Source organism: Eumetopias jubatus, unplaced genomic scaffold (assembly GCF_037043125.1).
Source record: "Eumetopias jubatus isolate StellerSeaLion01/CBP00866 unplaced genomic scaffold, mEumJub1_p1.0 scaffold_4, whole genome shotgun sequence".
NCBI lineage: Eukaryota > Metazoa > Chordata > Mammalia > Carnivora > Otariidae > Eumetopias > Eumetopias jubatus.
This window is the reverse complement of record NW_028274810.1, coordinates 92,673,866-92,745,954: the sequence shown is the minus strand read 5'-3', so window position 1 is coordinate 92,745,954 and position 72,089 is coordinate 92,673,866. Positions and strand designations below refer to the sequence as shown.

Genomic DNA, 72,089 nt, shown 5'->3' with positions numbered 1-72,089 from the left:
GTAATCAGCAGTCTCGAAGCCCACAGAGAACCAGTTTCGAGATCTCCTTTCAGACTTCTTTCTGTGCATACTTATGCGAAAAAAATGTTTGCCTGTTCCAATGGGACACTGTTATTTATATTTTGATAATCTGTATTTTTACCTACGAGTTTATCATACGTCTCTTTCCATATTAATACACGTACTTCAAATCATCCATGAAGGTGGTGGGGTATTCTGTCACATGAATGCACCATATTGTCGTGAGTCAGTTCCCATGAGGACCATGTCTAGGCTTTTCCATTTTCCAACATCATCATCAGTCCTGGGATGCACATCCCCGGACATGAGTTTTTCATATCTGGCCCTTTCAAAGTTTCGATATGTACATTATCTCTCTAGCTGTCATTTCGGCTGGGGAGCATCTGGTGGTTCAGGTCCCAAGCCTGGATCTATGCTGAGTTGTTGATGACCCTGCTTTAAGCCACAAAGTTTGGAACTGTCAGCCAATGAGCAGTAGATGAAGCCATTTTTGACCAACTCAGAATCATCACTGTGCATCTCTCCCCGAGGTTTCAGAAATCAGGAAATGAACCCCTAAGGCCACATTTTCTTTGAATGCACAGTGATGCTAGGGTCTAGACCCATTTCCTGATGCTGCCTCTAAACTTACTTTCCTGCCCCTCCCACCTCTTATCTTTTTGGCTAGTTCTAGTCCAGACTTCAACTTGGAATTCTTCCTTGATCTCTTCTGTCTACCTCCTGAGATCTAGTCCTGAGACCCCATCCCCTTAACTGCTCCCTCAGCTCCATGGAGCTAAGCCATGGGCAAAGGAAACCCCATCTTTGCACCTGGCCCAGGCCCTGAGGGGAGCACACTTGTCCCTGCATGGTGGAGATGGAGCATCTCCTGGGTTCTGAGAGGTCCTTGTCTTTGTCTTCTGCAACCTCTTTCCTGCGTCCTCCAGTTGTGTGGACTAAGACTGTGAGTCCAGGAAAAGAGGGTTTGGAGGAAGAGGTGTTCTTACTACATCACCGGAGTAATTACATTACAGTAGAGCTCTGGAAGCCTGGTCCCAGTCAGACGCCTTGGTCTTAGACCATTAGATGGCCAACTCTATTAAACGCCCGGCTGAGAGAGATTTTACTTGGAGTTTAGCTCACCTATTCTTCCAGATCTAATTTCTCAAACCGTGTCCATGCATCTCTAGCTTTCTGGGAGCATCTTAAAAGGTACTCCTGAAAAAATGGGGGTGGGTGGTGGGGAGAGTTCCAGAGATAAACGTGGGAAAGAATGCATCCTTCACCTGAACTTGGAGATTCACATGGATGCTGGAGTGTTAAAAGTTCTTGGAAATCCCATTGTTAGAAAACCTGCTTGATTTTGTTTAATCCTGATTTTATCTTGAACTTCTCTGCCTGTGGAACCCATTTCCTACAGAATACGTTTGAATGCCACGTAAAACTTTGGGGTGCTGAGAAACAGTTTGGGAAATGCTGTTGGATCAAGTTAAATCATCAGAAAGTTGCATTTGCCTCTGTGTTTTCTAAAGGCTCTCACTGAATTGTATTTGGGACGATTTTGTTGTTTATTTTTTCAAAGGGCACTCTAACAAATAGGCTTATAAAACCCATTACTGCATGTACATTCAGGGATGTGGCCAGGGACATTTGTGCATGACACTACTCAGTGTCACCTGTATACACACACACGTGAAAATTTTCCTTTTGGGCTAAGTGTTGGAAAAAGCTTTGTTTCCTTGAGGGCAGATGTGTCTGTCCACAATACTTAGATATTCCAAATTACATATTGTAGCTTCCCATTTTTGCTTTGGCCACCAGGAAGCTCAATCGTAGCCATTGTAAAATATCCCATTTAGCACGTGGTGCTGCAGTCCATCCCCATCCCCTTGGTGTACAGTTCCTATTCTTGTTTATGGCTTACTTAGTCCTGAGGCCTGATGCTCCATCTTTGGATTTATATTTCATTTGTATATATTTTTTGTAAATAATCCCAAAATATTTGTGCAAAGAGGAGATGTAGAAAAAAAGAAGAAAAGACATGGAGATAGAATAATAGAAGAAAACTTGGTAAATACAGTGGGGGAGAGGGTGGGTGTGTAACGTGGCATTCCTTGATTGAAATGAAGCCCCAGGGCTCTCGCCTCCTTCAACTCACGCTGTCCTGGATCCAGGAGCCTGGAGACAACGTGTGCCTATCTGGGAACACCTCTCCACTTGTCCTCTGCTCACCACATTCCAGGGAGCACAGACGTGGGATCTGGATCACTGGGCCATGTGAAAATTAATTCTTCCAAGCATGGCCTGTGAGCCATTAATTTTAATGTTAACATTAAGTTTCTGCAGAGTGATCAGCCCAAGGACAGGAGGTGGCCAAGCCAGCCTCTCTTTTCTCCACAATTGTCCAGTCGTGGCCTTTGCAGAGTCTTCCTGGCAGGAAGAAACTCGACTACAAATATTAGAGGCTCCTGGGTACCTGGGCATTGAGTTGTGGTGGGATGGCTATTTTTGAGCAGACAGACCTGTGTTTGTTTATTTTTTTCATTTAATTCAATTAGCCAACATATAGTACATCATTAGTTTTTGATATAATGTTCAATGATTCATCAGTTGCATATCAATCGGAGCTGAGGATCTTTGAGTTGCCAAGTTAACCTCTCTGGTTCTTAGCTTCCTTGTCTATCTAACGGAGATGAAAGTAGGGTCTGTGCCAGGAATCTTTTGGTCATAAGGTCAGAAAACTCAACTCAAGCTAGCGTAGCCCACAAGGAAAGGGCGTTTCTCGGCTCATGTGACTGGGAAGCCGAGAGGCGGTCTGGCTTTAGGTGAGCCTTAGCCTTTGGCTCTCACAGGAGCTACCGTTTGTTGGATGCTTTCATGGATTAGTCACTTACTGCCCACCACACACCGGGGAAATAGTTTATTTCTACTCCGTGGGTGAGGAAACTAGGGCACAGAGAAGTTAGGTGGCAGTACATGGCTAGCAGGTGACAGCCAGGGAGGAAGGGAGTCTGCACCGTCTCCTTGTCAGTAGCCACCTGGACTCTAGACTCCCAGGTCCCTCCTCTTCTTGGGTTGCTAATCTCCAAAAGGCTCTATCATGCCCTATTCTGTCCCCTTCTCCCACCCATCCCTGACTCCTAAAAACCTTCCACTGTGCCCTCTGGCATTGGGTTACCAGCAAAAAAATCTCCACATCTTGACTTCTTCCTTGGACATTCCCTTTGCCCACACGTGCTACCAGGAACCCAGCTCCCCCGTGGGATTCCACTGCCCCTGCTGCCCTCTCAGGTGGCAGCTGTGGCTCTCCTCACCACCCTTGTACTGAGGGGTCTGCAGGTGGGCAGATGTCCTCTTTGCTCCTTATTGCCATGTGTAGACCCTTCTCCCTCCCCTCATCTTAAAACCTCTCAGCTTTGGACTTCCTGTCATCAGATTCTACTTTCTACTGTCTTCCGCTGACTTCTGGCTTATTCCCCTCATTGCCCAGTGATCTGGGCTCCTGGCTCACTGTTGCTTTGCCCCCTGACTCCGGTCTGAATTTGTGATTGTTGCAACATATTTGTGGATGATCCGTCTAAGTACCCAGCCTCTCAGTTCCTTGACCATCCCTCTTCCTGTGATCTTGACTCCCACCCAATCCAGCCTCTCACTCCCCCGACCATGTTTTGCTTTTACTGATAAGCCACAATATCAATTTTGTGCATCCGACTTTCTACCTACCACTTCCTGTCTTTCTAGTTCACTTTCTTTAATACCCAAACTCCGACAAACCTTGGACATTGGAACCTCCAGTGCTCTTATCAGAGTTTTATGGCCCTTTGTCTTTTAATGTCCTCACCCCTCTTCTCCCCCAATTCCATGGTCAGTTGTAACAACCACTTGACTTCCTGATAAAAATCCAACTCTCCACGTGTTCTGTGCCTGTCCCAGGGAAGCTGAACAAGGCTGGAGAAAAACACACAACCATGCTGACCATGATCTTCCAATGGGGCTTTAATGTTTCCAGGCTAGGACCCACCATGTCTTTAGTCCATTTATCCCTCCCCTCTCCAGAGTAGCTAGTTGGCATCTTCTGCTGTCTCCTTAAAACCCCACTTCTTCCCCATCCTTACTCTCACCTGTTGACCTTACTGCCCATTTACTGAGATATTGAAATAATCAGAAGAGAACTTCCCTAATGTGTCCCTCCCCATCTGCCCACACACCAGGATCTGTTCCCACATTCTCTGCCTCCCTTCCTGTTCCCATAGGTAAACTTCTGTGCTTCTGGCTAAAGCCAGTCCCTCCACTTGTGAACTCCACCCCCTTCCCTTGGGTCTGGCTAAGGACATTGCACAGACAATTCTCTCCTCTCTTTTGTACAACATCACTTCTCTTGCTTCCTTCAGGATCATTCCCCAAAGCATAAAAACATCTATTATTTTTCTTATAGATTCTTCTCAGGTGCTCATGCAACACTTTTCAAAATAGACCATATATTAGGCCATCAAACAAGTCTCAATAAATTTAAAAGGATTGAAGGCATATAAGGCATGTTCTCTGACTACCATGGAATAAAATTAGAAGTCAATAATTGAAGGAAATTTGGGAAATTCACAAATATGTGCTAATTAAACAGCATACTCCTAAATAACTAATTGGTTTAAAAAGAAATCACAGGAGAAATTAGAAAACGCCTTGATATGAATGAAAACAAAACCAAAACTTTTCTACCCAAAGTTAGAGTAGACAGCTAAAGCCGTGCTTAGAGGGAAATTTATAACTGTAAACATCTATATTAATAAAGAAAAAAGATTCCAATGAATTACCTGAACTTCCACTTCAAGAAACAACAGAGGAAGAAGAAGAAAAAGAAGGAAGAAGACAAGGGTTGGGGGGTGGGGAAGGAGGAGAAGGGGAAGGGGAAACTAAATCCGAAGAAAACAGAAGGAAGAAAATAATGATTAAATGAAACAGAAGATAGAAAAATAATAGAAAACAATTAATAAAACAAAAAAGATATTTCTTTGGAAAGATCAATGAATTGACAAACCTCGAATTAGACTAACCAAGAAAAGAAAAGACTTAAATCGCAAAAGTAATAAATAAAAAGGGGACATTACCACCGACTGTACAGAAAGAAAAAGGATTATAGGGGAATACTATGAACAATTATATGTTAATAAATCAGATAACCTAGATGAAATGGACAAATTCCTAGAAAGACACACATTTCTAAAACAGATTCAAGAAGGAATAGAAAACCTGAATAGACTTATAACAAGAATGAAGACTGAATTAATAATAAAAAAATTCTCAAAAAGTACAGGACTGGATGGTTTCAGTGATGAGTTCTATCAAATGTTTATTTATTTATTTTTTAAAAAGATTTTATTTATTTGATAGAGATACACAGCGAGAGAAGGAACACAAGCAGGGGGAGTGGGAGAAGGAGAAGCAGGCTTCCCACGGAGCAGGGAGCCCGATGTGGGGCTCCATCCCAGGACCCTGGGATCATGACCTGAGCCGAAGGCAGACGCTTAATGACTGAGCCACCCAGGCGCCCCTGTGATTAATATTTTAATCGTTGAGTAAACAGACTGCCTTCCATAATTTTTTTTTAAAGATTTTATCTATTTATTCATGAGAGACAGAGAGAGAGAGAAGCAGAGGGAGAAGCAGGCTCCCCGCTGAGCAGGGAGCGCGATGTGGGGCTCCATCCCAGGACCCCAGGATCATGACCTGAGCTGAAGGCAGACACTTAACGACTGAGCCACCCAGGCGCCCCTCTATGAAATGTTTAAAGAAGAACTGAAACTAACTCTTCCAAAAAAATAGAAGAAAGGGAACAGTTCTGAACTCATTCTCTGAAGACATATATCCCCCAATACCAAAACTAGACAAAAACATCACAAAGAAAAAAAATAAACTAGAGACCAACATTCCTTATGGACATACATGCAAAAATCCTTGACAAAATCTAGCAAACCAAATCCAGTAGAATCTAAAAAGAATTATATACCATGAATAGTTGGGATTCATCCCAGAAATGCAAGATTGGTTCAATGTAAAAAAATCAATGAATGTAATACACAATTTTAATAGAATAAGTGAGAAAAACCATATGATCATCCCAAGAGTTGCAGAAAAAACATTTGGTAAAATTCAACACACTTTCATTATGAAAACACTCAGGAAGCTAGGAATGAAAAGGAACTTCCTCAATTTGATAAAGGGCAACCATAAAAAAACGCTATGAAAACCCAGCAGGCTTTTTTTTTTTTTTTTAACAGAAATTGACAAACAGATTTTAAAATTCATACAGAAATGCAATGGACCCAGAATAGCCGAAACAGTTTTAAAAAGAAGAACAAAGTTAGAGGGCTTAGTTCCCTATTTCAAAACTTACCACAAAGCTATAGTAATCAGGACTATGTGGTACTAGCAGAAAGGTAGATATAGAGTTCAGTGGAATTGAGAGTCTAGAAGTAAAATCACACTTATGGCCAATTGATTTTCTTTTCTTTTTTAAAAAAATATTTTATTTATTTATTTGAGAGAGAGAGAGGGCAGAGAGAGAGAGAGAGAGAGCTCGAGCAGGGGGGAGGGACAGAGGGAGAGGGAGAGGGAGAAGCAGGCTTCCCAGTGAGCAGGGAGCCTGATGCAGGGCTTGATGCGGGGCTCAATGCAGGGCTATATGTGGGACTCTATACGGAGCTTGATGTGGGCTTGATCCCTGCATCCCAGGATCCTGGGATCCCAGGAGCTGAAGGCAGACGCTTACTGACTGAGCCACTCAGGCGCCCATATGGTCAATTGATTTTCAATGAGGATGCTAAAACAACTCAACAGAGAGAAATAGTCTTTTCAACAAATGATGCTCGTTCAACTGGATATCCATGTACAAAAGAATGAGGTTGGACATTCTATATGAAAATTAACTCAAAATTGATCAAACCTAAATGTAAAAGATAAAACTATTAGCATTCGAAGAACACATAGATGAGAATTCTCATGACCTAGGATTAAGAAATGGTCCCTTAAGTATGACAGGTAAAACACAAACAACCAAAGGGAAAAAATAGATAACCTGATCAAAATTGGCAAAGACACCCTCACAAATATGAAAAGAAAATCCATAAAACGAAAGAAAATACTTAAAAATTCTATGTCTGATATGGTTTAGTATCCAGAACACATAATGAACTCTTATGACTCAACAGTAAAAAGACAACCCAATTAAAAAACGGGTGAAGGAATAGACATTTCTCCAAAGAAGACACATAAATAGTGATCCATAAACATATGAAAAGATGCTCAGCATCATTACTCATTAGCAAAATGCAAAGCAAAACCACAATGAAATACCACTTCACACTCACTAGAATGACTGTAATAGAACAGGCAAACAGTAACTGATGCTGGGAAAATTGAAACCCTCATAACTGCTAGTGGGAAAGTAAATCATGCAGATACTTTGAAAAGCGTTTTGGCAGTTTCTCAAAAAGTAAAACAGAATTACCACAGGATTCAGCAATTGCACTCCTGGGTGTATATACTCAAGAGAATCAAAAACATATTCACATAAAAGCTTGTGAATGAATGTTCATGGCAGTATTATTCATGAGAGCCAAAAAAAGTGAAAATAACCCAAGTCCATTAACTGATAGAGACAAAAATGTGGTTTATCCATACAATGGCATATTATTCGGCTATAAAAATGAATAAAGTCATGACACATGCAGCAACATGGATGAACCTTGAAAACACCAAGCTAAATTAAAGAAGTCAGATAGAAAAGGTCACAGATTGTTTGATTCCAGAATGTCCTCAACAGGCAAATATGTAGAGTCAGAAACTAGACTAGTGGTGACAGGGATAGGAGCAGGAGAATTTGGGGAGTGACTCCTAAAGGGTTTGGAGTTTTGGGGTGATGAAAATATTCTGGAATTAGATAATGATGATATTTGCGCAACCTTGTGAATACCCTAAACGACTATAAATTGTGCACTTTAAAAAAAAAGATTTTATTTATTTATTTGTCAGAGAGAGAGAGAGAGAACAAGCAGGGGGAGTGGCAGGCAGAGGGAGAAGCAGGCTCCCCGCGGAGCAGGGAGCCCGATGTGGGACTCGATCCCAGGAGCCCGGGATCATGACCTGAGCCGAAGGCAGACGTTTCACCGAATGAGCCACCCAGGGGGCCCTAAATTGCACTTTAAACCAGCAGATGTTACAGGATGTGAGTTATATCTCAATAACTCGCAGGACCTAAGTTTTCACTGTTGGAGAAGGAAGGTACAAATATCGAAAGGGAGAAAACTAGAATAAACTCTGAGGTTTTGAATCAGGGGTCAGTGTGAACTTTTGGCTTTCAGTAAAAAAAAAAACACGATAGGTTCAGAAATAAATATAGATGTGTGTGTGTATGCACATGCATGTGTATCCTTATCTCTCTGCTGAAGGGGTCTGGGAGCAGTGACACCCCATAGTGATCCTCAGAGACAACTAGCTAACTCAGATCTTGGTTTCTAAATAACATTCTCCACTAAGGACGCAGCTAAGGAGTCCAGGGAAGCAGAACACCTTGGAGAGATGGTTGATTCCAAGGCTGGGGTGGAGACGGTACAGAGTGAGCCCGGAACATCACGTGGTTGCCAAAAAAAAAAAAAGAGGAAGTGATCAAAGAACAATGTCTCACTGTCCAAATCAGGGAAAATTTGGCAATAAAATAATTAATGATAATAATGGATTAAAATTCATGAAATGAAATAAGAAACCATGAGTCCATGTAGATATAAATCAATAAACGAATGAATTGAAAATGTCACGAAGAAAAGGATAGTTACAGAGTTTCAAAGTACCTCCCCACACAATACTTATTAATTACAAAAGGAAAGAGAATAATGTATGGTGCTGGCAGACACTACCTTAATCAAGAGGTAAAAGTGAACATCAATAATGGGATAGATCTAAACAACGTTCCACCTGAGAGGACGCAGTGAGAACTCAGCACTGCTCCACTAGTGTTCCTGTGGATGATGCAAAACTTCAATAGAATCATGAGAAAGTATCAGTCAAACCCACATCAAGGGACGACCTATAAAATAATTGGCCCAAAATCTTAAAAAAATGTCAAGATCATGCAAGTCAGGGAAAAGCCAAGGAACTGTTCCAGATTAAACAAGTTGCAGCATGTGATTCTGAACTGGATCTTTTTGCTATAAAAGACATCGTTGGGGGCGCCTGGGTGGCTCAGTTGGTTGAGCGACTGCCTTCGGCTCAGGTCATGATCCTGGAGTCCCAGGATCGAGTCCCACATTGGGCTCCCTGCCAGCGGGGAGTCTGCTTCTCCCTCTGACCCTCCCCCCTCTCGTGCTCTCTCTCTCTCTCTCTCAAATAAATAAATAAAATCTTTAAAAAAAAAAAGACATTGTTGGGACAATCGGTGAAACTTGCATGTGGTCTTTGCATCAGATGGTGTTTATTTCCTGATTTTTATAGTTTTAATGTGGGTGTATGATAGAATGTCTGTATTTGTGGGAAATACATACTGTTGTATTTGGGGGACGTTATTCATTTTTATAGCTGAATAATATGCCATTTTATGGATATGCATCAGGTTTGCAATTTTTTCTCAAATGGTCCAGGAAAAAAAGTTCTTTGTGTTAGTGGTATGCTGGAGTCCACTATGTTTGTATCTTCCCAACTATGCATTCAGTAACATCATGTTGGTAGCTTGAAATTGGCTGTGGTGGGAGTACTTACACCACGGAAATTAGCAAAGGTTACAACTCAGGACTTTTTTGCACTGGAGAGCCAATCGTTGAACATTTACCAGGACCCTATTCTTTTTTTTTAAATTTTTTATTGGTATGTTAATCACCATACATTACATCATTAATTTTTGATATAGTGTTCCATGATTCATTGTTTGTGCATAACACCCAGTGCTCCACGCAGAACGTGCCCTCTTTAATACCCATCACCAGGCTAACCCATCCCCCCACCCCCCTCCCCTCTACAACCCTCAGTTTGTTTTTCAGAGTCCATCGTCTCTCATGGTTCGTCTCCCCCTCTGACTTACTCCCCTTCATTCTTCCCCTCCTGCTACTTCTTCTTCTTTTTTTTTTCCTTAACATATATTGCATATTTGTTTCAGAGGTACAGATCTGTGATTCAACAGTCTTGCACAATTCACCGCGCTCACCATAGCACATACCCTCCCCAATGTCTATCACCCAGCCACCCCATCCCTCCCACCCCCCACCACTCCAGCAACCCTCAGTTTGTTTCCTGAGATTAAGAATTCCTCATATCAGTGAGGTCGTATGATACATGTCTTTCTCTGATTGACTTATTTCACTCAGCATAACACCCTCCAGTTCCATCCACCTACCAGGACCCTATTCTTTGTAGCATCTTTCCAACATTTTGGTACATTTTTTGTTATTTCAAAAATTTACTAAGTTAAAAAAAGAGGAAAAGATTTATTGACAAGTTACTGTTTCAAATCCCCCTTTGAACACGGCTTGCAATAAATACAGTATTATACTGTTTCAGGTGTACAAATAATGATTCAGCAATTCTGTACATTTCTCAGTGCTCATCATGATAAGTGTAGTCTTAATCTCCTTTAGCTATGTCCCCTGTCCCCTCACTCACCTCCCCTCTGGCAACAACCAGTTTGTTCTCTATAGTTAAGAGTTTGTTTTTGGTTTGTCTCTTTCTTTTTTCTTTGTCCATTTGTTTTGTTTCTTAACTTCCACATATGAGTAAAATTATGTGGTATTTGTCTTTCTCTGGCTAACTTATTTCACTTGGTGTTCATATCCTCTAGGTCCATCCATGTTGTTGCAAATGGCAAGATTTCATTCTTTTTTATGGTTGAGTAATATTCCATTATATCATATATATATCATATATATCATATATATGATATATATATATTCCCCTACACAAAGAAGATGTGGTATACCACATCTTCTTTTTTTTTTTTTTAAGTCTTGAGGTCTTTTATTTTCTTTACATTTATCATGCCATGAATTCATAGGGAATGGGTTCCAGCAGTTCAGACTCCTTTCCATTAGTTCTCACAAAGTGGGCTTCTCTGGGTGGGGCAGGCTGGCGCTTCAGTTGAACCCAAGTACCTGTCTCTTTGGCTTCCTTCTTTTTCTGATCATTTTCCTTCACATACTTCAGGAAGCTGTCTCGGCTCTTTGAGTGTTTAATATGCTCAATGAGTACATTAATTCTCTTGGCAAGAATCTTGCCCTTAACTTGTTTGTTTACAACAATGCCACCAGCATGCTGAGTAACATTGTAGACTCTTCCAGTTTTGCCATGGTAACATTTGTGGGGCATTCCTTTTTTAACAGTGCCCATTCCCTTGATGTCCACAATATCACCTTTCTTATAGATTCGCATGTATGTGGCCAAAGGAACAACTCCATGTTTTCTAAAAGGTCTAGAGAACATATAGTGGGTACCTCTCCTCTTTCTCTTTGTGTTGGTCATTTTGGCAACTTACTGGAAGATGGCGGTTCCGGCCGAAAGGTACCACATCTTCTTTATCCATTCATCTATCGACGGATACTTGGGTTGCTTCCATGTCTTGGTTATTGTAAATAATGTTGCAATAAACACAAGGATGTATATATCTTTTCAAATTAGTGTTTTTGTTCTCTTCAGGTAAATACTCAGTAGTGGAATTACTGGGTCATATGGTAATTCTATTTTTAATTTTTTGAGGAACCTCCATACTGTTTCCATAGTGGCTGCAAAAAAAAGAGGAGTATTTGTATAGTGTTTTATAGTTAACAGAATTATACCTCTATACCTTCATTTAAGATTCTTGACAACACTGTGAAGTAGAAATTACTATACCCATTATAGAGACAAGTAAGTTGAGACTGAGATAAGTTAAATTAGAACCTTAAATTTTAGAATAATGGCTCTTTTATCATCTTTGTGCCCTCACTGCCTGGCATATTCCTTGGCATGTACTAGTTGCTCAATAAATGATAACTGTGTATCTCCAAGTGGAAAAGGCAAGTCTCCAATCCAGAATTTACAGCTATATATATTCATCCTAAAATTGAATGCACCCCAGGTTGAGTCAAACTTCTCCCTGACCACCTCTACAAGCCCTCCAGGACCCCAATCCCAGTCCTCTCCATCAGTTCGGTCTTCTCTTCCACACCTGTTCTATGCATCTGTATTTTCCTCTGGGCCACACTGGGTGGCAGGTTCATGGTCAACTCTGACAATCCTGGAGCATTAGTGGGTTTTCCCTGTGAACGAACTCCACCCGCCTTCTTTCTCTCTTCTCTCTGTTGACCTTAATTTTCCTTTTCTCTTTCATAAAAAAAGCATGAAGTCATCTCGCTAACAATTGAGCCACGCTCCTCTGCACAGAGACCTCCAGAAGAGTAATTTCATTTCAGAGTAAAGTCCTGGTTTTATAGCTTTGGCCCCACATCATGGGAAAAATCACCAGGGTTGTCTGGTTGTTTCTTGACAGTGAACGTGTGCTCTAAAACAGACAGCTGTGACTGGAAAAGAGGAGGAAGGAGAGACAGAATATTTTCCTCATGTAAGGAAGGGTGTGAGGTTGAGGGCATGGGGGTGGCGAAGGGGGGGGTCTGGAATTTTTTTTTTTCCTTTCTTTGGTCGCCTTCTGGGGAACTGTCTTTACCCTACAGAGTCATCATTACCTATTCATCCTCAAGAAATGTGTCTGCCTCCCCATACAACTGAGCCAGCAGCTAGGGAGATCTTCGTCCAGTTGGTGTCAGGACCGAGGTCTGAGCATGTGGTTGCCATTCTAAGTTTGCTCACAAACAAATGGATCTCTCACCACAAATAAAAGGGAACTCATTTCAAACAGCTCACTTAAAATCAAATTCTAAGGAGTGTGAAGAACATACTACTTGTGTCTATACGATCATTTGCTGAGATATTATTAATTTGTATTTTTGTTCTCATAATGATAGTTTCCTGTTTTTCATCCTAAGAAGGTAGCCAGAAGCAGAAGTTTCCAGGCCCCCTTAAATCAGAGCCCCCAGGACTTGAGCCTCTGCATGACCAAAGTGGGATTGTCTGAGAGAGAATGGGGCTCCAAGGGTTGGCAGAAGCTCCTAGTAGGGAGGGGACAGAGGAGGAATTGGGGAGAACTCCCCCAGAGAATAGGAAGGGTAGGATAGAAAAATTTAATGGGTTCCAGAAAAGAAGAGCTGGCAGGACCTCTGATAGGCATGCCTGTGGGCTGAGCAGAGGGAGTTCTGACCCCAGGCATAGAGAACACCCTGCCCCCCTCCCCCCATCCCAGCCAGGGCAAAGATGTCCCATACAGAAGCTTGGCTCCAAGGCAACAGAAATGCCAACTTCAAGGTATGCTGGGACAGTGGGCCAGCAAGTCCAGTGTGGGCTGATGGTCAGAGGGTCTCTTCTGGAATGGGCCAGACTGTACGAGCTCCTGAGGACTTTTGCACAATTCTCGGGAGAGGAGGGCTTTGCAGAATATGACTGAGATGGAATTTTCTGGCAGCCAGGCGGGTGGGGGCTCATTAGCTGATTTAGAAAATGAGCACTTCTTATGCCGGATCATTAGGGAGTTTAATGTACACTCATTACATCCGTTATAGAAACACTGACTTTGATCCACATAATGATCTCTATACTTCTTTTATTTTCAAATTTTATCTATATGGGTGTATTCCACTGAATAGTCTATGAGATTCAATAAAGCTCTGTCACAAACAAAATCCCATGTTATCCTCACATTATACTTTGATGGTGAATAAGGGAGGTATTGTCTAATTTGTTGAACAGAGAGAAACCTGATCTATAGGTGCGTCTTTTGTGGTTCTTTCCTGTGTCCTGGGAGGGCTAGGTTGGGCCCCATGCTGTTTCACCCAACCTTGAGATTGGCCGGCAGCACTTCAGGCCCCTTGGCTTTTACTGGCCTTGAAATCTGCCAACATTTTGCTTCTCTAATACTCATTACCTTGCGCTATGCATACAAGACTACCCCATGCCCCGTTTCATTCCCCCATCAACACTCCATGCCTGTCCATTCTCCCCATCAATTCCAATCTTCCCAGCGTGGGACACTTCTGTTTCTTTGTTTCAACAACTGGCTCAGATCTAACAGACATCTAATGAGCACCTCCTACGTGTTAGGCCTTGTGCGAGGAGGCGTTCTCATACCGTAACTCATTTACTCTTTAAGTGGGAGGTGGAGCATGCCTGGTGTTTAGACATGGAATCTAAGGCTCAGAAACATTAAGGAATGTGTCCAAGGTCACCGAGCTAGGAAGCGGTACAACAAGGATTCATACCTTCCTTTTCTGGGTCCCAGTCTCTGTTCTATGCCTAACTAACCCCACTTGGTTGCCTTACACAGTTTCTGGATTCTCTATCCACTTACAAAGAGAAAATAAGATCAATGGTAAAAGGAAATCTACTCTGTATTTCCCTGAATCCCAACTTGAATGTTAGTACCTGTCCTGATTTAAAGTCACCCCCGGAGTAGGAACTCTGTTTTGACTATTATCTGAGACGCAATAATATAATAGTAATCCTCATTCTTGTAGCTCAGTGCCCCAAAGTTTGTCCCATGGGACATCTCTTGCATGGGATGTTTTGCAAACAAGTTTGGGAAATGGGGTGTTAAGTAGAGTTAAACAGGATCCGCTTTTGCATTCTTTCTTATACAAATATGTGCATTTAAATCGTCAAGGGTTGTATGGGGTGGACATATAGGACATTGCTTCCCAAACTTATTTAATCATAAAACTTCCTCTCCCCTTTTTAGGTAGAACATTTCCTGGGATGGGGATTCAGTAGGACACAGTTTCAGAAACTTGACTGAGGTTCTTTTTGACTGAAGACTTTATAGCTTTTCACCACATGGACCCTGAGAACCACCAAGGTGATTTTGGTTTCTGAAGACAGCTAAAGGGGAAACGCAGCTGATGTGACTTCCTTGGCAAGAAAAGTCTCTTGGACTTGAATTTGGCAGGCCACCACTGGACACTGACCCTTCAGGGTCCTGAGCAATGACTGGAGCAGTCTGTCATCTTACAGGAGGGGAAACTGAGCCCAGAGAGAGAAATCAACTTGTCCTAGATCACCCAGCCAAGAGCAGAGTCCCTGCAATCCCAATGCCCAGCACCGAGAGGTTCAATCTCACTGACATGGCACTTTTCATATTTTATCTTGTTTAATGTTTAAGAACAATATGTGCACAGAATTTATAACTCTTCATTTCATGGCACTAGTAACTATCTATAAAGGTAGGACTGGCAGATAAAATTTGGGACAGTCAGTTGAGTTTGAACTTCATACAAACAAATAATACATACACCGAAGAACTATTCCTTACTTACCTGCATTTTGATTTGCTAAATCTTACAATCTTGTGTGAGTCCAAAGCCCTCCCGGAGCTTTTAGCCAAAATGCAGTGGAAAGCATGGAAAGGTTTGACATTAGGTTCACATTCTAATTTGGTCACTTACAGACTTGGGCAACCTTAAGCACACCCTTCACCCTATCACCTTCTACAACCAGAAAAATGCAAAGCAATCAGCAGAATGTGGGCTTTGGCACATGTGGCAGGCACTGGCAGCCACCAGGGGTGGATACAGATTTTGTGGAAACTGAAGTTTATGCAATTTGGGGGGGTGTTAAGAGAAAGAATATGAAACTAAGTATACAAAATTGGGCACCTGGGTGGCTCAGTTGGTTGGGCATCCGATTCTTGATTTTGACTCAGGTCGTGATCTCGGGGTCCTGGGATTGAGCCCTGTGTTGGGCTCTGTGCTCAGTGTGAAGTCTACTTGTCCCTCTCCCTCTGCTCTTCCCTCCTCCTCCCTGTTCCCCCCTCCCAAATAAATTTAAAAAAATTAAATGTAGGGGGGACGCCTGGGTGGCTCAGTCAGTTAAGTGGCTGCCTTTGGCTCAGGTCGTGGTCCCAGGGTCCTGGGATTGAGTCCCACATTGGGCTCCTTGCTCAGTGGGGAGCCTGCTTCTTCCTCTGCCTCTGCCTCTCCCCCTGCTTGTGCTCTGTCTCTCTCTGACAAATAAATAAAATCTTTAAAAAAAATTAAATATGGGGCATTGGAGGAAGATGGACAAATGAGTTACCCTGAAGCTTAAGCTTTATTCACTTTCCAGTAAACCTATTCTGATGCCAGTCCAGTAACCACTCTCTACTTCTTAATTTTTTAAAAAAAGATTTTGTTTATTTATTTGAGAGAGATAGAGAACAAGAGAGAAAGCATGAGTGGGGAGAGGGGGAAGGAGACTCCCCACTGGGCAGGGAGCCTGCTGTGGGACTCAATCGCAGGACCCTGGGATTAGGACCCGAGCCACAGGCAGATGCTTAACTGACTGAGCCACTCAGGTGCCCCTCCACTTCTTAATTTTTAACAGAAACCAAGTTTTATTTGGGTGGTGTTATGGACTGAATGTTTGTGTCCCTCCAAAATTCATATGCTCCAAGGTAATCTCCAATGTGATGATATTTGAAGGAGGGCGGCCTTTGAGAAGTCATTAGGTCATGAGGTGGCATCATCCTGAATGAAGTAGGTGCCCTTATGAAATGGCCTCAGCCCTTCTGCTGTGTGAGGTTGCTTATGAACTGGAAAGTGGGGTCTTACCAGACACCAAATCTGCCACTGCCTTGATCTTGGGCTTTCCAGCTTCCAGAACTGTGAGAAATGAATTTTTGATGTTTTGGAGTCACCAGTGTATGGTATTTTGTTATGATAGTCCAAACAGACTCAAATAGGTGGCAGTCGTCCCAGCTAAAAAAATTAACACTCCCCCCTCCCTCATTTTCCAGATTCCCTTGCAGCTAGGCATGTGCATGTGGCCTATCTTGCCAAGGAGATGTTAGCAGAAATCTATTGGTCATACCAGCAGAAAAACAACTGTTTCCCTGATTAAAAGGCACAGGTTCAGCTGGTGCATTTTTGTCTTTGTTCTCTCCCTTCCTCCTTCTTCCTTCTTGAAATGAGAGCATATTCCAGGAGGTGTAACAGCTATCTCACAACCATGAGGACAACACCCACACATTAATAGGGCTTGTTGGAAAGACAGAAGGCTCCTGGATCCTGGATGGTATCATGGAGCCACTATCCCTGTACTGGATGGTCTATCTCCAGAATTTTGGGTATGTAAGAAAAATAAATCCCTTTGTTCCAACCACTGTAGTCTGGTTTCTGTTACATGGAGCCAAATACAATGCTATTGGAACAACATCAGAAATACCTGGGTTCAGGGGTGCCTGGGTGGCTCAGTCGGTTAAGCGTCTGCCTTTGGCTTAGGTCTTGATCCCAGGGTCCTGGGATTCAGTCCCACATCGGGCTCCCTGCTCGGCGGGAAGCCTGCTTCTCCCTCTCCTGCTCCGCCCTCGCCCCTGCTTGTGTCCCTGCTCTTGCTATCTCTCTCTCTGTCAAATAAATAAATAAAATCTTTTTTAAAAAAAATACCTGGGTTCAAATTGTAAGTCTAACACTTAACTGTTTAGATGACTTTGGGCCATTTACCCCAATTCTCTGCAATTTTTATTTTTATTTTTTTAAAAATTTTATTTATTTATTTGACAGAGAGAGACACAGCAAGAGAGGGAACACAAGCAGGGGAGTGGGAGAGGGAGAAGCAGGCTTCCAGCTGAGCAGGGAGCCCGATGCGGGGCTCGATACCAGGACCCTGGGATCATGACCTGAGCCGAAGGCAGACGCTTAACGACTGAGCCACCCAGGTGCCCCTCTCTGCAATTTTTTAAAAAAGATTTTATTTATTTGAGAGAGAGAGAGAGAGCGAGCATGTGTATGAATGGGGGGAGGGGCAGAGGGAGAGGGAGAAGTAGACTCCCCACTGAGTGCAGAGTCTGACATAGGGCTCAATCCCAGGACCCTGCGATCATGACCTGAGCTAAAGTCAGACGCTTAACCAACTGAGCACACAGGTGACCCCCAATTCTCTGCAATTTCATCATCATATTTAAAACACAAGGGTTATGGTGGTGATTACATATCAGAACAGAGAATTCGGAAACAGACTACATATATTGGAGACTGATGTATGATAGACATGGTTTCACAAATGAGTTGAGAGTGGACAGATTATTTAGCAGATGGTGTTGGGAAAACCACTCACTCTATAAATAGAAGTTGACTCTCTTTCCTACAATATGAAAAAAAATCCTCCATGAACATAAGACCTACCTACAAAAGATAAAAACCGTAAAGTTAATAGAAGAAAAGTATAAGATTATATCTTGGACATATTGGCATGGGTATGGGTTTCAAAAACAAGTGTGAAACACAATTTTTTGGAAAAAAAAATGGACTTAGCTACATATAAACTAACATGTTTTTTTAAACAAAGGACACCATAAACAAAGTTAACAGATGGATGGACCAGAAGGAGATATTTGCAGCCTAAACCAGCAGAGAATTATTATCTTGGGTCTAGGTTCTAGACCTGCACTGTTTGATATACCACTAACCACATTTGACTATTGAATACTTTATATGTGACTAGTACAAATAGTACTACATTGTAAATGTAAAATAGGTAACAGATTTCAAAGGCTTAGCATGCATTAAGGAATATAATGTGTCTGAATAAATTTAAATTGATTACATGTTGAAATAATATTTTAGATATATTGAATTAAATAGCTATATTGTCAAAATTAACTTCACCTGTTTCTTTTTACTTTTAAATGTGGCTATTAGAAAAATTTTAATTACATATGTGGTCACAATATATTTCTATTGGACAGTGCTGCTCCTTGGCAATACAAGAAACTCCTATACATCTGCAGGAAAAAAAGAGTGGAGACTCAATAGAATAATGGTCAAAAAGCATGAACAGGCAACTGATAGATTAAAAAAGGGGAAACCTAAATGGCTAAAAAGTAGACAAAGAAAAAGAACCAATAACCAGAGAAATATGAATAAATACAACAATGAGAGTAACTCGACCCATCAATTTAGCAAAATGAAAAATTATTAGTTCCAAATGGTGACAACATTTGAAAAAAAGGGCATTTTCTTGCACTGCTGGTGGAGTGCAGACTGGCAGAGCCATTCCTGAGTAACTCTAGTTGCACTAATGAAACTGTGTTTGTGCATATGCAAGGCGGAGGTCCAGCTTGTGGGTACCAATCTGGCTTATGGGCAGTGCCTATTCTGAGTGGGCAGTGCCTGCATCTCAATGGTTGTTAAATAGTTTGAATATCACATATGTGTATGTCCTACGAACAAGCTATCCCACTCCTAAGAATGGTCCTCTGAGAAACTCTCTGACACATGTCTCCAAGATAGAGAAATACAAATAAATACAAGATGGATTTGATACCCATCAGATGTGCACACAATCTGACCTAGATTGGAGCCAGGAGGTAGAAATTTCCTTGATGTCTACCACTGGGGGACTATTAGGTAAAACCTGGTCTATACATTCAATGAAATGTTATGTAGAATCCAGAACTAATGGTCCAGATGTATATGTAGCAACATGAGTAGACCTCAAGAAGAAAGTGTTGGGGAAAAAAGAAGGAACAGAATAAAATTTATAACACAATTCCATTGTGTGAATTAGAAAAAAAATCCATAGGATACAGTTTCACATTTATATATATACCAAAATAAAGAAATGAAAGGTAAATTAGATAGACTTATATTAATTAAAATCAATCTGGGTGCTTATGGTGGGAGAGAAGAACAGAAGTGGAAGTTGAAGATGAAGGGGAGGGGAAAAAATAAAACAAAATAAAACCAAAGGGGGCCTCTTTCTAAGATTGCCATATTTAACAAATAAAAATACAGGACATCCAGTTAAATTTGAATTTCAGATAAAGAATAGAGTGTATGTTTTTTTATTTTTTAAAGATTTATTTATTTGAGAGAGAGAGAGAAAGAGAACACGAGTAGGGGGAGGGGCAGAGGGAGAGAATCTTCAAGCAGACTCCCCTCTGAGTGTGGAGCCCGACACAGGGCTCAATCCCACCACACATGAGATCATGACCTGAACCAAAACCAAGAGTCAGATACCCAATTGATTGAATCACCCAGGCTCCCAGAACAGATATTTTAGTGTGAGCATGTCTCCATACTTACACATATAAGTATATCTATAATGTTGACCGTGGCTGAGCAAATGGCAAAATTCAAATTTAAGTGGATATTCTGAATTTTGTCTGGCAATCCTGGACCCAGGATATAGGTAAGTTCTCTCCTCTTTCTGGCTGAACTGGCTAAGGCAGTGGTAAAAGTGATATTCATCAGTTCTTGGGAACTCAGTCCCTGCTTACTACAGTGACAGCCCTGAATGGTCCTTGGCACTGCCCATACATTTCTGGTTGGGTCATTGGGTATCAGAAGGCTATCCCCTTGGATGTATGGGTGGTATGAATTAAGGGTCTCTTTGGCCATTTACAGTAACACCCAAGCCTTACACATATTTAACCCTTGTGCTGTGTCAAAGGCCTGTTCTTAGGACCCCCCTGGGAACATTCAGCCATTGCTCCTCACACATCCTACAGGGAAGAACACCCAGGAAGCTGAGAGAGAGAGTAGGTAATGGACAAAAACATGGGCGTTACTGCCAGTTCAATCTTGGTTCAAATCCCAGCCCTGCCATTTATTAGTTCTGTGACCTTAGGTCACTGACCTCCAGAGCCTTGGTGATTTCATCTATACAATAGGAGAAAAAACAGATACCTCCCAAGTCTGTTGTGAGGATAATAAGAAATAATAGTGAGAAGCATGGTAATAAAACTTATGTAAAGGGCTTAGTACAACCATCGAAAATATTTATCTTGTATTAAAAAAAAAAAAACAACCTGGGAGGAAATCTGAAATATTGGCAGTACATGATTAAATGAGACAGAGCATATAAAGTGCTCAGCACATGATAATCACTTCATAAATATTACTTATCTTTTTCTATTAGTATTTCTTGGCACTGGGCTCATGAATCATGGTTATTCTTTTCTTTGTACTTTTTGGTTATTTCCCCCCATATTTTCTAAAATGAAAGCATAATTATGTGTGAGCCAACAAACATCTGTGGGGCACCTACCGTGATCTGGGCACCATGTGGGTTGCTTGGCATAGATTTGGAAGAGACGAGTTTGTAGTGGGAAATCCAGGCTGAGATGACAGGATGGTATCTCTACAGTCGCTGTTCTCCCTCCTGCTCTTTGTGTTGTGGGATCTGTAGACTAGTTACGATAAATGAGATAAGCAACATAGCCCTCGGGGGCTCAGCACCTCCTCTAACCTTTCAGATCACTCCTTTCCAACATGTACCCTCTTTTTTTCTACTACTCTGTCATCACAGAGTACTAGAAAGGGGACTAAAAATCACCTAGCAGTGCCCATCAATTTTACAGATAGAGCACCAACCTGTGGCTTCTCTCCTCTCCCACTTTCTGCTCCATCAGTGTTCTTGCTCCTTAAGAGACAGTATTAAGTGGTATTAAATATTCTAGACCAAATGTTAAAGTCTCTAAGTTCAAGTCCCCCAATACCAAAAATATCAGTTACAATATATTCTGAGCTTTCATTCTGGTGCCAGAGTGTGTGCTGAGCCCTTTCCATATGCTTTCTTGCTGATGCTGAGACACCCAGAAAGGTGTTGGAAGAAAGACAGATTCATAAAATAGTTTATTCTAAAGTATTAATGAATGCTAGCAGGGCCAATCCCCTGAATCCAGTGATTTCAAAAATTGCGCAGATGCAGAAGTACCTTTTGCAGAAGTCATAGTACTTTTTGTGGAACATTGTAAAACTCATATATATTCCCCCGGAAGAACAAGTTAATGCAACTCTGCTATATGTTCAAATCTATTAAAAAAAGAGAAAGAGAAAGATTGGATGAAGCATGGATCTCTTTGAGCTTCCTCTCTAATTTTAGGCTGCTACTTATTTATTTGTTTAGTCATTTTTGAGCATTCATCAAATAGCAAGCATACACTATATTTACTGGGGACCTTTTATGGGTTAGACTCTCAGCAGACAGACTGTAGTAGGTTCCAAAAATCTGGGAAAAGAAATATTTATGTGAGAAAAAAATTAAGATCGACAGAAATTCAGGACCCTTTCTGGGAATGTTTACATTTTGAAGGAGGGTTCCCTATTTTTCAGCAAAAGAGGACAACTCTGATGGTGGAATTTCAGCCAGTGTGATATGTCAAGATAAGAGATGTATTTGGGGGCAGGGATTCCTTTCCAAAGCCGCTCAACTCATGCACCTGTGGCAGCACTCTCCTTGTTGTGGCAGGGGCCTTCCCAGTGGGTGGGGCTCAGTGCCAAAACATATCTGAAGCTTCATCCTCAGATAAGATGTGGGTAAGGATCCTTGGGAGCTCCTTTGATGGGACTTGGCCCTTGTACAACTCTGAAGAAATGAGAAGAGAATAACTGGAAGAACATGACCTAGCGGCACTTGCCCATTAACCGCCATCTGGGGGGTGGAGTAGGTGTTTGCAGGTGTGTCCAGATTATCATGTTGACAACCACGTCAGTCTGCACCCACCTGCTGTTTTCAGAGAAACCCTCTCCTCTTCCTGGTGTCCTTTGCTCTGGGGTTCAGCTCCCTCAGCCATGACTCTGAGTGAACCCAGGCCCCAAGGAAGCCCTGTGTCCCCACTCTGTCCCTTAGTATCTAGAAACATGTCTGTAGGTGGGGGAGGAAAGGCAATAGAAGATCACTGATTTCAGAATGTCAAACCAAAGGGCTGCTTCTTCCTAACTGGGTGGCCATGGCAAGTTGGCATAAGGCCCTTCCTGGGCCTCAGTTTCCTAATCTGAAAGTGAGAACAAGAATAGAATCTTCATTAGAGGGCTGTCCAAGGATTTAAAAAATGCATACAGGTACTTTAGCCCAGTGGTGAATGCTCAATTAATGGTAATTTGGATGGTTATTAATGTCCTAAAAATTCAAGATATGGGATCACCTAATCCCTAGGGAGACTCATGGATCTTGCATGCATCTGTCTCCCACTGCCCTCTCCCTGGGGACCCAAAGTCTACTTTGCATATTTCTTGGAAAAGAAGTGGCTTTCTTTATGGGGTAAAGTCCCCCATTGCAGGAGGGAATTCAGACGGGTGGAACAGACTGAGTATTGGATTCTGATCTCTATGGATGACTCACCCACTTTGGCTTGGAATCTGCCTTTTCAAAATGGAGACAACAAAACATTTTCCCTTTTACTGCCTCACCCTTTTTTCAAATTTATGAGGCTGGCGGGAACACGGATTAGCCTGTGAACTCTTTGGTCTCCCTTGGAGAACAACATCTGACGGAGGCGATGAGGATGGTTGTCGTTTATAGAATTGAAGATTTGTTTTCAAAGCAACCCTTCCTGATACCTGGAAGTGGAGACTTTGTTCTATATGGACTTAGGCTGGTGTAGGTGGAAATAGGATGAAACTCAGTCTTGGAGAAACCAATAGTCCTAGAATTGATATTTGTGCCTGAATTTATGCAGTAGGATATGTGATTCTCACATCCTTGACAATAGGACAGTTTTGTTTAAAACTTTATAGTTAAGGAGCATAGACTCTGGAGTTGGACTCAGGTTTGAATTCCAGCTCAATGCTTGCTAGCTGTGTGACTTTGGATGAATTTACTTCATCTCTTGGTGCCTCAATTTCCTCATCTGTAAAATGGGAACAATGGTAGTACCTAACTCATAAGATTTTTGTGAAGATTGAATGAGTTAAGAAGTTCAAAGCTTTTAGAACAGAGTGCCTTATAGACTGGGGTTTAGTAAGTGTTAGTTTTATCTCTATCTATCATCTATCAATAGCATCATCATCTGGATTTAGCAGTGCAGTGTAGAAGAAAGAATCTATGATTTGAAACAGATCTATTTCCAAGCCTACCTGTACTACTCAGAAAATCTGAGATCTCTGGGCAGTTTTTGTATTCAGTAAGGCTGAAAGCTGAAGATCCTTAAATGAGCTGTATAAAATAAAAAAAATCTGAAAATTATCAAAGACCTAAAAAGATAGTGAAGGGTGCTCGCTGAGATCTGGGAACAGATAGGATCCCAGAGACATGAGCCATACATTCAGGGCCACTTTTGCTCAGGAACAATTGCTGGTATCAAATAAACAGCTGAAATATTGAGCTGCCTTTTGGCAGCCTCTCAGAGCTAGGAGAACTGAAGTAGGATTTTGAATCCCATCAAGGGTAGTGATCCTGGTAAACCATTTCCATTTTTAGCTGAGACTCAAAAGCGCTGTGCCCTAGGAGAAAATGTGAAGTGAAATTAAACCAGCTCTAGCTCAGACTATAGGTAGCTCGTCTTTGAGTCATTAGAGTAGCCCAGAAAATCTCAGTCTTTTGAATTTGATTAAATTGTCCTGGATAGTTAGTACCCTCAGGTATTTGATAGAAGCTAATGAGCTAATGAAAACCATTTTTTTTGGAAGAATATAACATCATTCTAGACCTCAAATTATTTTAACAAATATGTTTAAAAGTACAATATTTCAACAAGTGATTAAAGGTAACTAGGTACACTAAAAGACAAGACACCATGAGCAAGTGTCTACAGAAACAACAGACAACAGAAACAGACCCATATGGACTAAATTGTAAGAATGATCAGAAACCAACAATAAAACAACACTATGTGCAGGGAGATACAACCTAAGTTGGAAAATTTGGTTAGGAAACAGGAAGTGATATCAAAAGTGACATAGAAGATTTTAAAAAGAACAAATGGAAATTCTAGAACTAAAAAATATAAGAACCCAAACTAGGAATACAATGGGTAGGTTTAACATCAGATTAGGCACAGCTAAAGGAAGGATTAACAGCATATACTATAAGACAGGTAAAGAAAATCTCCAGAAAAAAGGATAGGGAATCAAAAGGTTATGAACTACAGAAAAGGTAAGTGACATAGAATGTCCAATTTGGGATTAATTAGAGCCTCAGAAGGAAAAACAGAAAAGAATGAAGGTTGTATTAGAAGAAAATGATTGAAAAATTTCCAGAGATGAGGGCACATCTCTCCACAGACACATGAAGCCCAGAGATTCCCAGACAGACTGAATAGAAAGAAATCAGACTCAGGACACCTAATGGTGAAACTGCCCCACTGGTTCCCTATTTCTGGAACATTCTTCCACAGTGCCCATTCTAGCTAAATCCTATCCACAAGTCACATCTTAATTTACATCTAACCTAAATTAAAATGCTTCATGTCTCACCTCCTCTCCCCAATTCTGAGTTAGGTGACTCCTCCTCTGTACTCCTATAGCATCCCAAGCTTACTCAGATTTTTAAACTTACCATACTAGAAATTGCCACTTTATCTGGCTGCATCTCACACCAGACTGTGAGCTCTATGAGAGCAATGAATGTGTCTTATTTGCTTATTGTTAATTTCCAGCACCCCTGCACAGAGGCTGGCACACACAAAAGTACTAAAAAATGTCAAAGAATGAAAGTTGCCTATTCTCTTTGAGCCTCAGTTTTCTCATCTGGAAAATGGGTACAATAACACCAATCTCATGCATTCTTTTTTTTTTTAATTTTTAAAAAGGATTTTATTTATTTATTTGACAGAGAGAGACACAGCGAGAGAGGGAACACAAGCAGGGGGAGTGGGAGAGGGAGAAGCAGGCTCTCCGCGGAGCAGGGAGCCCAGTGCGGGACTCGACCCCAGGACCCTGGGACCATGACCTGAGCCCAAGGCAGATGCTTAATGACTGAGCCACCCACATGCCCCATCATGCATTCTTATATGGTTATTAGAATTAAATGAGATAAAACATGTACCAGACATCTATTCACATAACAATGCTATATATTTGGGGTGCCTGGGTGGCACAGTCGGTTGGGGTGCCTGACTCTTGGTTTCGGCTCAGGTTATGATCTCAGGGTTGTGAGATTTAGCCCTGTGTTGGGCTCTGTGCTCAGCACGGAGTCTGCTTGAGTTTCTCTCTCCCTCTCCCTCTGCCCCTCCTGCTCATGCTCTCTCTCTCTCTTTCTCTCAAATAAATAAATCTTTAAAAAAAAAATGCTATATATTTGACCTTCCTGAGCCTCTGTTTCCTTATTTACCCAGTGGGGAAAATAATACCAGTTAAGTCATTTTTATTATGGCTGAGATAAGCTATCAGTCATGTCATAGTTGACAGTGAGCTAACAGGAGTTAAATGAGCTAAAGGGAGACCAGACTGATTTGTCACATTACAACTGTGTGTCATTTTCTGGCTGGGAGCTGTATATTCATTACTTCATTTTAAAGTGGATGAAAACATGAGGCATATAGTTCTTTTCTTCCTCGTTAGATGCCTGAGAGCTAAAAAAGCCTTGCAGAAGAATTGTCCTCGGGGAAGAGGAAGTAAAAAGAGAAAAGACGTTTTATATTCTGGGTGAAGCTCTTGATTTTCAAGCTCCACAGCAAACTCTTGAGCCCGAGGAGGAGAGAGATTACATTGCTGAGCAAGCCTCTTCTGTATCCCCAGCAATTAAAATATATATGTATGTATTTGGACAATACAAATCTGCTATGTCCTAGGAGCCTAATACTCCTCTTCCTACAGTTACTGATCTTCCCAGAAATAAACATCCAGTACAGTAAACCAGCATTTCTGGAAGGACGAGAAAGGGCTGGGGGTCAAAATCTCATGAGGCTCACTCGATAGGATTCAAAGCCCTGTCCTCGGTTATGTTCACCCAGCGACCACTTTGAGTCGGCACTTTGTGCCACGCTCGTTCACTTCTCACAACCCTGCAAGGCTGCGTTAGCAAGTGCAGTAGTGCCTGATGCCATCACGAATACACCGTCCAACTTCAGACGTTGCACACAATCAAAGCTTGTGTTTCCCCGACTTAGTCCAGTGAAGGGGTGCTCCTGGGCAATGGGTGCTTTTCCTCTTCAAGGAGACTCAGAGACCCAGGCCTGGAAGAGACACGCATCACTTGCGTTCACATCTCAGTGGCAAACATTTGCTTTTGGCTGCATCTGGGCGCAGGAGGGGCTGGGAAATGCATTCCATGGTAGGGCAGCTGCCTATTAGCAACAACTGCCCGCTCTGGAAGAGGAATCGTGGATTTTCGGTGGGCGGCTAGTCCATCCCTTTTGTATGATCATCCTAATCTTCGTCGTCGTCCTCATTTTTGGATGGGGATGCAGAGGCTCCCATGCTTAGGTAACTTATCCCGGGTCTGTAACCAGGAAGCGGCGGAGGCAGGATTCGAACCCAAGTAGTGCGCTTACAAATCCCATGTGCTTGCCACAACATCCTGCCAGCTCACGGTGATGAAGGAGACCTAGTGCCCACTGACATCAGGGGCACCTGGGGGGCTCAGGTGGTTAGGCGGCTGCCTTCAGCTCAGGTTGTGATCTTGGGGTCCTGGGATCGAGCCCCATGTCTTCTGTCTTCCTCTGCCCCTCCCCCTGCTTGTGTGCATGCTTTCTCTCTCTCTCAGAGAAATAAAATCTTTGAAAAAAAGGGAAAAAAGTGACATCAGACATATCCCTGAAATTTTATTTTCAGGAACAAAGCTTTTGGAAAAAAGCTAAATAAATACTTGAAAACGAATACTTTCACAGTGATCCAAAGTTGGCACTCACATGCCACCTTCTCAGAGGGGACTTCCCTGTTCCCCTTGCCTTCCAGCCACCCTGAACCCCAAGGCCCTCTGTTTTGTATGACTTTACAACCTCTGACATTTCATCATAGTGCTATCACTGTCTGAGATCAGACACACATTTGTTTCCTGGTGGATTGACAATCTCCCCAGCTAGCATATCAGCTTCTGGAAAGCAGTTTACTACCTTTCCCACAATAAATGCCATAATGATTTTTTTTTTTTTTTTGAGGATAAGCATCAAGTCAAGTGGTGTGTACGTTTTCAAAGCATAACTTAAAATGGCAGCCAAATGGGGACAGCCCAGTGGCTCTCTAGCTGTGCAAAAAAAAACAAAGACTAATTTAAGTGAAGTGTGTATGCATGTGTAAGATGTTATGATTGACTAGATACCAAATACAGAAATTAGACACTTCTTTGAATAGATCTACTCCAAGGTGGTCAGTTTGACCTCATTTTTTTTTTTTTTTTACCTCTAACTGAAAAAAAAAAAGAGATGTTTGCCTGGGGAGCAGTGGGTGTGGTGGAACCAACAGAGGCCCCCTCCTTTCAGGATACTTCTGGGTCGCACTTTTGCAGCTGGAGATTTTAGAGGGGACACTTACAGGCTTGGGAACAGTCCATTTTACTTCAGAGATCTTATCTCTAGGTCTGGGTCTCTCCTGAATTTTGCTGATACATACGCTGTTATTCCTTCCATCTTCTTGAAGAAGAGAAATGAAGCTAGAACCCCAGGCAACTTCCTGGGACGTGAGAGCAGTACCTTCTTCAAAGGACAGATGTGCTCTGGAGGAGGGCTGAGAACCCTGCTTCCCTGCCGCTACGCAGGAGTGCCCTCCTGCAACCGCAATCACGGGAAGATTCTGGGTTTTCATAACCGTGAGGAGTTTCGTTCTTTCTCAGCGACCATGGCCAGCTTCAATAATCAATGGTAGCTCCCTGCTGACCCAGCTTGCTAATAAAAATTGCTCCCATTTATAGGATGTGCATCAGGCAGTAAACCAGGTAGTTTATACCCATCAACTTACCAGGTGGTATCTTTGTTTTGCAGGTAAAGAGACAGAAATTGGATGAGGTTAGCTCTCTTGTGCAGGGTCACACATTTGGGAAGTAGAAAAATCAGGATTCTAACTTGGCTCCGTCTGATTCCATAGTCCCTCAACTCTGGCCACTATGCCTCATGGTCCCTGTGGTTTATGGTTCTCCCTCTGTTTTATAGTTCAGTTTACACGCAAAATTTAAACTCATCAGGGCCAGGAGGATTTTGACTCTCAAAGGAATTGTTTTTTTGTTTGTGTGTGTGTGTGTGTGTGTGTGTGTGTGTTTGTGTTTTTGGTTGCCTGCGTTCTAAGGCCCCAGCAATGTCATTTTCTACCACTCATAATTTAGATTTGTCTGAGAAACCTGGAGATGACTATAACTAGAGAATCCTGAGACCATGTCATTGCCTTTATCTGAAAATGTGGGCTTTTGGTTGTGATGGTGGAAGAGATGGAGGCTCAGGACCCTCCAGAAGCTTTCCTTGATGCTCCTGCCCCTCCTCTGTAGTTCTGGACAGAACTAGCACCCTGTATCTGGCACCAGGGAGGTGACATCTGAATGGAGTGTTCTGTTCAGCCTTGATGTCTGCCTGTCCAGATACGAGATCCATCTGGTCATCAGGGTGTTCTGCACTGGGTTGCCAACAAAGGAGTCTGGGCTTTTCTAGCACAGTGTTTCTTACTCTTTTACTTCCTGCATCTATCTATTTATCCAACACCTATTTGTGGGGCCTCTCCAGCCACATATAACTAAGAGAGTCCCAGCACAGAGGGCCTAGCCTAGTGGAGAGAGGCAGATAGTGAATCTGTATATTTAATAGCAAAAACGGAAAACGTATGAACAAAGCGCTGCGTGTATCAATAGGGCTATATTTTCAAAAATGTAATGTTTAATAAGGTATTCAAGCCCCAGGATGATATATCCACTTTGGTATCATTTATATAAAGTTAAAAATGCTAAACAGTCCTGCATACTGCGTGATACAAACCTGGGTATGATAAACACCAGATTTAGGAGAATGGCTCCCTCAAGGAGATAGGGAGGGGCGACCACTGGGGAGGGGCATCCATGGGGCTTCAGCTGTATATGTGACATTTCATTTCTCAAGGCAGCAGTGTTAGTCATGCTAGGGTACACATACCCGCTTGTTATCATTAATATTTCATTTTAAAAGGCAGGCTTAAAGATACACACACATATGTGTATATAATCTCATTTTGAATTTGTATTTAGAAGTGCATTTATGTTTGTCAGGCAGAAAGGGTGGGAGGAAATATTAGGTTAAACCACATGAGATTGTCACTTTTGTGGGTTAGAAATGGCTGGTTCTCAGCAATCTCATATGGTTCAAGCCGATACACACAAGCATGGCTACAAGCACTACCTCTGAGAATGGGATTATGGATGATTTTTTCCCTCTCCTATTCTTTAATGTCAACATTTTCTCCTGTGCACATGCTGTATTTTTCATATCCGAAACATTGCCGTGTGCAGTGTGTGAGAGGCAAGAGAGAAAGCTGTGTTTCTGCTGCCCCCTTGTGTGCCCTCCAGCACAGGGCTCCTCTTCCCTTCACCTGCGGGGCTGATGTGGTCACAGGGCACAGTAGTCCTTGCGCAGGTGCCGACGGCATAGGTAGATTATGCAGGGTAACTCTAACCACAGACTCTGTGGGCAGTTAGGACCTGTGGCACAGAGACACCCAAGAAATTGTCATGGAGCCGTAAAGATAAATCCTGACCCTCAAGGACTAGTGAAGTCATCGAATGAGTATGAGCATCTAAAACCTAGCCCAGGAACAGAGGCCCCCATTCCCACACCCCATGACCTTCTTCCCCCATCAAAGGCCATGGATAAAACAGAGAAATCAAGCAAGGGTCACACAAAACCAAAAACTGATGTTTTTCATTCCCCGGTGAATGTTCTATTTAGTTGCTAGGAAAAAGAATGATGGACAATATTAACTACTCCTTTTACATAAATAATTTAGTATATATATCTCAGTATGTTGTAGTATATAGTGTAGAGTCATTTAAGGGAAAGTAGAGCGATTGGGCAGCGAGGAGGTAGGACAAAAGTTAAGTAAGGAAGAGAGGGGGAAGAAAACCGGTATTTACTGAATTAGGTAACTACCCTGTTAGGGTCATGACCTCGATGTCTCAGAACAACTCCGCCAGGAAGCCGCGACTGCCCTCATTTTCCAGATGAGGAAACTGGGGCTTGGAAAGATTACGAAAAATCACACTGCGGGTCGCACGGGTTTAAGCAGCAGACGTGGAATTTGGATTTATTTCAATCCGACCACCCCCAAACTCCTTTCCTTTGGGTCCACTATATGCTAAGTGGGTGAGACAAAGGGGCGCTGGAAGTCCAGAGGAAGAGGCTAAGGTCCGGGAAGGGGAGCAGGACGGACAGAGAGCGGCGGCGGGACCAACCAGCACGGGGAGCTAGGGGCTACATGAAGGAAAAAGAGACAAAGGCGTGACAAAGCTCACCGCCACCCCGCCCGCGTGCGTGCACATACGCGCATGCGCGCACACCCACCACACGGACAACCACATAAAACAAAAGATGCAGAAACAAAGAATGACCGAGAGAAAAGAATTTTGAAGGAAAGAATAGATTCTGTTAGTCAGTAAAAATAATTTAATGATATAATTATATACATCATACGCAATTACACTGCCCTCATTTAAAAACTGTACTTCTGAAACAAATTATGCAATATATGTTAAGAAAAAAAGAAGAAGACAGCAGGAGGGGAAGAATGAAGGGGAGTAAGTCGGAGGGGGAGACGAACCATTAGAGACGATGGACTCTGAAAAACAAACTGAGGGTTCTAGAGGGGAGGGGGTGGGGGGATGGGTTAGCCTGGTGATGGGTATTAAAGAGGGCACATTCTGCGTGGGGCACTGGGTGTTATGCACAAACAATGAATCATGGAACACTACATCAAAAACTAATGATGTAATGTATAGTGATTAACATAACAATAAAAATATTAAAAAAATAAAAAAATAAAAAAACCTATAAAAATAAGGTCCCTTTGACTCTCCCCTCCCTCCTTACTCTTATCAATTTGACATTTATCTTTCCAGACCTTTTCTTTTTCCACGTTTCAGTCCATATACATACCTGCAGAAAACACAGTTCTTTTGTTTGTTTTATGTTATTTTCGTGTTTTAGGTAAAAGCTACTTGGAATGCATTGTTCTGCCTTGTGGTTTTTCATTCGACCATGTGTCCAGGAGACCTGTGTATGTGAGTTCTAGACCAACCTCATTTTCCTCACCCTCAACCTTTTAAACTGTTGCGAAGGATTTAATAATTGGCTGCTTTGTAATTTAAGAAGCCATTTTCCTATGGATGGATATTTACATTGTTTCTATTTACTGGCTTTTACATACATACCATCATGCCTTTAAACATACCTGGGTATAACTCCCGGTCCGTCCGTGGTGCAAGATTTGTTTTAGAATGGGTAATGGGGCGCTTGGGTGGCTCAGTTGGTTGGGCGGCTGCCTTCGGCTCAGGTCATGATCCTGGAGTCCCTGGATCGAGTCCCGCATCGGGCTCCCTGGTCGGTGGGGAGCCTGCTTCTCCCTCTGACCCTCTCCCCTCTCATGTGCTCTCTCTCTCTCTCATTCTGTCTCAAATAAATAAATAAAATCTTTTAAAAAAAATAGAATGGGTAATGAGATGTGGTCTCTCTGGGTCATCAGGCATTTAAAATGCTACCGGGGACTGCCCCATTGCCCTCCAAAGTGGCCAGACTAGTTTACACCCAAACTGCAGTGTGTGAGTTCTCACACCCTTCATGGTATGTTCTGACAAGTCCTAAAGTTGCATTTCTTCACCAAAATTCTGCTAATCACACTTTAAAAAAAAAACTAATTTGCAAGTAGTCCCCCCTTATCGATGGCTTGCTTTCCACAATTTCAGTTACCTGCGATCAACCCCAGTCCAGAAGCAGATGATCCTCCTGATGATGTGAATGGATTGTCAGAAGGTCAACAGTAGCCTAAGGCTACGTCGTCATATGCCTGGTCATTCACCTTCACCTCACTACATCTCATCACATGGGTATCTTATCTCACGTCATCACAAGAAGGTGAGTGCAAGATATTTTGAGAGAGAAAGAGGAACCACATTCACATAACTTTTTTTTAAAAAAGATTTTATTTATTTGAGAGAGAGAGCACAAGTGGGGTGTGGGGGAGAGGCAGAGGGAGAGGGAGAGGTAGACTCCGCTGAGGAGGGAGCCCGATGCGGGACTCCATCCCAGGACCCTGAGATCATGACCTGAGCCGAAGGCAGACGCTTAACTGGTTGAGCCACCCGGGCGTCCCTCACTTAACTTTTATTACAGTTTGTTATAATTTGTTATATATACAATTTGTTATAATTTTTCTATTGCATTATACATTATTATTGCTAATCTATTTCTGTGCCTAATTTATAAATTAAACTTTATCATATGTTTGTGTGTATAGGGACAAACATAGTATATATAGGGTTCGGTACTATCTGCGGTTTCAGGCACTTGCTGGGAGTCTTAGAATGTGTCCCCTGCAGAGAAGGGGGGATTCCTGTACTACGTGCCACCCAGTGAGGTTTCATGAATCTTTGAATTAACTCTGATGAAACTGGTAGAGCATCCATTTAGCGCACAAGTCCTCCTTCCCTTTGGCCTTTCAATGTAACATATAAGCAGTATTCCTTTGCACTTAGAGGGAGACATTGTGTAATACAGGTCTCTGCTGAGTGAAGAGCAACTAGCTCCTTCAACATTCTAGGCATGGGCTGAAAGGCCACGGGCCTCTGGAGGAAAAGAACTTTATGACAAGGGCAAGTGTTTGCATTTCTGTCACCATTTCCACATGTTCTGCATTCCATATATTTTGTGAAGACAAACCTTCCTCTTCTGGTTTCTGAAGTTTGCAACGCCAGGCTTTGCCTTGCTCCCACAAGCTCCCACAGAGGAACGATTCAAGCACTTTGTTAAGCTGGTGAGCCTGGGGCTTTATGTTTCTATTAATGTTTACAACTCTCCCTCCCATTCCTACATTAGCATGGCCATTTGACAGGATAGCAAACTGAGGTTCAGAAGTTAAATCCCTCACCTAAGGTGAACCCAGGATGGAGATCTTTAACACAGAAAAACTTAAATAGAAAATCAAACCACAGTGATATGTGACAACAGCAGTGGTAGAAAGACTGTATTAGCAACGAATGTGGGACAAAGAGAGTTAATAATGAAATACATTCATGTGTTATATAGAGTTTTGTGCAGTTTATGAAAAGTTATGTGTGTGTAGTATGATATAGTGGTTAAGAGCATATAGTCCTAGGACACCCGGCTGGCTCAGTCAGTACAGTGCGGGACTCTTGATCCCGGGGTTGTGAGTTCAAGCCCCATGGTAGGCGTGAGGCCTACTTTAAAAAAAAAAAAAAAAAAAAAAGAGCATATAGTCTGGAGTGAAATGGCCTGGCTTCAAGTCCTGGCTCTGTTACTTTGTGACTTTGGGCAAGTTACTTAACCTCTCTGTGCCTCAGACAGTACATATTTCATTGGGTTGTGGTAATGATTAAACAAGATAGTATTTGTAAAGCAGTGAGAACAGTGCCGGGCACACAGTAACACCACAGAAGTTTGACATTACCATCATTACTGCTGCATTTGGTTTTTGCTGTTGTTACTGCTATTTTACAGATGAACAAAAGGAACTTGGGAGGTGGGTCTCTGCCACCCTGTCCAGGGGGTTTACACTCCCAGCACTGCCCATCCCCCCTTACTAAACACAGCAGAGGGGTCATATAAGACCTTGGAATATCTGTGGAAGAAAAGGCGGGTCCGGGCACAATTCACACTCTTTCTTCCTGAGAACAAAAGAAGGATCTGTAGTGGAAGAATTTCAGGAACTTCAGTGAAGCATGTGAAACATTCCAAGACAAGTCAGTCCAGTTCCCTTCTATGTGCTTTTACTAGCATGTGAATCTATCTTTCCAATCGCCCTCACTTCCCCTCCATCCCAGATCCAGCGTCATGTCCTAGACCCAGAATTGGATCACTGTCATCTGTCTCTGGAGCCTCCTATGTGACATCTGCCCTCTGACCCAATCTCCTCACCAAAGCCGAAGACATATTTCTAGACATACACCCGATCATGTCTGTCTCCAAGATGGCCCCCCATGGCTCTAAGGACTTGGGCTGAGCCCCTTCATCGCCCTATGAGATTGGGCTGGAGCTGGGCTTTCCTTCCACTTCCTGCTCAAGCCTCCGTACTTCTGTCAGATGGCACTTCCTTCATTTCTCAAAACTGAGCACACAGTCCCTTCCCTCTGAACTCTTTCCGTCTGTCCAAGTCCTGCTCACCCTTCCAGCTTCAGCCTGGCACTCAGCTTTTCCAAGAAGCCTTTTTGCATCTTTCACTCTGCTTCCCCCCCAACCCCATGGCACCTATACCTCCTCCTTGATAGCATTTCTCATGCAGTATTATAATTGCCGTATCCTTGTCTATATGCCCACTGGAAACTGGGCTTCCTGAGGGCAATCCCCCTGTCTCTTTGGTTGGGGGTTACGCCGGGCACCTGGCACAGGGCCTGAGATGAGAGTTACTGGTCGAAGATAAATACGGATGCTGGTTGAAACTGAGCATGCAGATGCTGCTTTTGGCCATGACCCGAGAGGAACTTGTAGGTACAGTGAGAAGATAATTATTATGGGCAGAAACATTAGCAACATTCCCAGGGATGGCAAGATTGGTTCAGAGGGCCATGAAGAGAAGGCAGTAGCATGACTATGGGAAGGGAAAGAGTTGAGAAGAGGGGCTGAGATGAGGGAGGAGAGAGTGTTAAGGTAACTGAACGAGGAGGCTATCAGACCAAGGTGGCTGTAATGCCTTGTAACTATATAAGCGAACCAAAACCTAAGCCAGAGTCAATGCACTCAAATCCCAGAAAATGAAACTTAAGAACCAAGCACAAATAGGTTTTCCCAAATAAATCAATGGCTCACGCTACAGCCAATCAAATAATTTCCTTGCTTAGTTTCCTGTCTTCTTATAAAATCCTCTCCCCTAGCTCCTGTTAGAGGAGGGCCCCCCAACCACCTTTGGTTTGGCACTGCTCCATTCTAATGATGTATATTCAAAATAAACCCTCGAAAATGTTGATGCGCCTCAGTTTGCCTTTTAACAAAGGGATTATTGCAGGAGACAGGGGGTTACAGATGGGGTTAAGTTCCAGAATATGTGGGTGTGCATTAGAGTGTTTAACGATCCTGGTTTACCCAGGACTGTCTCGGTTTTAAAACTGCAAGCCCTGCGTCCCAGGGAACCCTTAATTCAAGGCAAACCTAGGTGGGTCTCCCTAGATTGGAATCCAGATTCCCGGAGTTCCCAGACGTTTTGGGCAAGGGCAACCTCTCCCTTGAGTTGTGAAAATGGAAGAGAAGAGAAGGATTAAATAAACAAAGCGTATGGGCTTTGGAACCAGGGCAAAGCTCTGCTTCTTTGCGGTGTGATCTTCTTGAAATTCCTTAACCTCTCAGATCCAGTTTCCCGTAATATGCGGATAATTAAACACGACTGAGCCATGTAAACGGGCCTACCCCAACTGTAGGCTCATAAGTAGAGTTGAAAGTTTTTGGTTTCCTCTCTTTCCTTACTTTTGTCGCTGCTCTGGTCTCCCACTTTTCAATCTTCCTCCGTTTCTCGCCTCGATCTTTCCCTGCCTCGTTCTTGGCTGCCACCCGCTCCTCACTCAGGGCACCACCCACCGCCGGGGGGAAGAGCCGAGCCCACAAAGGTGGGTGCCCCTCTGGCTCCCCCAGGCGAGCTCTCTATGGTGCCTGCCAACAGAGCCGCGAGGAGGGCGCGGGGCCCGTCACGTGACCCGGGGGCCCGGCGCCCGCGCAGGCGCGGTGGCCGCGTCGCCGTCGCCGGGCTCCGTAGCCCGCGCCGCTTCGCCTTCCTGGCACCTGAGACGGCCGCCGGCGGATCCTCTTGCAGCTGCGGGCCGCGCATCGCGGCCATGTCCCGAAAGCAGGCGGCCAAGGGCCGGCCGGGAAGCGGCAGCCGGAAAGCCGAGGCCGAGCGCAAGCGCGACGAGCGGGCGGCGCGCCGGGCCCTGGCCAAGGAGCGGCGGAACCGGCCAGAGTCCGGCGGCGGCGGCGGCTGCGAGGAGGAGTTCGTCAGCTTCGCCAACCAGCTGCAGGCCCTGGGGCTGAAGCTGCGGGAGGTGCCGGGGGACGGGTGAGGCGGGCCGGGGAGCGCGGGAGGTGGTGCCGGGGGACGCGCGGGGCATGGCGAGCGACGCCCGCTCTCGTCCACTCATTCATTCAGGCGGCGCCGAGCGCCACCGCTTTCCAGTGCCGGGGGTGGGGGGGGTGGGGGTTCCTCCCCTCGCGACGCTCGAGTGATCCCGAATTGTCCTAATGGTGGCAAGAGGCCGCGAGGAAACTATGAAGTGGTCCTAAGAGACAGCACTGAAGCAGGTCTCATTTAGATCGGTGCCCAGAAGGCCTCTCTGAAAGGTGACATTTAAGCTGAGACCCGGAGGAATGAGATGGAGCCCGGCCCTCGAAGAGCAGGACAGCACGTAGGGCAGTCAGAATGACGCTGAGACAAGGAGAAAGAGGCGAAGCCCCACTCAGTGTAACACTCTGTCCCTTTCGAGTTCTTACTGTTGGGTGTTGTCCTCCTTTCACACTTGGGAAATTAGGTCTTTGAGGGCCTGTTGTTTACTGAACCGAAGGTAACTTCTCTAGTTCTGACTTCTGTGGGCCTCAGTTTCTCCTCTGATGCTTATCCGAGCTTGCTTGGGGCTTAGACTGGAATCCAGGGCCAGCTTTTTTGGGGAACACGAGCTAAATAAGTGGGGTGGGAGGGAGAAAATTGGGAAAGGGAAGGGGATATGGATCCAGAAGCATAGATGACAGAAGCATAAAGAGGAGAGGGAAGGAGAACATTTAGCATCCTCATTGCAGGGGTAGGTCAGGGGGAGTCTGGTTGCCAGGGTGTGTCACTCTGGAGACAGTGTTAATAACAGCCTGGATGCTGTTCTTCCCTTCATTTGAGGGCTCAGAAAGGGCAGAGGGAGGAATAAGATGAAGTTAAAGACCATATAGAATTGCCTTACTAAGCACGGAAAAGAGGGAAGAAAGTGTTTTTTTTGGATTTCACATTACATTGTAGCTTATTGATCGAGACTGTTTATGAACTGGCGCTAATTTATCTTTCCCATCTTTTCCTACATATGTTCAGTGCTTAGACACTTGGCTTTACAGCTTGGTTACGTTTTACTCACCATCACCTAGCATAGTGCCTAGTACATAGAGGGCATTCAGTGCATTTTTGTTCTATGAATGAATGATAAAAATATCATGGAGGCCAAGTACACCCTCAGCAGAGCCTCTCAAAGGGACATTTTCTTAGTGGAGTCACTAAGTCACCATTAAAGACTTGCTTTGCTGTGTCTTGCTTTTAGCCTAGTACTTTGATTTCGTCAACTATAGTTTATTAACTATTCTGGGCCTTACTTATCCTAATCAAACTTACAAGCACAAGACATTGCTATATAAATTAGAATACTTTACAGTTGAATATTTTACACTGGGATTGAGGTGGAGCTGTTCCTTGCAAATGACTGAATTGCTGTATCTGTTATACTGCACATGGTATTCTCAATGTCACGGTGTCCAGGAAACTGAAGTACTCAACAGAAGTTTGCTTCTGAGCAGGAATTGTAGCACAGGGAACTGTAAAATCTTGAGGGAGCTTTCGTAATGCTATGGGAAACTTTGGGGGTACTACCTCTACTCCACTTTGCCCCCAAGAGAACATAACTTTAGTTAATTCAGCAAACATTGATTGAGCAAGAGCTGGGAATCCATTGATGACTAAGATACTTAAGGAGTTCACAGCCTAGTAAGAGATAAATGAACAAGGGAGCTCAAACATTTTGACCTAGGGACTCCTTTACACTACTAAAAATTACTGAGTGGGCGCCTGGGTGGCTCAGATGGTTAAGCGTCTGCCTTCGGCTCAGGTCATGATCCCAGGGTCCTGGGATCGAGTCCCGCATCGCGCTCCCTGCTCAGCGGGGAGCCTGCTTCTCCCTCTGCTTCTCTCTCTCTCTGTCTCTCATGAATAAATAGATAAAATCTTTAAAAAAAAATTACTGAGAACTCCAAAGAGCTTTTGTTTATGTGGGTTATAGCTATCAATATTTACTGTATTTGAAAGTAAAACAAAAATTAGAAACACAAGAATACACAAACACACATTCCATTAACTGTCAGAGTGATAACCTTATGGATCAGGTAGGCTCTGGAAATCACTGTATACTTGTGAGAGAGTAAGAGTGCAAAAGGTAAGTAACATCTTAGTTTTGAACTCAGGAATACCCTGAGAGGGTCTCAGAGCTACCTTCCCCTCCCCCCAAATTGGGCCCCACTTTGAGAATGGATGATATAAATAAAGTACAGTTTGGTATATATATATTTTTTCCTTTTTCATTTATGTGTGAAATTTTTTTCCTTTGAATTTTTTGTTGTTATGTTAATCACCATACATTACCTCATTAGTCAGTTTGGTATATTTTTAACAGTGACTGATTATAGTACTATTGAGAAGGCAGTGGCCAGCACTCCCTGAAGCGATCAGGGAGGCCTTCTCATTCACTCAGCCAGTTTTCAGTGAAACTTACACTGTACCAGATGCCTCTCAGAGGAGGTCATACTCAGACTGGGTCAATAGGAATATGTCAAGAGAACATTCTAGGCTGAGGAGTAATATAATATATGTAAAGGCACAGGAGCACATTATTTTTGAGAGAGAGATGAGTTGTTTTGGACGCAGGAGTATCAGGGTACAAGGGTAGAACACAGGCAGAGGGGCTGCAGGGGCCAGAGGCCAGCTTGACTGGAATGTTTATGTCTCTCCCTTCCCAGGTCCCTCTTCTTGATTCTTGAGACAATGTTAGATAAAATGATAATGATAATTCCTTCTGTGTGGGTTCCATGAGGCTCACTCCTTTCTGTTCACACATTCTTTCCCTGGGGACCATGAGATGGGCTGTGGGTCAGCCCTCTAGTATTGTGGCGCTTTTGGATATGATGGGCAGTAGATGGTGTTCCCTGTGTATGTGATGGCTTAGTAGGTATCAGCAGATTCTTTATTAATATTTATTGAGTACTCTTGGTGAAATGTAATAAAGTTATGGTAATATTGAAAAGTTGACAGCCTCCACTCTTCTGTCTTTGCATTCTGGTCTGATTACAATATTGAGCAGCCTGACATAGCATCTCGCTATGGAGGCATATTCATTGTAGGCGCTGTGGTACTTGTAGCATCCTGGAACCTCTGGGCGCCTGGGGATGAATTAGCTGGTATCTTCTAATGTAGCCTTTATGTGAGTTGAGTCAATTTAGCATAGATTAATCACGGAGATACTTATGGGGTTTTGTCTTGCATCATGGGCCGCCTTGTATTTGTCATGTTGTCTGGAGGGTGGACCCACAATAAATTAGATTCAATTTCAAAACAAGAAAGAAATTCTTTAACCTTGGTATTGTCCTTAAAAACATGATTGGCTGTAGTGTGAAAAGAATCTCTAATTGGATTAGGCAGTACAATATTAGCATTTGTCTGAACTGTATCTAGTTGCATCTTACTAAAAGTTGCCCTCAATTACATTATTAGTAGTGTTCTACAATTAAAACATTAAAGAATCACTAATTTTAACATTTATCTCTGTGCTAAATACATTAATTTTTTTTTAAAGATTTTATTTATTTGAGAGAGAGAATGAGATAGAGCGTGAGAGGGGGGAGGGTCAGAGGGAGAAGCAGACTCCCTGCTGAGCAGGGAGCCCGATGCGGGACTCGATCCCGGGACTCCAGGATCATGACCTGAGCCGAAGGCAGTCGCTTAACCAACTGAGCCACCCAGGCGCCCTAATTTGTTTTTTAATTTTTATTTTGCTTTTAGAATCCTAGGATTTTAGTGATGGAAGGGTATTCACACATCGCCTTTTGTAATTATCCATTAGTACCTGCATCCCGTGTATAGCCGTTCTGCATCTAGCTCAGTGGTTTTTAACCTTGCTGGCACACTTAGGGAACTTTGGAAAAAATACAGTGTCTGGGCCTCTTCTAGATCAGCTATACCAGAATCTTAGGCAGTGGGACCCGGTTACTGATAACCTTTAAAATGTCCACGGGTGATTCTCATGTGCAGCCATAATCACAAACCACTGAGTTAGAGTCTATATTCTAGGCTAGTGTTTCTCAAACTTTAGAATGCAGGGGAACCACTTGGAGGACCCAGGTTGCTGCGCTTTAACTCCAGAATGTTTGACTCAGTAGGCCTGGGGTGAGGCCTGAGAATTTTCATTCCAAACAAGTTTTCAAGTTGTTAGGGATCACACTTTGAGAATCAGTGATCTAGACCAGTGCTGGTCCAATAGAAATAAAACAGGAGCCAATATGTAATTTAAAATTTTTCCATTAGCCACATTAAAAAAGTAAAAAGAAACAGGTAAAACTAATTTTAATACATATGTCACTATGTGTTAAAATATTATCATTTTGACATATAATCAATATAAACTTTTTAAGATTTTATTTATTTATTTGACAGAGACAGACACAGCGAGAGAGGGAACACAAGCAGGGGGAGTGGGAGAGGGAGAAGCAGGCTTACCACAGAGCAGGGAGCCCAATGCGGGGCTTGATCCCAGGGCCCTGGGATCCTGACCTGAGCCGAAGGCAGACGCTTAACGACTGACCCACCTGGGTGCCCTTCAATATAAACATTTTTAATGAGATATGTTACGTCTTTAAAATACCATTCAAAATCCAGTATCTTACCCTTAACAACACACCTCAGTTTCGATTAACTACATTTCATGTGCTCAGTAGTCACACGTGGCTATTGGCTACCATTGTGTACAGCACATATGTAGACAATTACTGAGGATTGCCAGTAGATAGAAATTTCCAAGATCTTTAGTTTATAACCTGTTTCCATAGAGCTAAAATTCCCTTTCATTTGCCCTAATCTGTGTCTCTGGAGCTCCCTTGTACAAATACAGCATCCCTTTCACCATGACACATAGTTGGAGGTAGCTCTCATGTCCTCCTGAGCCCGCTTTAGGCTAAGCACTAGTTGTTCATGTTCTTCATTTATATAGTTTAAAGCCACTTCTCATCTGAACATGTCTCTCTTGAAATGAGGTAACCAGAATCATACTTAGTACTCTAGCTGTGGTCTGACCTCAAAGAGGACAAGACCTGTCCCTCCCCCACCCCCAACCCGCCCTTTCTGCATATTAACTACTATGATTGCAGCCTCGGGGGCCATTAGTTCTTTCAGTGGCTGTTACAATATTGTCTCCTCCTAAACTATTATCGAGCACCCAGAACTCTTACACACTACTTAACGTAATTGCTTATTTTTGTGAACTCAAATGCAAGACCTTACATATATCCTGATAGTGCAGTGGTTCTCACGTGGAGATGATTTTGACGCCCCCAGGGAACATTTGGCGATGTCTGGAGACAGCTTTGCTTGTCCCAACTGACAGGGAGGGAGGCGGTGGGGGTGCCACTGGCATCTAGTAGGTAGAGGCTGAGGATGCTCCTAAACATCCTACGGTGTGCTGGACAGCCCCCACCACAAAGAATCATCCCCAAATGTCAATAGTATGGGTGTTGAGAAGCCTTGCTGTAGTGTACTGGGTGGGGGTGTGGGCTCAGGAAACAGTTGGGATCCCCTAGAGGGCCTTTGGGCACTGGTCGCATTGTTCTCGTGGGTATCACGAGTGTTCTTGCTCGCCTCCCTGAGGCTGCCCCATACGCTAAGGGTGTAGTGTTCACTTTTCCTGTGTCACTCTCTTGTTACTCCGTCAGAAAAGAAAGTGATTTGTCTATCTTGATTTTTCATTTTGCCTACTTATTTTTAGTAAGCTCAAGGAGAGTTTGGTAAACATAGACAAATGTATTAAAATACGTTTAACAGTTACTCCTAATTCCACTATCTAGGGATAACTACGGCTAACCTTTTGGTGCCTGGGTTTGACTCCTGGGCCCACCATCTACTGGTTTTGTGACCGTGGGTAAGTTACCCAAGGAGGATAGTAATAGGACCTGTCCCATAGAGTTGTAAGGACTAAACACATCTAATACATCTAAAGTGTTTAGAACAGTCTGTGGCACATCGTAAGAGCTATGTAAGTGATGGTTTCAGTGTTTGCATACATTTGTGTGTGTTTCATGTCTGTATATATGGGGGAGATGGACATGGTCAAGTTCATGCAGCACACATAGTTTCATCCCTGTTTTTTGGCTTATATGGAGAACATTTGCCCGTGTTACTGAAAGTTCTTAGAAAGCATATTACTTTCTGCAGAATATCATGAATTTAATGTAAAATAACTAAATACATAATTTTGTGCTAAATCATACCTCTTTTTTTTTTTTTAAAGATTTTATTTATTTTAGAGAGAGAGGGAGAGCGAGAGAGCACGTGTGCCCACAAACAGGGGTAGGGAGGAGGGACAAGCAGACTCTGTGCTGAGCACAGAGCCCAACGTGGGGCTTGATCCCACGACCCTGAGATCATGACCTCAGCCGACATCAAGAGTCGGGTGCGCAACCGGCTGAGCCACCCAGGCACCCCCAAATCACACCTCTTAAACTAGATTCAAGAGTAGACTGACTAGTGGTGGCAGGTACTAAGGCTTTAATGAAGTTTGAGAGAAAAGCTTAAAATTGAGACCATCTTACCCATTAGCTTACTTTTTTTTTCCTGTGGGTGAAAAAAGATGGCTATTGTTATATTTTAGCAAAAGACACCTCATTGTGGTGTATAGAAATGTGGTATTCCAGTTGGTTCTAGAATCTTGCCCCAAACTGATGCATAGTTTCTTGGTTTCTAGTTTATAGAATCTGCATTCTTTAAATTGTCCTTCCCCTTTGTAAAAAAAAAAAGCATACATCCTTATATGTTTGAAGAGATTTCTGCCTTCTCCATAACTTTCTGTTGAAAACTCACTTTTCTGAGTTGGAAACAAAAAACCTCTTTCTCCTGCACATTTAGGTCTGAAGTTCTGGAAGTGATGAGTTTATATTTTGCAATGAGTTTATTCTTCATTTGGGAGAGTGAACAGTTTGGTGTGAAACTGGGCAACTGTTGGGCTTCAGAATGGCTTATTGCCTTAGTTTTAAGGATACTGGATGGTGTTTTTCTTGTTTCAGTTTCCATGTGTCTGGGCTTTGTGTTTGTGATACATACAGTTTGGAATTTTAGAAGCCTTTGAGGGGTTTCCAAGGAAAGATAGCTCTTAAAGTTTATTAATAGCATTTTAATTTGAGAAACAAAAAATGGTGTTTAAAGTTTCCATTTGGCAGGAATAACAATGGCATTGCGGCTCCGTGGGTGGGAGGAGGGGAGCCAAGGAGGGAGAGTGTCATTGCATAGCGCAACTGTGTGTTGTACACGGGCTTTCCTGCTCACGGTCTTCTCCACTACGTTTGTAGGACTCAAACAGGATGTAGAGTTCAATTGCTTGTATCAGGAGCTTGACAAATTGCTATCTTTTGGGTACTCTTTGTTAGATGAATGATTAGTTAGCTGGGCAGCTGTAGCGGAGCTGGTTTCAGAAAAGAGGCAGTAGATACGATTTATTACTTTGGAAGGTGCTCTGGAAGTCATAGTCCTTAGGTGTGGAATGGCCTATAATGTCTGGACCCTGTCTTCAGGTGGTTACCGTATCACCACCTCCATTGAAGCAGCTGAGGCCTGGGGAGTTTATTGTCTTTCCTGAGTCAGCCAGCTGCTAAGTGGGGAATGAGATCCCAGTTTGTTGCCTCTCAAGAAGGTGATGTGGTTGAATGCCTGCCCTAGTGCTCTCTCCCCACAGTGTTTGGGAAGAATCCTGGACTGTCAGAGTTGAGGCTTTATCTCAACAGGAACAATTTCCATGGGTGACCTAGCACGAAGCATCATTGTTTCAGATGAACTAAGTTCATTTTTAAAAGGTCTTGACCAACATTTTTGTTTTGATAGCAATTGCCTGTTCAGAGCACTTGGTGATCAGTTGGAGGGACACTCACGAAATCATCTCAAGCACCGACAAGAGACAGTGGATTACATGATAAAGCAGCGGGAAGATTTTGAACCCTTTGTAGAAGATGACATTCCTTTTGAGAAACATGGTAGGTTCACCGTGGGACACTGGATCCTCCAGGAGTAATGCATTGGGTAATTAAATCCATCAGCATTCCCCACCCTCTCAGTCAGGGGTTTGATTACATAAATTATGGCATTCATTCATTTATTCAACAAATATTTGTCTGCTCTGTAATAGGCAGCGAGCTAGGCAGTTGGGAATCAATAGGTTTAGGTGTCTGTACCCTTAATAAAAATGATGATGTTAATTAACCTGAAAAGCTATTTATGACTTCTTATTCAGTGGGGGGGTAGAAGGAGCCTATAAAAAATATATATAGACTGATCTTCGTTTTGAAAGGTATACACACACAGAAACACACTAGGAAAAGTGGGTAGGTACTAACATTTTATGGTTGGTAATTCTTGGCTCTGCTTATTTTTCAGAAACCACTTACTTTCAACAACTTGGAGATATAATAACACCAATATATAGGGTTTTTGGTAAAGATTAAATTAGATAATACAACTAAATAAGTTTTTAATAAATGTCAGCCATCTGGGGATGGTGGGACTATGACAATTTTAAATGATCTTCTGTGTATTTTTCTGATTTTCAAAATGACCACGTATTGCTTTTATAATCGGAAAAAGCAGTAGTCATTTTAATTCCTCACCAGAAACCCAAACACAACCACTTTTCTTTGAGGCAAGTCAGTTAGTGATTTAAATTAGCTCAACTCTAGTAAGAAAGTACATATGAGCTTTTTTTCCTGAGGAGCAGAGGGAGAGGGAGAAGCAGATTCCCTGCTGAGTGCAGAGCCTGACACAGGGCTCCATCCCAGGACCCCGAGATCATGACCGGAGCTGAAATCAGGAGTTGGACGCTTAACTGACCGAACCACCCAGGAGCCCTAGTACATTTGAGCTTTTAAACTTTAAGGTTCGGGGCACCTGGATGGCTCAGTCGGTTAAGTATCTGCCTTCAGCTCAGGTTGTGATCTCAGGGTTATGAGATAGAGCCCTGCCCTGCATCGGGGAATCCCGGCTCAGCAGGGTGTCTGCTTCTCCCTCTGTCTCTTCCCCTGTTCGTGCTCGCTCTCTCCCTCTCACATAAATAAATACAGTCTAAAGATAAATAAGTAAGTAAATAAACTTTTAAGGATCTACTAAACGAGGTGTTGATCCATTTGTATTTTGCAACTAACGTTTTCATCACAGGGCTCACATAATACCCTTATTAAGAAAGAGACAGAATCTTTCTGGGTTGTAGAGAACTAATTCTGGAAACCATGTCAAGAATGGACGGACAGAGACTGAGGTGGAGGATGAGTTAGAAGGCTCTCCACATTGGCCGGATGAAACAATAAGAGGGTCTCCGCCAGCTACTGGGGGCAATGGGACCAAGACACCGTTTGGTATTATAATTGACAGGCCTCATTGGAGGAGGGGAGGAGGGGACAGAGGTGATTCTGAGGGTTCTGGAGAATGGCTAGGGAGCTGTATCCTTACACCCTCCATCAAGATAGGGGGCAGCAGGAGGAAGACCTTTGGGAGGAGACTATTCATGACCCCAAAGCCTTTCTCATTCCTCACTAGGAAAGGACTCATTCCCACCAGGAAAGGACTCATTCATTAGGCACCAGCAGCAAAGGGACACAGCAGCAAACCATCCCTCCCCCCATGAGTAGTTGACACCAGTCACTGAGTTCTGATGGTTCCTCTCCCTGGCTCACTTTTTGTCTAGCAGATACCAAGTTACTAGATGGTCAGCTGTTTACAAGTGTGGGTCTATGGGGCAAGTTTTGTAGTTTAGCGCTATATAAAATGAATTGTGTCATTTGTCCAATTAAAATATCATTTTGGATGAAGAGAGTTTTCAGTTTGTGACTGGAGATTCTGCTGTGAATAGCTGCAGTGGAGGTCACGTGGTCGATTTGGGGGTGTGGCAGGACAAGGGACTCAAGCCTGCAGTCGCTAGCGTGATGGTCCCTGTAGATGTACGACAGGAGGGTGTGTGTTTTTTTTTTTTCTTAGAGATTTTATTTTTTTATTTGACAGAGACACAGTGAGAGAGGGAACAGAAGCAGTGGGAGTGGGAAAGGGAGAAGCAGGCTTCCCGCCGAGCAGGGAGCCTGATGTGGGGCTCGATCCCAGGACCTGGAATCATGACCTGAGCCGAAGGCAGACGCTTAACGACTGAGCCACCCAGGCGCCCCTGGAGGGTGCGTTTTTGAAATGCCACTGTGTTTGCCTGATGGTTGGTTGGTGCTCTGTAAGAAATTGAGCATCAGAGGTGTGAGAGGTGGCTCTGACTGCTATAGTGGAATGAAAGGAAACCTCATGAGACGTCTCCACATTCCATTTGCAGGTCACTGGAAGACTAGACTTACTACATTTATCACTCTTCTAGTTAATGTGTTTTTAATGCCTGTCTGCCTTTTTACACCATGAGATTCTTGAGGGCAAGGACTGGGGTTGTTCCCCAAGGTGGCACTGCCTGGCACGTGGTAGGCACTCGGAAGACATTTGTTAAGTGAATAAATAAATGGCTCACTTAACTCTTTAGGGCCTAGTTACTCTGGTGTACAGCTGTGTTGTTTAGGATTGTTCCTTTCCTTTAGACTCTGGCTTCTCCAACTATACAGAGACCTGAATATGCTCAGTGCCTTCTCCCCCTCTCTCCTCATGCCCAGTCTTTTTTTAAGTCTTGTCACTTCTACCTTAATGCTTTTTTCTTTCACTGCTCCTCCCTCATAAAATCAAGTCTCGGTGGCCATTTGCTTAGATTCCTTCGATACTTTTTGGACTGATTCGATCGCCTCCTGACCGCTTGAGTGTGTCTTTCACGTTGCAGCCAGAGTGGTGATTTAAATGCACATCTAAGACCTTTTTCCCCTATCTAAAACCTGTTGGCAGCTCCCCATGGACCTGAGGATAAAGTCTAAACTCTTCAGCTCTTGTTACTTCTCTACCGTCCCCTCCCCCCGGCTCTCAGCTGTCCTGAGTTCCTGCCATACTGTGCAGTGCGCAAGCTCATCCACTCTCTCACCTCTGCTTGGAATGTCATCATTCTTCTTCTGTCTGTCTCCTGCTCACCCTTTGGGAGTCAGTGCAGTTGTCTCAGCTGAGAAGCTTGTCTGATACACCTTACTTCCCCCTCCCACTACCAGACTGAGTTGTGGTCCCGATCTGGGACCACAGAGTCAGCCAAACGACAGGGTTTGAGGTCACAGTCTTCCACAAGACTCTCTTCTGATACGAACTGCAGATTGGGGGTTTCCCAGAACCACTCTCAGTTTCGATAATTTGTTAGGACTCAGAACTCACTGAAGGTTGTTATACTCACAGCTATAATTTATTACAAGAAAAGGATATGGATCAAAATTAGCCAAGGGGTAGAGTCTGGGAAGGTTACACAATCACAGAATATTGTCAGCCAGGGAGCTCACAGGCTTCTGTGTTTGGATTATTGGGGCTTTATTATGTAGATATTATTGATTGATTGCCTAAGTGGTTACACTCAGTATCCAGCTCCCAATTCCCCAGGTCTTCTAACATCACGTGGCCAGAGAGGCCCATCATGCGTCACCTCATTAGCATAAACTGTCAAGTGCGGCCAAGGGGCTCATCATCCTTTCACCTGGGAAATTTCAGGGGTTTAGAGGTTATTACCCAGGAGCCAGGGACCAAAGGCCAAGTTCTTTATTGTACATCCCTTTCCTGAAGCACTTATGCATCAGTAGTGCCTGTTTTCTTGTTGTTTGCCCCCCACTGGTTGTAGACTCCTTGAACTCAAACTGTGACCGGCTGTGTAATGGAGTGGCCAAGAGCCGGATCTTGGAGTCAGGCTGCCTGGGATGCAATCTCAGCTCTGCTGTGTACTAGCTCTGTGACCTTGGGCACAGTTATAAACTACTCTGTGCCTTGGGTTCCTTATCTATAAGATGGTGTTGCATGATGATATCTCTTTCAGGGAGTTTTGAGGATTAAAAGTAATAACACAGAAGTGAGTAGAGCTGTGTTTAACACCTAATAACACTCATTAATGCAAACTGAAGGTTACTCTGGTTATCGTCCAGTCTCTTACAGAGTTAGGCATATAGGAAGCAGTCAGTATTTAATGAAGGAAAAAATGACTCCTTTATGAATGATTGGTACTCTTCTGAGTAGCAGTCGACATACTGTTCAACCAACTGAATTCCTAGTTCTGACAGCTAATGGACTTCTCAGATATGTCCTTCTGTTTCTTATCATTTGGAACTAAGCAAATACCAAAGCATGTTTGCCCTTGGATTTTTCCATTCTAAAGAGTTCATTTTTCTTTCTCTCCTGTTTCTGTGCAGTGGCCAGTTTGGCAAAGCCTGGCACCTTTGCTGGTAATGATGCAATCGTAGCCTTTGCAAGAAATCATCAATTGAATGTGGTGATTCATCAACTTAATGCCCCTTTGTGGCAGGTAGGTCACCTACTGAGGGACTTATCTTAAGCTCTTATTTATAAATTAGCATTGGGGGTGTCTGGAGATGGTGATTTTGAACCATACAGGGTCACTTGGACTGCAGGCCTACCCACAGACGGGAAGCTGCTGGTGGCTTGGAATTAAACCCTGTGCTATGTACATAGGGAGTCTGAAGTATAAGTCAAGAGAGCTTTAGAAGGTTAACAGTATTATTTATTATTTAGCAAGGTGATGGTGATGCAGGAGGGCACTTGTGATGACTACTGGGTATCCTGCAGAAGTGTTCAATCACTAAATTGTACACCTGAATCTAATATTACACTGTTTGTTAACTAACTTGACTTTAAATAAAAACTAAAAAATATATATATTATTTAGCAGTCAGATAACTGGGTTATTTGAGGGCAGAGAGCCTAACATGGAAATACTTTAGATAACACTGTAGAAAATAGTAAAGTGGGAATTTAGAGGATTAGTGCCTACAAATTCTGGTTGGGGGTGTGCCTATCCCATGTGTATGTTTTGTTTTTTTTTTTTTACGTGGAGGGTGACAAAAACCAAATGCACTTAGTAAGCATTGCTAAAAAGTGTGTTCTGAACAGCAAAATGTATTTCATGGCCTAGGATGGTCAAGCTCTGTTCTGTGCTCTGCCCAGCCACACAGAATGGTTTTAGTGCTTTTTCTATGGCAAATAAGATTTTATGACACATGTTCAGGATGGTCCCCAGACCCCTGTCATGAAGTACCTGTCCATTCACCTGTTTTCGCCCTTCTTTACCGTTGGTATCCTAAATTAACCTCATCTTCCCTGAACAGTCCATCAAACCAAACATTCTGGAGTATGGAAAGCCACAGGTCGGGGCGGGGGGGGGGAGTCTCTAGGCTGCCACCCCTCTTACCCTTCGTCCTTCCATTCACAGTGCTGCTTTTCTTGTTGTGACTCAGCTCCTGAAGCTGTGCATAGGATTTCTATTAGTCCTCTCTTCCTCCCATCACTTCCCCATTTCTAAGTTTTTTTAATTAGCTAAGACATGCTAGAAAAATTTGAAAGTTCAGAAAAGCCCATAAAAGCAAATAAAAATCACCTAGAGTCACATCACTCAGAGATTATTACTGTTAACATGTGAGTGTGTATCCCCGGCATTCGTATGCCGTTAGTTGAAGCTGGAAAGAGACGTATCACAGTGGTTTCATACCACTGTGTTTTGAAGCACATCTGCGCACATGAAGATGCATCCATGTGCATGTGTACACACACTTACATCTCTATTATTATTTTCATAAAGGCAATGATGACCTTTTTTCCTCATTTTTTAAATATACCACCTGCACATATATATTCCTTTGTAAGTTGTTTATTTCTAGCCTTTGCTCATTAAAAATAAAGTTTATAGAGACAATTTACATAGAGCAAAATTCACCCTTCTCTAATGTATACTTCTGTGTGTTTTGACAAACACAGTCATGTCACTACCACCACCGTCAACATACAGACTATTTCCATGACTCCAAAAAGTCACCTCATGCCCCTCTGCAGTCACAGCTCCATCTCCGCATCCCTCGCTTCTTGTAACCGCTAATATCATTTATCTCTTACAGTTTTCCCTTTTCAGAATGTCCTATAAATGGAAGTATATAGTCTTCTGCGTCTGTCATAATATCCTTTAACGAAATTCTCTTACAACAGAATAAATGAGATACTCATGGGTTGGTGCAAGGTGCAGGGACAGGAGGGGACAGTGACTGTATGTGTTGTGTTTTGGGGCATTCTTGTCAGGTGGACAGACACCAGGGAATGCGCTCATATTTTCTGAGACTCTCTCTTTGTAGGGATGGTCTTAGGGCCAAGAATACTGATTACTGCTTCTGTTGTCCCAGTTTGTTGTCATTAAAGTTTTACTGTTTAGCAGAAGTCATCAAGATCATTTGAATATATAGCATTATGACCCTATTCTTGAAGGAAAATACTCCGTGCCAACTTAGTAACTACAGCCTGCCTTTTCCTCCACTGATAACTGTTTTTTTACAGATTTTATTTATTTATTTGAGAGAGAAAGAGAGAGTATGAATGTGTGTGTGGAGGGGAGGAGCAGAGGGAGAGGCACAAGCAGACTCCGCACTGAGTGCAGAGGCTCGATTCCACGACCCTGAGATTATGACCTGAGCTGAAATCAAGAGTCGCGGGCTTAACTGACTGTGCCACCCAAGCGCCCTGATAACTGTTTTTAAAGTTTTTTGATTATCTAGGTAGTTGTGGAAGATAATTCTGCATAGTTAGAATTTTTTTTGCAGATTTTTTTTTTTAAGATTTTATTTATTTGAGAGAATGAGAGAGAGAGAGAGAGCATGAGAGTGGGGAGGGTCAGAGGGAAAAGCAGACTCTCTGCTGAGCAGGGAGCCCGATATCGGACTCGATCCCGGGACTCCAGGATCATGACCTGAGCTGAAGGCAGTCACTTAACTGCCTGAGCCACCCAGGCGCCCCTGTAAATACATTTCTGTAGTGTTTTTTTTTATGGATTGCTAAACACTGAACATATATGTTTTTAAAATAAATGTATTTGCTATATAATGAAACTATGCACTGGATCTCCTCCATCTTCCCACTCCCTTTTGAAACATCTTATAAAATTTAAGAATTGAAACTGCATTGGTTGCTACTGTCTGGGGTAAGAGCTCTTGCATGAATAATGAATGAGTAGACTTGTACTCACAGCATGGAGATCCTGAAACCTGTATTTTTTTTTTCCTGGTTACAAATGGAGTATGTGCTTCTGTGAACAGTGTAGACATGCGTAGGGTAGAAAATGAAAGTCCTCTGTCATCTCTTTCCCCGTGAACATCACAGTTAACAATTTGGTGACTACTCCAGTTATTTTTTCCTATTCATTATGTGTATAGAGTACTATTTAAATATGCACATGCTTTAGGGATAATGTCATTCAAAGATTCTAATCAACTAGTTTCCTTTTCTACTACTCTTCCTGGGAGATAAATGGTATTTGCTCTATTATGGGTCAAAACCAGACTCTCTGTATTTTGAGACCTAAGTTTTCCACCTGGAGGAAATTTCCATGGTTCTGACCTCTAGACTTGTGTGGTTCCTGCTTGTTCCATGGGTTTTGCTGTGTTTTAGACCAGTTTGAATTAATGGCAGTATCTTACTACCTATGACTTTCAGTAAAAACAAGAAGGAGGTGCTGATGTTTTGGAGTTTTAACAAAGAAATAGTTGCTGGGCTTTTTCAGGGACAGATTCAGAATTACTTAGGAGTTTCTGTGGAGGTGGTGGTTTCTTGGGGGCATACCCAGGCCAGCCCTTAGGGCTTCTGTATGGCACGGCTCCAGGGAACACCATTCTTGTCAGGCTGTGCTCTGTGGGTACCATTCACATAGACTGCCTTGGGAGCAGTGCCTTCAGCGTTGGGCACCGTGGTAGTACTGCTTGAATGTATCTCATTTTGTTTTGAAATTGGTATAACTGGGCTATTTTTGAGTTTGTTCTTGTTAATGTTCCTTAGTATGCGGTTGATGGAAAATGCTATTTTTAACGATGGGTGGATTTACTGTGAAGCTAATAAAGCATGAATGTCCGGTCCCTCATTTTTATAGTCCCCTTTCAAGGTCTTGGGAGGGGTTCTAGCAATTTAATATTGTAATTTTGTATTCTTTTTCTCAAAGAGGGCCCCAGGTTGTTTGAGCTTCAAGCTGAACAAATCTGTCTCTGCCCCTGGGCCTTCCACCCCGGAAAGGGCCTGTGCATGGAGGGGCTGAGGGGTGCAGATGCCTCTGAAACGTAAGCTGCTTTAACTTCCTCGTAAATCTGCTCCAGCTTTTGACTATGTTTTTTCATGTGAATAGATTTCCATATAGTTACATGTTAAGCATATTGAAGCCTACATAACATGGGTGGGAGAAAGAGAATTCAGAAGTTGCCTAAGCATTTCTTTTAGAGAAAGTCTTTCCTTTTCCTTTATTTTTTTCCCACAAATTAAATCAGAGGCTAAAAACACAGGGCCCAGAGTCCAGGTGTGTAGCACCAAATCTCTCATTGCAGCAGATACTTGTCAGATACCTATTCTTCTGGCCCAGCCCTCTGGCACATCCAGGCCCATCCCAAATTTGTGTCTGCTGACTGGGCTTCCTGGACAACCCAGGGGGCGTCTCCTTCCCGCAGTTGACACCATCCAGATCCTCTCTGGCATCTGTCTCCCCTTCTTTTGCTGCAGATTCGTGGCACGGAGAAGAGCAGTGTGAGGGAGTTACACATCGCATATCGGTGTGGAGAGCACTATGACAGCGTTCGGAGGCTCAATGACAACTCAGAAGCCCCCGCACACCTCCAGACGGATGTGAGTGAGGCCCCTGTTTCTTCTTTGTTCTCAGTCCTGGAGGGACTGGGTCAAGAGCTGTATGTATGCCCTGGAGCTAAAAACCAGTGATTTTTTTTTTTTTTAAGAAAAAGATTTTATTTATGTATTTGAGAGAGAGAGAGAGAGAGTGAGAGCATGAGTGTTGGGGAGGGGCAGAGGGAGAGGGAGAGAGAATCTAAAGCAGACTCTGCGCTGAGTGTGGAGCCTGACCTGGGGCTCGATCCTTTGACCCTGAGATCACAACCTGAGCTGAAACCAAGAGTCGGACACTCAACCGACTGAGCCATGCAGGCACTCCCAAAACCAGTGATGTTTTTATGGAAAGTTGTCTTTAAGAATCTGTGGGCTTGGGACGCCTGGGTGGCTCAGTCGTTAAGTGTCTGCCTTTGGCTCAGGTCATGATCCCAGGGTCCTGGGATCGAGCCCCGCATCGGGCTCCCTGCTCCGCGAGAAGTCTGCTTCTCCCTCTCCCACTCCCCCTGCTTGTGTTCCCTCTCTCGCTGTGTCTCTCTGTCAAATAAATAAAATCGTAAAAAAAAAAAAAAAAGAATCTGTGGGCTTGATTTTTAGTTTTTTTTTTTTTTAGCCTCAGTGAGAGCAATAGATAAAATTGCTTGTCATTCTTTTGCTCTTCCTAATAGCTGATGACTGTGATTACATGAATAGAATTTATATAAAATTCTGAAATTATTTCTGTGTTTTAAAATTAATCCGTGCTTCTTATCTGAAGTTTGGAAAGTATAGAAAAAGGGAAGAAAATAAAAAGTGTACAAAGTCAACCACACGGATGCAATTTTTGTTACTGTTTTGGTGCTTATCTAGCAGTGTTTCCCGCTTTGTTCAGTTAACATTATTTAATGAGCCTGTTCTCACTTTATTACAAGCTTTCTTTGTAATTTTAAAAAATAAAGTGAAATTGCTCTTTCAACCTGTTCCCCTGCCTGAATGCAACCAGTATTATCGGTGTGTCATAAAATCTCCTTGAGGTATTTCCCACATCAAGCAAGTGTGTGTGTGTGTGTGTGTGTGTGCGCGCGCGCGTGCGTGCGCGTGCGTGCTGTGTGTATTCCGCTTTTGCTGTATTTACCCACTCTGCCCCCGGTGTAGCATCCTGCGCACACTGTTTCGTACTGTGCTTTTCATGTTGTTCCCAGCTTGGAGTCTCACTCACAGCGGTCCATAAGGCCACGTAGTGTTCTGCCTGGTGGATGCACTGTAGTGTGTTTGACCAGTCTCTCTGCTGGCCTTTGAGGCGCTTTTCATGCTTTTGCTCTTAGAAACAACATGTGGTGCCTTATATATACATCTCACACTTGTGTGAGTGCATCTGTGGGATAGATTCCTAGAAAGTCCTTCCTGCATCAAAGGACATGTGTGTTTACAATCGTGACAGGTATTGCCAAACTGCTGTCTCTGAGGCTTCACTGGTTTGCACTCCTGCTCTAGGCACGTGTGTCTTCCTGCGTCGTTGCTGGTCGGCGTGGCGCCCACATTCTCCAACCTTTGTCAGTGCCGTGGGAAAAATTGTTTTCTTAACAGTTTTAATTTGTGGTTCTCTTAGTAGTGAGTTTATGCATCTTTTCCTGGGTTTACGACCTACTTGTATTTCCTTTTTTTGTGAGCTGTATTCATTTTCTTTGCCCATTTTTTTTTTTTTTTTTTTAGTGATTTTTCGGGAGCCTTTACATATTAGGGAAATTAGCCCCTGTTGGTGGTGGGATCTGGCAGTTTTTTTTCGCAGTCTGTCCATTTGTCTTTATTCTTTCCCCAACAGTCTTTGCTGTGGTGGAGTTTTAGATTTTTATGAGGTTAAGTTTATCAAGTTTTTTTACATGTCTTCTGGGTTTTGGGTCATAATTAGGAAGGTCTTTCATATCTGAGGTTAAAAAGAATTCTCCCATACTTTATTTTAGCACTTTTGTGGTTTCATTTTTTCAAAGAAAATTAAATCTTTCTCTCTTTGGAATTTATATTCCTATAAATGTGTGAGAGTATGGATCCAACTTTATATTCTTCCTTGTGGTTACCTAGTTGTACCCAAACCATTTATTTATTATGTATCTCTTCTCCACTGGTTTAAAATGCCACTTGTTTGGCATATAAAATTCCTGTATGTATTTGGGTCTATTTCTAGATGTTGGTTCTATTTCACTGGTTTCTCTGTTCATGCGTTAATGTGTTCGTTGTTTTGATTAAGAGTATATTTTAAAATCTGGTAGAATTTTCACTTATTACTTTTCTTTCTTTATAATTTCCTGCATATTCTTGATTTTTTTGTTTTATGTATGAATATTAGAATAAGGTTGTCAAGTTAAAAAGAAGTCCTCTTGATTTCCTTTTTATCGGATCTCATTAAATGAATAGATTAACTTCAGGAAAAAGTGATATCTTTATGGCATTGAGTCTTTCTGGCCAAGAATCTGATAAGCTTTTTTTTTTTCTTTTCTGTTTAATTGACTTTTTTGGTGATCCTCAGGAGCATTTCCTGCATGTAGATCTTGCCCATTTTTTGCAGAGTTTATTCTTAGGTGTTTTGTGTTTTTGTTTCTATTGTAAGGAAAGGATATTTCTTTTCTTTATATTTCCTAGCTGGTTGTCATTTGTATATATGAGACTTGTTAACACAATGTTAATTATGTGCACACCTAGCTATCCTGCAGAATTTTGTCTTTTTTTAAAGTTCAGGTAAAATTCATGTAACATAAAATTAACCATTTTAAAGTTTTTTTTTTTTTTTTTTTTAAGTAGGCTAAGTAGGCTCCATACCCAGCACGGAGCCCAATGCAGGGCTTGAACTCAGGATCCTGAGATCAAGACCTGAGCTGAGATCAAGAGTTGGACCCTTAACCAGCTGAGCCACCCAGGCGCCCCCAAATTAACCATTTTGAAATGTACAATTTAGTGCCACTGATACACCCACAAAGCTGTGCAGCTCCTTCCTCCATCCAGTTCCAAAACATTTTCCTCACCCCAAAAGGAAACCACGTGCCCATGGAGCAGTCATTCCCCATTCCTTTTCTCCCTCGGCCACCACCAATCTGCTTTATGTCTGTGTGGATTTACTGGTTCTGGACTTTTTATGTAAGTGGGGTCATACGGTATGTGGGCTTTTGTGACCGGCTTTTGTCACTTAGCATCATGTTTTCAAGGTTTGTCCGTGTTGTGGCAGGTGTCCATACTTCACGCCTAAGACTGAATAATATTGCATCGTGTGGATAGAGCCCATTCACTTACCCCTTCATCTGTTGATAGGCTTTTGGGTTATTTCCACTTTACAGCCTTGTGAATAGTGCTGCTGTGAATATTTGTGTATAGTATTTGAGTCCCTGTCTTCAGTCTTTTAGATACATACCCAGGAGTAGAATCGCTTGGTCCGACTTCCTGAGGAACGGCCACACTCTTTCCACAGCAGCTGCGCCCTCTGGCCATGCTCTCAGCAGTGCATTCAGGGTTCACTTTCTCCACACTCTTACCAACACTTGTTATCTTTCCTTCTTTCTCTTTTAAATTATGGCCATCTTACTAGGTATGAAATGCTATCTCATGGTTTTGATATTCATTTCTGTAGTGATTAATGATGTTGAGTATCTTTTCATGTGTTTGTTGGCCATTTGTATGTCTTTGGAGAAATGTCTGCTCAAGTCCTTTGCCTATGTTTTAACTGTGGTATTTATGCTTTTCTTGTTGAATTATAAGAGGTCTTTATATATTTTGGGTACTAGATTCTTATAAGTATATGATTTGCCAGAATTCTTTTTGTCTGTGGTAGTTTTTTGGTTCTCTCGTTTTTTTTTTTTCCCAGGTATAGAATTATATCATCTGCAAATAGTGGTAATCTTTCTTCTTCCTTTTCAATTTCATACTTCTATCTTTTTGGGGGGGAGGGCTAATTGCGTTGGCCATTACCTCCAAAACATTGTTAAGTAATAATGGTAGTGAACATGTTTATTGAGCTCCTTTAGTGGAAATGAAGCATCATTGTATGGATTTACCATGGTTATTCAATCATACATACACTGTGAAACCTTCAGGTTTCCAGTTACTCACCACTATTAGTAGTGTTGTGAGCACTTTTACATAAATCCTTTCCATAGTTGACATTATTTGATATTTATTTCCTTTGGATACATTTTAAAGACTTGATACACGTTGCCAAGTTGTTTGGGTATAATTTTATAATAGATCCCTTTGTATTGTAAGGAATGGACTGCACACTGCTGGATTCCACTTATGCTTTTACATGCAAACAAGTAGGAATTTGTCCTTGCCTATTTCCCATCTCCCTGTGTTAGTAGGAAGTGAAGAGAGAAGGTGATTGAGCAGCCATAAAGGGATGATTTTAGCTATTCTGAAAAAAGTTTAGGTCTGAAAGTCCTCGTGGATACCAAGTGAACTGCTCTTTGTGTTTTTAGGATTTGGATTGCCAGGTTTCCTTGCATGTGGTGGTATGCACGTGGTTAGGTGAGGTCAGATGAGGTTAGATGAGTCACGCTCATCTGTGACTGTCCAGCTGGGACGGGAACTTCAGCACACCAAAGCTTGCTGATGATCAGACAGGGCCTCGGGACCCAGATAAGGGATATATATATGAATGTTTCTTCAAGACAACTTGTCCTGCTGCGGAAGCTCATCAGGGAGGCTTCTGTGACTATGCTCCCAGCTCCAGAAATCAACTGAGACAAATATGTGCTGTCCAAGACAGAAGCGTTCATTGCCAGAATGTTGGTATCTGGGAACTATGCAGGAGCTCTCATGCCATTCTTACTGAACAGTTTATCCTATATCTTGGGCCTTTCTTTTTAGGACTTCTGTTGTGGTTCTGGAATCTCCGTGTCTTTGATGAAATTTAGCCTAGTCAGTGCTGTTCCCTTAAGATTGCTTCTGGAATCTTTCCCCCATATATATATGAATGATTTTGAGATTAGAATGTCTTCCTGTGTTGAAGATTCTGAACCTAATTTGTGTGTTCCATGATTATTACTCTTTATATTTCCTTTAGTTTCAGATGCTTCATCAAGATGCATCAAATAAAAGGGAAAAGATCAAGACGAAGAGCGTTGACTTTGAGGATGACCTGAGAGATGAAGTAGAAGATGCTGTCCAGAAAGTTGGCAATGCAACTGGATGTTCAGTGAGTATTTCTGTCCTGTGGTAATAACGGTGCATGAGCAAGCATTGCAGGGCCGAGTTTACCTGCCAGTTTCGTAGGCCCAGTCTAGGATGCCCACACCTGATGGGCCAAACAAGGTTCGTGATGTTTGTGGTTCATTAGATTGAGTGAGAAGACCTAATGAGAGTTATTTATTCATTTTTCTCTTGTTTGCTAGACTACCCAGTACTGCTCAAAATCCTAAGGAAGCGTGTGGGTTTTTTGTTTTTGTTTTTCTGACTAGCATTTACACTAGTAAAAGTGCAGTTGTATAAAGGAATTCATTTATATTAAATGGTTATTTCAGGTAACCAGCCTTATTGAAAATTAAGACATTTTCTAAATGGAAAAGATCTTGAAACCATGCCCTAACTCTCACCATTACCGCTTCTTGTGTATCAGGTTGTTGACACAGAGGTAGGTAGAAGAGTATACCCAGTCTTGAAGTGTTCCTTTGTTTCTTGGATAGGATTTTAATTTGATAGTCCAGAACCTGGAAGCTGAAAATTATAATATTGAATCTGCAATAATTGCCATGCTTCAGATGAACCAGGGGAAAAGAAATAGTAAGTCCATGATTGATATTTATATGCTTTCAGAATGGTTGTATTGGTGATTTTCCAAATGTTTATTTTTCATCAAGGCACAGGTAGTGATTATACTGTCATCTATCACTTTCTGCATGCGGGCATGTTTTACAAGGCCCTAGCCCTGCCTTGGGGAGAAAGATAATCTGGAGTCGAGGGGGGCAGAGGGGAGACAGATGAGGAAACTGGTATAATTATATGTGCTAGTGTCGGGGAGTACAAGGCACTGGGGGGACACAGGGAAAGGCCAACCTAAGCTGGTCTTGGAGGGATGGAAAGTGTCAGGGAAGACTTTATTCTTTTCGAAAGAAGAATCCCTTATAAAACCAAAATGTTAACTGAAGTAGAATAGAGAGAGAAATAACTGAGTTTTCTAATGGATATACGTAGATGGCTAGCATCCATCAACTGGTGATAAATTAGAATTTTTTTTACTTGACCTGGGTTTAATTCTGTGACTCAGAAGATGGAAAACAAGATATAGAGTCTTACTGTTTTCACAAGTTACTTTTATTTAAAATGATTTCAATACATATTGACAGATATGTGCCAGATACCGTTTCCAGCATTCCAGTTTTCCATGTGTTTGGGTATTTTCTTATCTTCTTTATCTATTTGCTGTACTTTCTCAGAAAGCTGTGAGTAACTTGGTCTTTGTGACGTTGAAACAGCACCGTCCAGGGTCCGTGCCATCCAGTATAGTGTGTACTTGACGCGCGTGGCTAAGTGAGAGTAAGGAACTGAAGTTTAACTTTTATTTAATTTTAGTTACTTTTAATTTAAATGGCTACGTGTGGCCCGTGGCTGCTGTATTGGGCAGTTCAGGTTTGGGGCCTGTTTCCTTTCTGGGTTTTGGGTGCAAATGAAAGATTTCCTCCTAAAAATACGTGTTAAAAAGTGGCTTAGTAAAACACTCTGCAGGTGGGAAGCCGATGATTAGGCTGATCAGCAGGTTATTTTTAAATTTATTTTCCAGGTATTACCAGTTATTTCCCCCCTTGTGTGCCCCACTGTATTGACTTGATACTAGAATTTTGCTTCAGGGAAACTTGCTCTCCGTATGACAGGTGATTTTGGAGTTATGCATTGTTAGGTTGCGTAACTGTCTTAGGTTCTCAATTTTAATAAAATCCTTTCTTTGGAAGATGCAGAGGAGAACCTTGAGTCCAGCGGCCGAAGTCTGAAGCAGTGTGGCCCTGTATGGGAGGAGGAGGGCAGTGGCACCAGACTCTTTGGCAATCAGGGCTTACACGAAGGCAGAACTGAAAACAATAAAGAGCGGGTCAGCCCTAGTGAAGAAAATAAAGCAAATAAAAACCAGCTCCCAAAGGTACGAAAGATGGGCTCGCAAGGGCAAGTGGTGGGCGGCTGTGCCTCAGTGGCAGGGGTGGGAACTTGGAGCTCATTTTAGGGCGTCATTGTTTTCTGATGTTTTTAAAGTAGTTATTGTAGAAAATACAGAGAGTGCGTAAGGGGATATCAAGAAGTAGAATGAGAACCTTGCTTGTCCAGTTTTCTATGTGTCAGTGTCCGCACAGGCCGCCTCCCTTTCCTGCCGTGTTACTGTGTATCCAGGTGTTTCCATGTTGTTATTATTTTTTTAAATATTTATTTATTTATTTGACAGAGAGAGAGAGAGACAGGGAGAGAGGGAACACGAGCAGGGGGAGTGGGAGAGGGAGAAGCAGGCTTCCCGCCGAGCAGGGAGCCCGATGTGGGACTCGATCCCAGGACCCCGGGATCACGACCTGAGCCGAAGGCAGACGCTTAACGACTGAGCCACCCAGGCGCCCCTGGGTGTTTCCATGTTAATCCGTGTTATAAAATCCCCATAAATGCCATCATCTTCGTTGAAAAACTTTGTGTGTAAATCTTTGTGTTTTGCATTATTATTATTATTATTTTTTTTTTAATGTGTGTGTGTGGCTAGAGTCACAGTAAAGGGTATGGATATTTGAATCTTTTTAAGGCTTTTTCGTAAATTGTCAAATGCTTCCCGGAGGGGTTGTCTGTCTCCCTCCCTGCCTCTGACTCCTGCAAGTAGTATATGACACCATTCTTTTTACTGAATTTGGAATTCATTTTAAAGACGTGCACCAAGCAGTTCTGAGCCCCAAATGCAGCATAATGTAAAAAGCCACAGGCCAAGGTAAAGATGCAGTAAGCTTCTGCGGATTTTGTTAGGATTACCTGGGGCATTAAATTATGTAGAGACAGGTGTCCTATGGCATGTTTGAGCGTTATCTCTTGCAGGACTGGGGTTAATGTTTCTTGGGTCATTGTGTATTGGATTATGAGGAGAGTGGAATTGATTTCGTTTGCTAGCTCAGCAGAGGGGATAGAAATTTAAATGTAAATTTGAGCTGTGATGGGAAAGACATCACTTCTGGTCTGTTAGGTGGGTTTTCTCTGTTCTTGCTGAGAAGCAGTCTGTGCCCCCGGATCCGTTGGCCCCGAGTCCCCCTTTGGCAGGCGGCCTGAGTCTGCCGCGCGGGCAACTCACCCAGCGGCCTTCTCTTTCAGGTCACCAACAAACAGAGGCGGGAGCAGCAGCGACTGGAGAAGAAGAAGCGACAGGAGGAGAGGCACCGTCACAAAGCCCTGGAGAGCAGGAGTGGCCATAGGGACAGCAACCGAGGTGAAGCAGATGCGAACGCGCAGGTCACCTTGGTGAAGACCTTTGCCACTCTCAACATCTGACTCTCTGGCCTTCTGGGAGCTGCAAGAAGCGAATGGAAAATGGAGTGCTGTGTAGCAGGCTCTCCAGCGAGGCTATCCTCTCACAAAATGACACGCAACCCACAAAACTCACACACAAGCTCACACACTGAGTTCGTCTCCTTCAAGTTGCCTCTGTTTTGCTCAAACTTTTGTTAGTGATGTGTTTTATTTTATGAAAGTTCAGTGAAGCCATTCATGTTCTGTAATTAAAATATCGAGTTCTAGGGTTGGATGGTTAGTTCAGGCAAAACCTTTTAAGTGTGGTTTTATTTGCCTTGAAAAATCAGAGTTCAGTGACCCTGGGATTTTTCCTGAACATTTGGGGTGAGTTTTACCATAATTGTTCATGAAGTAGTTTAGATTAGTTCCTAGAAATTCAGAATGACAAGTTTCCTTTGTTTCTCTTTCATTTTCAAGCAGATATTCACATACAGGATAGTTTATAAACAGTCTTCAACTCAGGAACATGTTTAGATTTAATTTTCTACTAATCCAAGTTAATCAGAAATCAATTCAGGAAGTATTTTTCCCAGAGTAATAGCATATGAGGGTTGTGGCCTATTGTCAGGGTGGAAATTCAACAGCTATGTTTTTCTCCTTCCTGATTCTGATGCTATTTCAGATGGGATGCAGGTGCTGAGAGTTTGCTTGAGCTCAAGTCATACAATACACCTGACTGTTAATTGTGCCTGGACTTTGCTGGAAAAGTGGTAGTGTTGTTGAGGTTTTGGTACTTGTTTCTTAACACGGAGAAGGTGGCATGTTACCGCTTATGTTGTAATTCTGGGCTTCTGATCGTATGGAGAGCAGAACCCATAGTTATACAGGGAGAAATGAAGAGATTCCTGAGTCTTTGTCTAGGGAGAGTCTAAAAGAGTTACTTGATTTTGTAGGGGCCTGGAAGGGTCTGGAAGAATAAGGCTTTTCAGGTTCACATTTTAAGTAATTAACTGTATTTTCTTCCTTGCTGTTCTAGACTAAGATGCCTTCAGAGAAGTAGTTTGACCTGTTGCTCAGTTTTCTTAGTGTCGTGAAAATGGAATCCCATAAAATGCTGCATTTCTTTCTTTCTGTTCCAGCCCTTTCTGGGATCTTGATGTTGGAAAAATTCTTCCACACTCTAGCACTTGTCAGTGACTTAGGTTAGACCAACAGGGCCAAAAGCCATGGAATGACTCCACAGTTCTGACATGGATTTGGGAGGTGGAGAGAGGTCATTCTTAAGACTGGTAGGTGGGTGTGAACTTTCAGCCTGGAACCATGTATGAAGTGGACAATCGTGGACAGCCTTGGCCTTCTGGGGACCCAGTATTTGGACAAATAAATTCTGAATGAAAAGGTAAATTAGTTACTTCTCCACCTCAGACTTCAAAATTATAACCGTTCCAAGGAGAAATGAAAACCATAAAAATGTTTTGACTGAATGGATGTACCATTGTCTGGGCCGGCCCTGGATTCATTGAATTCCTTTTATCAGCAGACGATTTGCTTTCTCCAGTTTTAATGATGTGTTTTAATTTTTTGTTCGTTGACTTCAGTGACTTTTTATAGTTGAAGCATCTGTAGTTTCTTGGAACTGCTCTCAGGCTATTGTGGTTTAGGCTTCTTCCTGGTGCGGTGCTTTGTAATAGTAGCAGATTGGGAAAGTGCGGAGCATGTTTTCTTTGCACATTGTGGAGTCCTGAGTCTGAGGCTCTAGTACTCAGTCCCTACAGGTGCAGGGTCTCTGTTGCCTTAGTTTCCAAGGGAGTGAGATCCAGTGCTTAAGGATCAATCATTCTCTTGGCTTTTGACTCTGGACACTTTCCTGACTGTGGCTGATCTTTTCTGAGTGAACACTCTTTCTTGTCTGTCTGGTAGGGCGAGAGGGCCAGAGACCAGATCCTCTCAAGAAGGTCAAGATTGTGTATCAGAAACTCAGCAGAATTAGGAGTCTGAAATAGCATAAGGGATACCCCTTGTCAGGAGCAATAGAATTGCTTTATTTACCTGGTTAATGAAGGTGGCCTTGGGCCCTGTTGGGGTTTTAGAAGTTTTAACTAGAAGCTGCTAAAAAATATTGGGCACACTTATTAACAAATTACCAAATTCTGATAGTAGACTTCAGCATTTCTGGGGTAAAATAACAGTGGTTTTAAAAAGTAATCCAGCATCAGTAATTTTCTCTTATTACCATTTCATAGTTTTCCAGTTAAAATTGGTCTGCATTTAATACATTAATTATTAGGAATGGGGTAGACGTACCCAACTTTAGTGATCTCTTCTTGCTAAGCGTGTGAATTTAGACTTCACTGCCTCAGTCTCACTGAAGTATGAGGTAGATGGGATCCATATACTTGGTTGCCTTGTGGGCATTTGAAAATTACTTTATTGGCAGCCAGCATGGAGGTCCAGTGAGTTTGGCCCTGGGATGACTGTTGTCAGTGACTCTTGTCCCCAGTACAGTGACTCACGTGCATTCCATGTTGGGAGGTGCGTCTTGCTTAGCCTCTGTGCTGTGTCTTGGCCGTTAGAGGTTTATGTCATGTGGGATTGTCTCGGTAGCTTGTAGTGAGGTCAGGAGAAAGGGGATGGGGCAGTGGTCTGTAGCTGCTTATTAGTCTTATGAACTGTATATAAGGTTTTATGGATTTTAAAACAAGTTTTTTTAAAGGTCAAAATAAATAAAATTTTAGTGGCCACCGCTTTGTACTAGAGAGGTAGCTGTATTGAAACAACCTAGAACCACACCTTCTAAATAACATAGTTGCCATCAGGAGATATTAGGGAGATAGAATGCATATGTATATTTAATTTTTCAGTGGTGTGCACATAATGCTTTTTGGAGCAGAGCCTGGTTGAGGGATGGTGGCAGAAAGAAAGATCTTGAATATCAGCTGAGGTTGCTGTCTGTAGTTTCTTTTATAAGCTCTGAAAACACTTCCAAACCCATCTTGATCCCCAGGGCTTGTGAAGTGGGGTCTCCCTTGTGGGGTGGCTTGAGTGGGCGTCACAGGAACCTTCGAGGAGGTCATCGGTAGCGCCCTGCCTCGTCTCCCTGGGGTTTACAATGTGAAATGACGCAGCCCTGGGGGAGGAGGGCCGTGTGACGTCGGGGAGAGCTGCTCACGTGTTAGGTAGGTAGGCATCCGATGGACTTCGGCACTGAACTGTCCTCGTGGTGGGTCCCTGTCGTCAATGTGCAATTTCTCTCATTCTGAGAAACTTTAGACTGCCTGGGTTTTACTGGGTCAACATAGAATGCCGTCAGTTTACCTCTGTGAAATGGTCAGCTCGAATGTGCAGTCGGTTACTGGAAACTGGGATTTCTAGTCCACACTGACTGACGGTCTCCCTGAGTAAAGGGATGAAAATGGAGCACTTGGTCTCCATGGGTCACATCTGGGGCCCTCTCTGACTCCCATTTCAGGCAGACACGTGGCTCTTCACCTTTTTACCTTTTTACCTCAAGGCTCTGTCTGTCTGTAGCAAACGTCTAGATTCAGAGTCTGCTGCTGTTTTTCCGTTTGGTCATTTTCACTCTTCACCATTCGTTCACCTCCGCTTTCAGAACAGGCGTTGCTAAAACTCTGGGGCCTTCCGACAGTTGTTCTGAGGTGATTTAGTAATGGCACTTTTTTACAAGATGTGTTTTCCTGACTCTAAAGCAGATTGTGTTTTTCCACTGACGTTGAAGTGAAGATCTTCTAGATGGCATGTTTAGGGAAATCTTCTGCCGTCACATATTAGAGGGGGAATGGGTAACTGGTGTGACGTGGAGATGGTGACCCCCCAGTCCCAAAGTGCTTGCATGGCGTGGGGCCTGCCTGCACCCCGCGGCCCGGTCCCCGGGGGGGAAGCTGGGCCTGCAGGCGGCCTCGCCCTGCTCGGGCCCCAGGTGATGCTCCCGGTGACCTCAGGCTCTTAGCCATGTCTTCTAAGCTTACTGATCTCTCTCTCCTAGTTAGAGGTGCTTTGTAGCTCGGTTAAAATGGTTAGCATCGTTGCGAAGTTACTGGAGAAGGGGCTGCGGTCATGACGAATGTTTCTGTAGAGCTCGAACTTCTGTGCGGTGGCTCTGTTTCCAGCAGGGCAGCCCCGTGCTCCAGAACGGCTGCCGCTTCCTGCGCCGGTCGTCAGGTGGGCGACAATCCCCAAGCGTCTGAGGGCTGCCCCTGCCTCTGTGCATGTCAGCAGCCAGCAGGTCACCGTGCCAGCCGTCGGGGACAATCACTAGAGCTCAGTCAGAAACCGCAGCCTGTGGTTTGGGGCCCCCGGCAGGTCCCTGGACCAAAACTTGAAGAACTGGTGTGGGGGTGCCCACGTCTTCCCACCCTCATTGTTCATTTTCCATGGCGGGAAGGGCCCTCGGCCTCCCTGGCCACCCTTCCAGCAAGCTCCAGAGACACCGAGCTCAGTGAGAAGGAAGGAAGGAGCCGGGAGTTAGACTTGAGCCCTGCCTGTTCTCGCTGACACAGATGTGCTGGTGGGCGTGAACCCCTTGGGGAGGAGGGCAGGTGTGTCTTTGGGGAGCACAGGCCTTCGCAGGCTCAGGAACCTTCTTTTTTCTAATTGCACTATACTTGTTCTAGCTTCAGTCTGGAGATATTTAAGACCTCCATGGGGTCATGATCCATAGACTTAGCAAGTCTTGCCTTATCTCTGGAGCTCAACGGGGAGAAATGTGACCATTGTCTGGTGTCCATAGTTCGTTTCCTCTCGGTGGTTTCTTTTCACAGATTGTGTTCATCTGAACCATTTTATTTTTTATTTACCAAAGTACTGTACTTGGCTACTTGCAGTGTTTTCAAAACCAAATGTTTCTTTTTTGTGTGTGTTTTTAATCTTCCATACTTGGTGCAATAGAAGCTGCAAAGATGTGCCACTTTATCTATGAAATGGAGTTTTGTATACCAATAAATTCTAGTTTAAAGACAAAGAATGCTTCACGTTGTTTTTGCCACTGTGACCACCATTCGAGTGCATGAGACCGAGAGAGCATGCCAGCAAGTGGCCTTTTTAGGGGTCTTTCCGTGGAAGGCAGGAGGCTACAGTCATCTGCAGTCTCACTGGGCTTGAAGTTGCTGATGAGCTTCGGTACGGCTGAGCGCCACCACCGCGCTTGCTGGCAGAGCCGCCCTTAAGGACGGGACGCTGAAGGTTCTGCTGATAACCTAGGAACATCTCTGAGAATTTGGAGTTGTCTAAATATGGAGCAGCTGTCTGTTGGCTGCCACCTGGGGGTTTCTCCAGAACTCTGAGGGTCGGTTTGACCCCATTCTAGGAGGAGGTTCAGCCCTCCAGATACAAGTGGACAGCTGTGACCAGAGTGCAAACACCCGGAGAGGTCCTCAGAAGGGGACAGGGCAGGGAGAAGGGCAGCCACAGAAAACCAGTAGGTAGGGAAGTCCTCAGCACTCACAGGCCCCAGCCCACATGAGGGCTCTGGCCAGTCCTGAGGTCAAGGCCGGTGTGGTCTCCCCGGGCCTTGCCACGTCCTTGGGATTTTGGCCTTGAGACTCCCACTCTCTCCTGTTCTAATTTTGTACTCACCAAGCAGCCTTTCGATTGGCTCCATAGTACCTTGCTACCAGAAGGTATCCAGGACCACCCTGCATGAAAGAAAATGTGTCTACTGGCAAGGACGTTTCCCCTCGGTCACTATTCTCCTCATGCGGTTTTCACCTCAGTCCATGACTGAGAGACCTCTGGGTGCACGTTCCTGAGCCCGCGAAGTCTGGGGTCTGGACCCCGCCAACCCAACCGAGAATCTTTCTGAAAGATCCTACTAGAATCAAAATGATGTCCCAATTCAGGTGCTCCCTCAGCTGGAAACCTTCCCTGGCCTCCATTCCATCCTCCCGTGATTCACTGGGACCAGGGTGCCACCTGCTAGCTTGGGCGGGAGTCAAGGGGCTTCCTGCCAGGGCCCAGGTGACCGGTGAGGTCCTGTCTGTGAGGCGGGCTGAGCCTGTGAGGACGGAGAAGTGTTCTCAGGCCAAGTAGGGAATGATCAGAGTACACTAAGTTCGCTATTTACATTTTCCTCCAGGCTGACCCGGGGTGAATGACAATAGGATGCCAAAGATTGAAATAGCACAGGGGGGAAGTGGCTGATCTGTGTCCCTTTTTGATAACTTCATGGTTGCCTAGGAGAAAGCTGGGTTGGAAACCAGGTTTAAAGTTTGCCATTTAGCAGACACCCCACGAGCCCTTACCCGCCCTGCCCAGGGCACGGAAGGTGTTATGTGTGCCTTGAGATACAATAAAAACTTGTCACAGGATGCCCTGCGCCAGTGTGGGTTTTGGCTGGGCTGCTGGACAACGTGGGCACTCAGATCCTAGGGATTCAGCGATTGAGAACTTGTTTGGTTGTAAAGGATCAAGATTTAGAACTTGTCTGTTGGTAAGGGGCCGAGACCAATCCTGTCACTTCATAGGTTCTTGGCCCGGCAGAAGGAAAACTTTCCCACCCTGGAGAAACTTGTCTGAACCTCCCTATGGCAGAGGGACTTAGGTACCTCAAGGTACTCCGTTTTTATTCAATTTGTCCCCCCTTCCAAGCATCCAAGAGTCCATCCCCCATTTGCTGAACCTGTGTGGTCCAGCGGTTCTTATTTTTGGGCATAGAATCAGACATGGACCCCTGTCCTCCAAGTTTCCAGGAGTGAAAGAGAACACACACACGATGTAAAAAGAGGTACTACGCTAGGAGGGCCGTGAACTCAGAGGGAAATCAAGGAAGGCTTGGTGGAGGAAGCGACATTTGGCCTGGGCTGAAACGGGAGAGAGGGAGACCCCAGAGGGGGGTGTCCCATGTGCCGAGGACAGAGTTTATTAAGGATATACAGTTTGGGGAAAGACTGGTCACTTTTTTTTTTTTTAAAGATTTTATTTATTTGAGAGAGAGCGAGAGGGAGAGGGAGGAGAGAATGAGCAGGGGAAGGGAAGGAGCAGAGGCAGAGGGAGAAGCACACTCCCCTCTGATCAGGGAGCTCAGTGTGGGACTCGATTCTGAGATTCCAGGATCGTGACCTGAGCCGAAGGCAGACACTTAACTGAGCCACCCAGGCGCCCAGACCGGGCATTTCTTCAAACATATCCTGTGGCTTTTGCTACCGAAAGACCAATGCCGTGCCGAGCGAATCCCTGAGATGAGGCGGACTTCGCCTATCCTGACTGCTGGGCAGTGTCAGGAGTTGACCCCTGGGTGCATCTTGACTTTGGAGCTCCTCATGGGTTGCAGCCCTACAGGAACGGAGCTGCGCATGCTCTCTCCGGCCAGGTGTGCTGCATTTCCTCCATGGGACCTCCGTTCCGGGCACTGACAGTGAATGATTTTCAAACGTGTCCGCTTAAGATCAATGAGCACTCAGGGTAGTGAGCTCAGGCGCTCTTCGAATAAATGAATGTAGGATTTATCCTACGCATGATGCCACTTCCCTAAAATAATTCCGATTATCCTGTGTCCGTGGATTCAACTGAGCAGATATTTATCTGGCGTGTACTGTGATGGGTGCCGTAGGGGAGGCAAAAATACATAGAGCGGCCTGGCCGAGATGGAGTTTCCAAAATGCTCCAGACACTCTGAACGCGTTGTCTCACTTGAAACCTTTCAACCACCCTGTGAGGCTGGGGATTCTATCCCCATTTTACATACAAGGGAATACATAACTGGCCCAAGATCACAGATTGACGGCAGGATTTGAATCTATGGCAGTAGGAACCCCAAACAAGGACCCCAATGACGGGGCGTAAGTGGACTGGGAAAGGTATAAACACATTGCCTGGTGGTTCAGAGGACGGTGAAACCTCCAGCTGGAAAAGCATCATGGAAAAGGTGGCATTTGAAATGCGCCTCCAGTGCGCGGATTTTCACATGTGAACGGGGAAGCTTCCAGGCTGAAGGCAGCTCTGGACAGAGGTGTGAAGGCTGGAAGGCAGTGGGCGGGGGCAGGTTCTGGGTCCGGTGGTGGTGGTGGGAGTGGGGGGAGTATAAAGAAATATATATGGCAGGATCACCGAGGCTGGAAAAGCAGATGACGCCAAGCTTGAATGCCAGGGGTTGGTGGCCAATGGGAGCTACTGATGGTTCAGGGGCAGAGGAGGGAGCGACGTGATGGAAATCAAACTGGGGGAAGATGAAGCCGGCCTCGGTGGTCAGGATGGTGACTGGCTGGAAGAGGGAGGTCCTGATGGTCTAGTCTTGCTCTGGGAAAGCATTAGGTATAGAATAACGTGTCCGTCTGCCGGTTGGCCACACCTGATGTGTCTCTATCTTTGGCATCATTCAGCTAGGGACCCCAGACGGAGGTCTGTGAAATCCTAATCGGAAGCTCCAATGCGCTTTGATTTCTAATCACTTACTCAGCAAGTTACTTGATCAAACATTTCATTAGTAGCTTTTGTTAGGGGTTAAGGGGGAACAAAGCAAATCAATCCAAATCGTGCCTTCAAAATTGGAGAGGCAATCTATAAGCATTCAGGTAACGGAGTCCCTCCCCCAGCCTTGAGGTAGCCCCCAGGCCTCATGCATCCCTTCATTCAGTGAATTAATAAACAGAAAGCACTTAGAACAGTGCCTGCTAAATGCCAAGACTTGATAAAGTGTCAGCTATCATTATGGCTGTCGTTCATTCACAGAACCTGAACGCTTACTAGGTGCTAGGCATTGTTCTGTACTTTCACAAACGCTAACCGATTGACACCTTGCCACAACCAGCCTGCCCGGGAAGAATCCTTGTTCCATTTGGCCCCATGTTAGGGCTTTTGGGATTTTAATGGGCACGCAAATCACCCAGGCGGTGGGAAGGGTGTGTGTGGGGGGGGTGGTTCTTGTTGACCTACAGGTTCTGCCTCCGTGAGCCTGGGGTCAGGTCCGAGATCTGCATCTCTAACAAGTTCCCCGAGGATGCAGCTGCTAGTTTCCATGGGATACATGGAGCAGCAGGTCTGGAACAGAAGCCACTGTTGCTAACTGGCTGAGCAGGGAGGTCTTGACCTGGAAACTGTGACCTCAAGTTCAGGGATTTTTCAGCTCTTTCCGCAAGTCTGCTGCTGACAATCAAGTGTGAGTCCCCCAGACATGTACACGGAATTCAGACCCGTTGATTCATTCACTGAACATTTATTGATCACTGGGAAAACAGGCTGCACCAGGTTTATTTCGTTAAGTTCCAGTTTCCACTCTGCTGGATGCCACACACCTGTCGGGTGAGCAGGTGCCCGTCCCGTTGCTGCCTTACATCCATCGCTCCTAGAGCATAAGCTCTCTCCATCTCCCCAAGCCTGTTCCCTCTTCCTGTGCGACTCACTTATGCAGCGGTATCTATCACTCTAAGTGTTTGTAAGGGCTCCGTGGTTATTTCTCAGCATATTTATTATTGGCAATGCCAAGGGACTGATTTCACTAGCCTGGGAGCTACTTTGCTCCCTGTTGAAGGGAAATCCACGTACAAGCTGAATTTAGGTTTCCTCCTCATAGCCTAAACCAAGTGGACACCAGAGGGCGCCTCAGGACCACTCTTCCCAACAAACGCGCTTGCTCGGTTCCCCAATCCCTGTGTTGCCCTAAGACTCTTTACCAAGCATCAGCATCATTCACAGCGGCAAGGGGGGCTCACCCGCTCCCTACTTTGTTTTTGCTAATATAGAACTTCTTTCAAAGTTTATGATGATCATCCCTTTGATTTCTTCTCAGCTCTTTCCTGCCCTCAAAGTCCCAAAAGTTGCACACACGCCATGAAAAGGACAAAGGGCGTGAACATTTATTGCGTGTCTGCTATGAGCTTTGTCCCCTCCATGTAGTACCTTGCCCCATGCTTGTCTCATTGAATGGGCTCATTCCCATCAGGGCAGGTTTTATCCGCATACTGTACATAGAGAGTGGAGATAATTCTGTCCATAGTTAGGAGTAGAATCTGCTGAAGTACATTGCTTCCAGGATAGGCTGTATCCCACTTGGGAGGAATCCTTCGGTGCTTT

The 72,089-nt window shown here is 43.6% G+C and overlaps 1 protein-coding gene across 2 annotated transcripts; it reads left to right on the top strand.

Moving 5' to 3' along the window:
* The first annotated feature begins 36,607 nt into the window (after positions 1-36,607).
* Positions 36,608-67,038, top strand: OTUD3 (OTU deubiquitinase 3). Of its 2 annotated transcripts, XM_028108505.2 has the most exons (8): positions 36,608-36,914; positions 44,733-44,881; positions 49,181-49,293; positions 53,526-53,648; positions 58,669-58,800; positions 59,288-59,384; positions 60,551-60,735; positions 61,929-67,038. In XM_028108505.2, exons 1-8 carry the CDS (start codon positions 36,694-36,696, stop codon positions 62,103-62,105), a joined length of 1,197 nt encoding a protein of 398 aa, XP_027964306.1. In that variant the 5' UTR covers positions 36,608-36,693; the 3' UTR covers positions 62,106-67,038. The 2 variants fall into 2 exon arrangements, with proteins under 2 accessions (XP_027964306.1, XP_027964307.1); XM_028108506.2 differs by lacking the exon at positions 53,526-53,648.
* The last annotated feature ends 5,051 nt before the right edge of the window (positions 67,039-72,089 follow it).

Coding starts and splice junctions, on each gene's coding strand:
- OTUD3 (XM_028108505.2), top strand. CDS start 36,694: ATGTCCCGAAAGCAGGCGGCCAAGGGCCGGCCGGGAAGCGGCAGCCGG. Junction 58,801..59,287: donor GCAATGCAACTGGATGTTCA/GTGAGTATTTCT, acceptor TTTCTTGGATAG/GATTTTAATTTGATAGTCCA. Junction 60,736..61,928: donor ATAAAAACCAGCTCCCAAAG/GTACGAAAGATG, acceptor CTTCTCTTTCAG/GTCACCAACAAACAGAGGCG.